General features: G+C 35.5%; 1 protein-coding gene across 1 annotated transcript; it reads right to left on the bottom strand.

Moving 5' to 3' along the window:
- Positions 1 to 543: 543 nt before the first annotated feature.
- USP38 (ubiquitin specific peptidase 38) lies at positions 544 to 33,549 on the bottom strand. The gene is made up of 10 exons (XM_049632220.1): positions 32,295 to 33,549; positions 30,555 to 30,690; positions 23,715 to 23,844; positions 21,658 to 21,759; positions 17,882 to 18,040; positions 14,539 to 14,732; positions 11,869 to 11,962; positions 9,420 to 9,526; positions 6,934 to 8,287; positions 544 to 1,748 (listed from the first exon to the last, which is right to left on the bottom strand). The coding sequence occupies exons 1-10, from the start codon at positions 32,974 to 32,976 to the stop codon at positions 1,587 to 1,589; spliced, it is 3,120 nt and encodes a 1,039-aa protein (XP_049488177.1). The 5' UTR covers positions 32,977 to 33,549; the 3' UTR covers positions 544 to 1,586.
- Positions 33,550 to 60,948: the final 27,399 nt, after the last annotated feature.

Raw genomic sequence — 60,948 nt, 5'->3', positions numbered from 1 at the left:
TAAGATAAGAGGAAGCTCACAGGAAAGACAATGTGATAAAAATTCGTCTGTTTCATTCATTTATAGAAAAGACAAATCTCAACAAATGCTGCAAAGAAGGTCCAATTTTAATCCAATCAGGTTTCCTAATTTTCCTGGTGACTGGAAACAAGTTAGAAGTGGGACATAGTGGAATGAAGATGAGGAGTTCTGCTTTTAACTACCCCATTAAAAGCTCGGGAAAAAGATAAACTCCAAATCACCAAAGAACAGTCTTTCCTTAAAATGTTTTCAAAATAAATATGAGACCAATTTCAGAACAATGATTGTACAATCATGGATAAGTTAAAAACCTTTAGGAAAGGGGACAACTGGGATAACTCTTGAATATGTACAATCAAGACCCAGGAGAACTGACTTGTTTCCCATTCTCTGGTAAAAGAAAATGTGGGATAGTAGGGTCTGACATTTTACCGTTTTATCTGAAACTATGAGACAGAAACAACTGTGCAAAACACAAGATTCAAATGGAAAAAAAAAAAAAAACCCAAATGTACAACTCTAGAAATATGCAATTGATGTTTAATAATCTGAAGATTAACAAAATCAAAGATTTTTTTACTTGACTAGGTTCATTTCCTCTGAATTCTTCTAAGATTTAAAAATAATCTATCACACTTATTGATTTAGAACCATCAGATTTTACTTCAGGAAAATCTAATACCTTTCAAAAAGTTATAATTTTAATGTTAACACAAAAAATTACTTCCTAACATTTCATTTTTAAAAAACTTTTCCGCAGCCAAAGATTCCTATTTTTGAATTACAGTACTGCAAGGCACATACAGAACTCACCTCCTTCAAAACACAGAGAAGATATACTCCCTGAAATAGAATTTTAAAATCCTTAAACAATTAGAAATACTACAAAGTTAGCAATTTTTAGGTAAAAATGTTGTTTCTACAGGATCATGCACCTTTCTTAAAATCAATTCAGCATATATGTATAAATAATCCTTTTTTAAAACATTTGTACTTGAAATGCAGATACAGTGATGCTGAGGACAGCACTAAACAAAAACCTGAAACGTACTATAGTTGATAAGTTTTATGTTATTGCCTTCATTAGAGACTGTATTATCTTTAGCATTTTAAGAGATCTGAATTTAATAATGGGGTAATATACAGGAAACAAAATTTTTTCCATCATTTCTAGCATCAATTCTTTTATAAAAGAGGCTAAATGAGTTATACTTTTTGTTTAGTAAAACTGAGAATGAGATCATTTAAATGCCTCTACTAAATTTAATGCAGCTTAATTAGGGACCAGGTACATACTTTCCTCTGAAAATTTTTGGTCAAGCATGTCTCACCATAAAAGTAAATGGAATTTTAAGAGGTAGTTTTTTTTTTTTTTTCCCATGATGCATCTGTTAATAAATGTATTGTCAAGAAAATAAAAACAAGCACTGAGTGTGTTTTCTTAAAGTAAAAGGGTCTAATGAAAAGAAAAATAAAAGATAGGTATGATATTTGTTACAATCTGACATTTTAACAGTCATAGTAATAGATGTTTTGTGACCAGTGCATTTTGGATTCTCTCAGGATTAAAATACGAGTCTGCCAACAGTATTAAATCCTCCTCCACCCCCTCCACCAGTTGGTCCACAGCTTCCTGGTGGGTCATTGTCATCAAATCCATTGGGCCGAAATGAACATGAGGCAGATGCAGCTTGTAGGGCCCGGGCACGAGCGTTCAACTCTTGTTCCTAAATTTAGAAAGAATTTTTATAAAATTAAAACCCTAAACACAGTGGATGAGTGTATCATCTACATACATTTTAAAACTGACTTAATCCTTAATAAGCATCCCTTAAATTTCAGTATTTTAAAAAATATTTACTATATTAATCCCTGTCAAATCTTACTAAAGTACATAATCACAGATGGAACAAATAAGAATGCAAAATCCTGGGGTAACTCTACAGAATGACAGATCCTAAAGGCCATTCTGTTCAATACCTCAGTTTGCAGAAGAGAAAACTGAAGCCCCACATCCTAAAATTCCTCTTTGGAAATATTAGTGTTCTTGCAAATACTCATCAACACATATGGGAATAGATTTCCTTTCTAATATACTGAATGTAGAATTTAAAGGTTATGACGATGGATTATCTACTCTTTATCAAGTGGGGCTATTTTGTAAGTGGGTGATAAAAGGTATAAATAATGAAAAATCACTGAATGTTTCCTACCCTTAGAATACTTCTCAGTAAATAAAAGTAATATTTCAATAACATTCTTAAAGAAAATGGAGCCTATCTTCTTACAGTATTACTTAAAACTTTTCCCTACCAGTATCATAACTTTTATCAGGAACCAGTCATATTCATTTATGTGCCAGACACATATTAGGTGCTCAGTAAATATTAATGATCATAGATTAGAACACTATTAGCTACTTAGCCTCAAAAGAAGCAAATGTAAATAAATAATGGCAAATTCATTTGGCAAGGTGTCAAACCGCATTCTATAACTGGTACAAACTCCTTGGAAAAAAACACAAAATATTCTGGCATATGCCCATTTTTCTGGGAAACGGTCTATAACTTTCAAATGAAGTCAATGTCAATAAGGTCTAGAAGACACTCTTAATGTGTTAGGCATAATCATCCTGAAGAACTTAAAAATACATTTAACAGTAATCATGAAAACTATACTATTTCCAATTTTCAGATAAGCCCAGTTACTTTGCTCCAACTGGCAAGGTAGTGTTATAGTTTTTAGCTACTTTTTTTAGTTAACTAAAAAAAGCATCTTCACAAGATGCCCAATTTTTTATTATGGAGTAAACCACCAGGCTTACTTGGACATCTATTTTTCACATTATGAACCCCTAATTTCTCAGTAGCATATAGCAACAGCTGTGTGATTCCCAATAGAAAAGATGATAAAGAATCACATACTTTTATAGCTGAATTTGACCTTACATAAAAAAATCCTTGTAACAGAATGGTCTAATTAACCAGTCTCTGGCAGGGCTTAGACAGGCTTTTATTTTTTTTATTTATTTTTTTTTTCAACATTTTTTATTTATTTTTGGGACAGAGAGAGACAGAGCATGAATGGGGGAGGGGCAGAGAGAGAGGGAGACACAGAATCGGAAACAGGCTCCAGGCTCTGAGCCATCAGCCCAGAGCCTGACGCGGGGCTCGAACTCACGGACCGCGAGATCGTGACCTGGCTGAAGTCGGATGCTTAACCGACTGCGCCACCCAGGCGCCCTTAGACAGGCTTTTAAAACTTAATTTGTAAGATACTTCTCAAAAACCTTTTTTTTTTTTTTTTCCATTTACTGTGCTGGTTCCTCTGTATAATGTTTTTCAAGAGACAGTTTATTTTTTAATCTGTGAAAATAAAATAAGAATTTTAAATAGAATAAAATTTTTAGTTTTACAGGTAGAAAATAAAAGCTATGGATATGTAAGAAATAGATACAAAATAAGAAACAAAATCCTCATTGCTCTAGCTCTATAACCTACTAAAGTATCCAAACAAGCAATGAAAATCTGACTCTGTGTCTAAGATCTGGTTTCAGATAGAGATCATGTTCCCTAATGAAATAAATAAAACTGAATATGCAAGGTAGAGTTCAAGAAGTTCTGCTCCCAAAAGATAAGGCAAATTTCATTAAAAAGTAATCCCACCCCCCCAGAAGTAGTGTTAAAGGACATACATAATACAAAATTAACTTCATTGCTTCTGAGACACATGAAAACTGTATTATATTTCAAGACAGAGATTCCCAAGGAAGGAATATTCCTTTTTTGCTTTATCTACTTATATAAATACATAGCTGACAGACAAAAATGTAGGATATTCTGTTTTCAGAAAATAAGCTTAATGGATAGAAGCAGGGAAAACTGCCTTTCATTTTCTTTTAATATAGATGTGAGCATTGTGTGACATTGTGACATTGTATGTAAAAAAATATGATTCTCATAGCATCTAGAATTTATATTCCAATTTTACATCAGGTATTAAAATCAGTTATTTCAGTAGTGGACTTGGCTTCGAGTTAGTTACTGTTGCTTTGGGACAAATAACTTTCAGAATATTTAGATCTCTCACCCAAGTAACTATGTTAACGTTACAATAATCCATCTTTTATTTTTCTTTAAACTACACATATATGTTACGTATACTCCTCTGTATGTACAATAAAGAAAAATACTAAGACATTAAGCTACCATGTCTTCTAAAGAAACAGGAAAGAAACCAAACAGGAAAGGACAGAAGCTCTGTCTGTAGTTGATGCGGGACATGTGGGGATAGCTGGTGATCTTCACAGTGCCGTGCTGGTGCTACTTTCACAATCTTTGTCTCACTGGATCCTAAACAAAAGCATAATTTTTATAGTTCAGACACTAAAATAATAGAGATACTCCTTATGGAAGTTGGACTGAAGAGAAAGAAAGAAAGAAAGAAAGAAAGAAAGAAAGAAAGAAAGAAAAAGAAAGAAAGAAAGAAAGAAAAAGAAAAAAGCCCTTCCCCAAATTTACTTCGAGATCCACAATCTGTACTGCGATCCTATGTGCACACACAGGCTATGACACACACAGAAAATGGTTTGGTCATACAGGATTTTTTGCCCAGGCTTTTCAAAACTACTAATCTCACCGTTTCTTTCTAACACATGTCAATCTAGATGTGATTTTAGTAAACTTTAAAAATGGAATCCCAAAAAGAGCTTGTTAAAATGATACAAGATAAAGTTCTAATGTAATGTGAAAAACTAGAAAAGTAGCTACCCTGAAATGTACTAAACTGGTAAATTCATTTGCAGCACTACTTAGTAGCAAAGGAACTCAAAATGTCCACTCCACATCCTTACTTTACTTAGACTGGATTAAATTTTTATAATTGTTTTACAAATAGGTATAAAGCTGTATCTTAAAACTAACATATTCTTGACACAGCAATCTATTTTAAAGCATTATTACTATGAAATGAGCACAGACTTTGAACTATATCTCAAAAATGTAAAAAAAAAAAAAGAAAATAAGAACAAAACCATATATATACACGTTCCACGTGTTCAAAACAACATAGTCTCTGAACACAAACTTAAAATACTAGGATGATTCAGTTAAATAGTATGAGTAGTGAGAACCATCACAATTCAAATCAGCACAAATCAATTACATTATTGTATTTAAAAGCAAATAAGACAAATATAAATGTTTAAGTTTCTAAATAAGAGTTGAGTATTTATAATTTGCTTTAAAAAGGTACTTTGGTAATAAGCTTTGACTTAATAGCCTGTCTTAATACTGGAACATAAAAATCCTAATGTAAGATTTGGCAGTATCATTTTTACATTAAACAACTTGCCAATTTGAGACTTACGATGAAATTTAGAACAACTGCAAACACTGAAAAACTGACTTAACAAAGTACATAATAGTTTCCTTTATAGTGACATAAAGGCCTTAAAACAATAATGAAAAGAATGGCTCCTCACACTCAGATATTGTAAATATTGTCATGGGGTAAATAGTAAGAATAAGAAAATCATTTAGAGGTAGGCTGTAATGAAGTAGTTGTTATGGTTATAAGAGTTTTTGGCAATCCAATCACAGAAACAGAGCAGTTCCTCATCTTTTTAAAACCCATGTCCCCCCTTTGATAAATATGCTATTTTACTCAATCATTGATAAATAATCTGCATATTGCTATAAATCAAGATTGCACTGAATCTTATTTTCTACATTTTAAATTACAGAAAATTCCTATTCCAACCTAACCCTCTTGCCCTTACTCCTATTCTCTAATCTTCAAGAATCATGACTATTAATATCTAGTGCTTATTTGAAATCTAGCAAGAAGGATAGGGTTGAATACATTCTATTACCTTGATCATAAGCCTTCTGACTGGATGTAAGAATCTTTGGTGGTAAATCAGGTTTAATAAATATTCTGAGTTTCTAATTTTTTTCTGTGAAATTTATTATTTTTGTGTTACTCTAGAACATTGCCATACTCGTTTAACAATATATCATGTATCATTATTTGAATATTTTATAATGCAGTCAATTTGAAGACCTTTGAGAAAACTTTCCTCTCAAAATAAATACTATAGTGACCCAATTCTTCTCTTACTCCATCTGTATTTTTCAGCTTTCTGAGTTTCAAACACAAGATTTTTAGAGCTTACTTATGTAAACTCATAAAATCACTTGGACTACCCAATGAATATACCTACAATTTCACTGATAATTTAGTTTTGGTCCTTATGCTGGTAACAAGTTGGCAGGTTTCAAAGAAAAACACTTGCAGCAAGGTCTTTATTAACTTTTAAGTAATAAAATCACTAACTTCCTGCAAAAAGTATATTTGTAAGTAAGTTCAGCTCATATGAAACCTTTGTTCCATGGCTTTTATATACTAATTATTCTATTATCTTTTTGGTTTTATTGCTTAAGTCTTTAAAGAATACAAATACCTTTTTTTACATATTCTACCTTGCAGTGTCTTTTATCTCACTCACCCGAATGTTAATAATTACCCTTAAAATATTTATACAATAGTCTAGAAGGAGTAAATACCAAACAGTAGTTGTTTCCCCTGGTAGGTAGGATTGAAGGGAAGAGGGAACTTCCTATATTTCAGTATGGAATGATTTTACAATGATCACATCTTTTGTAAATTAAAGACAAGTGAGGTCTTTCACACTGCATCTAATTGCAACTATTCATAATTAATTCATAACATTAGAAAGCAAGATAATTTATATAGGCTGAACCCATTTCACATAAACCCAGACTCAAATTTCAGAATTACTACTCTGTAAATTCCTTGAAAATGTCTAAGTTGGGTTTTAAAATTAGGGCACTCATTTCACCACTGTCAACTGCTTCACCATAAATGATGAAGCGTATGTTTCCAACTTACCTGTAAATATAGTTTATTGTCTTTTGTTATAGCATCCATAAGTTCTTTCTGTAGAGGTGGGTCGCCATTTACCCAGAGTCCACTGGTTGAATTGTTACCACTTAAACTATTAGTGCTACTCTGTTTTTTATACAAAAGCACATAAGCTGTGTCCTTTGGAAACCTACTTGTAATTTTCTGCACTGACTGAAATGAAGTAAATGTCACTCTGCTGTCATTAAATAAAAACCATTCTTTTGACATTTCCTTATTTTCTAAATCTTGTTCAATAACTGCACTGGGACTATTTCTCCCGAGTAAATGACTCTGGGAGGACGCTAATGCCAGAGTTTCAGACTGGTGGCACATCTGGTATGAGGACTCTGTACCCGTGATGTTTCTGGCATAAGAATAGTAATGCCCACTTTCAGAGGAGATACCAGAGTGAACGACAACAGAACTTAACAGATACGGCACCAATCTGGAGCAGCAAGCTTCTTCAGTTCCAGAAGACTTTAATTTTTTAGCTAGGTTCTCACTAATATCAGTGAAGTCAACATCTATCGACCAACTTTCTGACAATGAAGAGAAAGTAGTTCTTTTAACTGGCAACTCCAAAACCAGTGGCAGGGACACGTTGTCTAAGATTTTTCTTCTCACATGATACTTCTGATCATATGAAAATCTCAGGAGAGTTAGAATAAGGTATTCAGGCTCCTCTGTGATTTGCATAGTTTTCTCGGCATTCTGCAGAGAGGCACAGTTTTCACAATAATACTGGTTGTCGCCAGTAAGAATCTCTGGAGCCAAAAAATAATTTAGTAAGTCGGTGACTGAAGGTGTGCTTCCACCTCCTGGTCTCTGAGGTACATCTTTATTAACAAGAATTTTGCTAGATTCATGAGGGACAGAAGTGTTATCAGTACAGCAAAACTCATCAGGAGGACTGCGTGACATTCTTTCATTCACAGCTGAATCACAAACAAAGGCAGCTGTTGCTGGACTATAAACTCCTGGTTCTTCTGAAGGTATACTGGCTTGCATTAGATCTCCATCTTGTGTATTGGGTGATGATGCTGCATCTTGAAAAGATAAATTTTCGACACAAGAGGAAGGACAAAAGGCCAGTGAAAGATCAGTAAAGGCTTCCACTTTTTGTGAGGTACTCCTGCAGTTCAAACAACATATGTGAGTTCGTAGTTTTCCTCCAAACATTTTTTCTATTAAAGTCTTCTCACCCTCACTTGTGCAAGGGCCCTCTGTTAGTACAGCTGCCTTGCTCGCCACTTCCTGGAAAGAAGTTTCATTGCACCCCAGACTTGAAGGAGGCTTGTGTGAGGACTGAACTTGCAAGATCTTTTCTTCTTCATGTAGCCTGCAGGAGAGTATATCATTATATAGCTACTTCACTTAAGTTTAAATGTCACTTATTTAAAAATATTGGGGCCTTATATAAACAGCCAAATTATTTTTATCAAATATAATGCTTAATGTAAAAAATCAAGTTTCTCCTCTTTCAATCAATAGGACCACTGAATAGTTTGAGAATGTAGATTACAAGTTAGGGGTTATCACTACCTTATATTCTCATACTTTCTTTAGTAAATTATATATGCCTATTATTTATCTTCTGTATCTTTGTCTGCCTGACATCTCATAGAAAGCCTGGAATAAAGAAACCACTCAACATGTCCTTACCTGAATCAACGGAAGATTGCATATGTTGAGTTCAACTAACTTTACTAGTCATTTACGTAACAGAAGGGAGGCAATCACAAAGAGAAGGAAAAAGATATAGGTTTTACTAACTAAGTGGTAAGGAGACCATTAAATATACCAAACCCATCTAAATATGAACTGGTCTAAAGGAGCAAATATTAAATTTTTTGGTCTCAGGACCCCTTTATACTCCTAAAAGTAATTGAGGAACCCAAGAGCTTTCATTCGTGTGGTTATATCCACCAGTATTTACTGTATTCAAAAGCTGAGAATAAAAGTAATATTTAAAAACAATAATAAAGCCATTACATGTTAATGTTAATAATATTATGAAAAAGTTATATTTTCTAAAACCCAAAAATTTAGTGAGAAGAATGGCATTGTTTTATATTTTGCAAATATTTCAAGTATCTGGCTTAATAAGAAGGCAGCTGGATCCTTGTATCATTCAATCTATTGTGATATGTTGTTCTGGATGAAGCATATGAAGAAAATCTGGCCTCAATTACAGATCTACAGATAAAGAGTTAGAAGGGAAGACCCCTGAAAATGTTTGACGAACCCACAGGAGGTCTTTGTACTACACTATGAGAACAGCTGTTCCAAAGTAAGAAAATCAACAAAAGAAACCAAATTAAAAACAAAAGTACACTTAAATACATACAATGAATGCAAGGTATTTTAAAGATTAACACTTGAAATATATTTTTAAAGGCAAAACCAATATGCTACAGAAATAATCTGTTATGAAAGAAAATTTAAATCATAACTTTAAAAATGCTTTTTACCTGTCTAGCAGAAACCTGAGGTATTCAGAACAGTCTTGCTGTGATCTGGGGGTAAACCATGGAGGTCTGGAAGCCTCAAAGAACACCCGAGGTGCATATGCTTCTCTCTTTTGATATCAGTAGAGAAAATACAAGGAAGTGATTCTCACACCATGAATCAAATAACTGAAATCTTAATATAGGTTTAATAAAATTACACTGTGCTTAACCTTACTACAAAGTGCTACAACTAAATTTAGGTAATCTTCAGTCACAACTTCTCATTCTGCAGGTAAGAATTATCATCTAAAGAAACATGTGACTTGCCCAAGGTCATAGAGCTAAATTAGTGCCAGAGGGAGCCAATTAGAACCCAGATCTCTCGAACACTTAATATAATGTTACTGGCATTATCCCTCCTATGACAGTCATGTGCTTGAGTCCATAATTTTTTGAAAAACCAAATTTGAAAAAGACATGTTAATATCTATATATAATTATATATCTATATATAAATATATCCAATATATATTTTGGATAAAGTAATAAGGGGAAAACTCTATAGGGCCATGCATATCTACTTTGGGTGAAAATTTCTTTGACCAGGTACACATTTCATAAATGTACAGAATGTAAGCACTATGTTTAGGGTCCTTGTTGATTTTATTTTTTTAGCATGGAGTTTAGTGAAATGGTTGCTTATGGACTTTGTAGCAATCTTGGTTCAAATCCTAGATTCTGCAACAACAAAAAGGAATTAAAAGGGCATCTGAAAAGATGTGATTATAACTTGAAACTTTAGAATTCTGACATTTTGAATGTATGTGGTATATAGCAGAATCCTCAGTTAAGAAAAAACTTATCAAAGTATGCGTATTGATAGTATTTTGAAGGAACGAACTTTAGCGTACTGACTGAACATGAGTTCTAGAGTCATTTAGTTCACATCCCCACTTGTCACTTGTTAGCATGACCTTGAAAAGCATGTGACATAAACTCACTTCCTTCATCTATAAAACAAGGATACTATCTTATTACCTCATAGATGGTTTTTGAGGATTAAGAGATAATACATGTAAACTACTTTGCACAGAAGCTAGGCAAATTTAAATGCTCATTACATGTTAGCTTTATCAACTAAAAAAAAAAAAAACGACTTTTCAATTATATAGGGCAATCTACCTACTAAAATAATCCTTGTTGGCTTGCTATCAGACAGGGTCTCAACTGTGACAGAACTTTAATTAGGTTCTCTTGTGTGTTCTTTCTTCTTTTCTAGGGAACATGGAACCCTCCTATGGTGTTTTCTAACAACTATGGTTTAATAATGTAATACAGTACACAATATAGTGTATGTAAGGTATTTACATCTACATATACACAGATATATATCATATACGATATGCAGTAAACGTAGACTAGTGATAAAGCAAATATATAAGTCAATTTACTTGGAAAAATACTATTTGCCAGTTGGAGGGTAGAGATTTCATCTCCCTTGATCCCGGGATGTTAAATTTAATTTGTGAACATACTTCCCTCAGAAAGTGAATAATAAAATTATCTCTGAGTATATTGCTACTTATAGGCCATCGCTCATATGTTAATTTTTTTCCATTTAAAAAGTTATACTTGAGCTATTTCATAGCTTGTAGATAGGAAACAAGGCATTCTTATCAACTCATCCCACCAATCTTGAAGCTATCTTTCTGCCTCTACCTACCTACTCCTTTAGACCTCTATGAAACTAACATAATCAGAGCAACACCAGGAAATAATATACATCATTTATAAATGATATATATATATCATTCATATGTATTGCTCAAAACTTAAAGTTCCTTGAGCATAAGGATTCCTCTTTGAATACTTATCAGACTCCATATTGTGTCTCTCAAAAATGTCTATTGAATGAATGTTTACTACATGTGACTTTCTTGCCAGTAGCATAAATTCACTTCCTTGGATTAATGTGTGGATGTAAAAGATCATCTTAAAATTTTAGGCCCTAGAACATAACAGATGAAGTTGTTTATCCATTAAGTTCTAGAGCTTAACATTTTGGACATAGTGAGAAGGTACATATTATTAGAAACAGGAGAAAATGAAGCCAATGTACCATAAAATTATTTTAATTGTTCATTATTATGAAAAATATATCCATTTAGTATCTATAACCTATTAAATATGCATTTAAAAAGACTTACATAGAAGCTTATTTATTGGATAGAAAATCAGATTTTATCTATAATAATGAGAACAAAGGGTCAGTATAATATTCATTTACAAGAATGGAAAACAGGAGGAAGAAATAAAAACTTCGATCATATCGTGATTTTAGGCAGGATCTCTTTAGTATATCTAAGTGGATTTAATATATGTTAAATGGTCACATATATTAAAAAGATTCACCAAGTTTGGAACAATGTGCAAGGAAGTTAACATATATATAACTACACACACAACTCACCTGTGTATGGGCCAAAAAGGCAAAAAGATGCTGTAATTTTTTCATTAATGAATTGCACCCATTTAGATTTAAAGATAATACTTGCCTCCTGAAACTGAAAGAGAATAAAACATAGTGATTTTTGTTCACATGTGTACATACACACGCATTTATTAAAAGCTAAAAGGAAGTTAGTTCAAGAAATTATCCTCAAAGTAAAATTTGATTCATTTGATGGCCCTTCACTTAGCAAAGTTACTACTTACAATGAAGTGAAGAAGGAAAGGAAGAATGACAATAAATTAACAGTTACTATGGGACTGGGCAATGGCCCATGTACTGTTGTAAATTATTCCTATTTTCTGGATTAGCAAATAGAAATGAATTACGGTATCAGTTAATAACTTACTTTCATACCAGCATGAAATAAAAAAATGTGTTGTCAACAAAACATACTGTAAAGCTAGAGTTATTTAATGGGTGTGGTACAAGTACAGGGTGGGAAAAGGATAAATTATTCAAAAAAGATAACAGAAACAATAGGTATCCATTTGGAAAAAAATGGAATTAGATAAAATTTTACATTATTACAAATGCCACAGAGGAATAATGAGCTAAATGTGAAATACAAAACTACGGGAGTACTTAAAAGGAAAAAAAAGGGGGGGGGGAATGGAGAGGGGGAAGACTTCTTATAATTCAGACCCCACAAATGAGAAATAACCGATCTCGCTGTATAAAACAAAAACTATAAATGAAACACTCTACAAATTTAAATCACACTGATACGAAGAGAGAATGTAATGAAAGATTATCATTCAGAGTACATATAAATCAATATGAAAAAGAAAAAGACAAAGACCCAAAAGAAACGTGCACAAAATTAAAGAATAGGTTATTTAGAAAACAAACACAAATGAACAAAGAAAAATAGGGAGGGAAAACTCTGTAATGGTCAGCGATGTTGCAAATTAAAGCAAAAAGACATTTTTCCCCCAATTAGAAAATATTTCAAAGACTAATTATATCAAGTACTGCTAAAGGTATGGGGTCACAGGTACAATTGTATATTAGTATGCAAGTTCAAATGCCATAGTCTTTCCGGAGAGCAATTTGGCAAACCCTATTCAAAGCAAATCCTATACATTTGCACAAGAGCAGAGAGATGTTAATTATGAGTAAAATAACTTAATATTCATCAATAGGAGTATCGTCAAATAAAATATACAGTACATCTATTTATTCAGAATGACAGTTCTGTCACTACCCTATCACGGGAATACTTCCAACCAGAATCATTAAAAGATAAAAGCAAGTGCTTGGAAAAAGCATATAAATAGGATTATGAATATTTTTTAAAAAACATTTTAAAAATAAGATTTTAAGTATTTAAAAAAACTTTTTTTAAATAGCATTTGTTCTTCTTCTAGATAAAATCTTATAACAGTAAAAAAATGGTCTGAAATGATGCACACAAAACTGCTAACAAATGACCTTTGGGGATGGGAATTTTTTTATACACTTCCAAATTTAATTTTTTAAACCACAAAGAATTTACATTATTACCAAAGGAATAAAATATACTATCTGCCTTTTTTTAGTATCATAGTATCATACAAAAAGATGATACTTTTTGAAGCTCTTTGAATTGCTGTTCCTGGTTATAATTGCTTTGGGTCTTTCCTTTCACTATCCTCTGTAAAATGAGACAGCAGGCCTAGATGACCTCTGGTGGTGAGATACAGATTTGAATTTAGTTTCATGCATAGTATTACTTGTGAGGAAGAGTATACATTTTTTTTTTTAATTAAAAATTTCAAATACAAACAAATTAAAAAAATAAAAGAAAACACTAAGCCAAACAAAAAAAACTCCTTAGTGTTAACAGTAGACTCTGGGGCCAGAAAATAAACCTAACTCTTCATCTTTTAGTTTGTGATTCCTCTAGGTAGGCATAAAAACTTACAAAGGCTTGGAACTCAATTGGTAAAGATCTGTGGTCAAGATTCATAAATACTCTATTGGTACTGAAGAGAAAAATTCAACCAAGTTTTTGCCTTTTGGAAAATTTTATCATTATTTTGTACCTTTACAGATAGCACTCACATAGCTAACAACCTCTGATTTCCTATCTGTTTGGTTGCAAAAGAAAGTGAATTTGAAAGTAAATCTGTACGAGGACAAAGAAACATATACATTTATACATTTGTTTATTATTTATCAACTTGAGGTGGGAAATAGAGCTTAAACTTCTTTAGCAGCAATGAAGAAGTTATTAATCTGATAAACAGCAAAATACCTGCAAGCAGAAAAAACTAAACATAACTCCCTTAAAAGACATATAGGTTAAAAATACACTGTCTTACAGGATAATAATAAATTAGTACTTGAGGACACTTAAACTCTTTGGAATATGCTCACTTAATCCCTGTTATACTAAAAAATATCATCATTCAGAATATTCTAAATGCAATACATAATATAAATGTAAAGTAGAATTTATATAAGTTAACATTTAATAGTTCCTGAGCACTAAGAGCAATTTCATTTCTGAGTAAGGCAATTATATAAAAATATTAAAATTTCTGCCATTTATAAGAAATAATGTGAAGACAAACCCATTATCTTACATTTCATCACTATGTATCAATTTCTAGAGTTAAAAAACAAAATGTTCAAATTTAAACTTACTCTGTGGCCATAAACAATGCTTGTATAACACTGTTCATATAACATGTATTTCCTAGATTAATGAGGCCAGTTTTCCCAGTTTCAGATTTTCCAGGAAGTCTAGACAAGCAAGATGCCAAAGAATTGGATTGAGAAGTCCAGGCACTTTGATTGAGAATTAATTTAATCTTCTCTTCACTGGGCTTAGGAAAATCCTGTAGATCATAAAGAGGAGAAATAGTTTAAAAATATAAACCATTTTTGTTATTAACACCATAAAGAAGATTCTTCTGCTGACATTTAACCTTTCTTTCCTTCCTTATTTTTTTTAATTTTATTTTTTAAAATTTACATCCAAATTAGTTAGCATATAGTGAAACAATGATTTCAGTAGATCCCTTAATGCCCCTTACCTATTAAGCCCATCCCCCCTCCCACAACCCCTCCAGTAACCCTCAGTTTGTTCTCCATGTTTGAGTCTCGTCTGTTTTGTCCCTTTCCCTGTTTTTATATTTTTGTTTCCCTTCCCTTATGTTCATCTGTTATGTCTCTTAAAGTCCTCATACGAGTGAAGTCATATGATTTTTGTCTTTCTCTAATTTCACTTAGCATAATACCCTCCAGTTCCATCCACGTAGTTGCAAATGGCAAGATTTCATTCTTTTTGATTGCCGAGTAATGCTCCATTGTATAGATATACCACCTCTTCTTTATCCATTCATCCACTGGTGGACATCTGGGCTCTTTCCAATAGTTTGGCTATTGTTGATAGTACTGCTATAAACATGGGAGTGCAGGTGTCCCTTCGAAACAGCACACCTGTATCCCTTGGATAAATACCTAGTAGTGCAATTGCTGGGTCGTAGGGTAGTTCTATTTTTAGTTTTTTGAGGAACCTCCATACTGTTTTCCACAGTGGCTGCACCAGCTTGCATTCCCACCAACAATGCAAAAGAGATCCTCTTTCTCTGTATCCTCGCCAACATCTGCTGTTGCCTGAGTTGTTAATGTTAGCCATTCTGACAGGTGTAAGGTGGTATCTCATTGTGGTTTTGATTTGTATTTCCCGGATGCTGAGTGATGTTGAGCACTTTTTCATGTGTTGGTTGGCCATCTGGATGTCTTCCTTGGAGACGTGTCTATTCATGTCTTTTACCCATTTCTTCACTGGATTGTTTTTTGGCAGAAGCTTTTTATTTTGAATTTTTTAAAATTTTATTTTATTTTTGAGAGACAGAGACAGAGTGTGAGGAGGGGAGGGGCAGAGAGAGAGAGAGAGAGAGAGAGAGAGAGGGAGAGAGAAAGACAGAATCTGAAGCAGGATCCAGGCTCTGAGCTGTCAGCACAGAGCCCGACACGGGGCCTGAACCCACAAACTGCGAGATCATGACCTGAGCCGAAGTTGGACGCTTAACTGACTGACCCACCCAGGCGCCCCATCTTTCACTTACTTACTTTTGAAATCACCTATAGAACTTGACAGAAGAATGTTTCGAAATAAAACTTTGAGATCAAGGTATACTGTAGTGCTATTCAAAGGCAACAGAACATGGACTTAACACATAATTGAATAAATAATTTGCTTTCAAATTTTCTAGTAAAAATAAAAAATATCTCTTTTTCATTCACTAATATTTATTCAATATTAACCCTTAGAAACAAAAGCTCAAAGAAATCTGCACATGAAAAATGAAAATCATCTAAGCACAATGACTGCTGACTTTGAAAAATAAAACTCAATGTCGTGTTTAACAATATAGAAAATTATTACAAGATACAGATTCTTTTATGTGCTCTATGACATATGAGATACAATTTTAAATCAAAGTGAATTCAAGCACGAATAGAACAATGGAGAATAATGAAAGTTGGTAACATCATTCAACCTTTTTTGGACTGCTATTACCATCTGGTACTTAGACCTTAGAAAACAAACATTTTCTGAAGGAATTTTAATCTCTTGATTTTCTTGCTATTGTTGCCAGCTAATAGAAAAGTGCTTCCCTTGGGTTTAGAGTGAGAACCTTGCTTCTTCTGAGCCTAGTTCAGTTATCAGAATTCTCAATATGTGAACCACTGAAAAATAACAAACAGCAAGAGGTTTCATCTATGGATACAGAAAGACATCGTAGAAAGACATTAACATTACTATTGAATCTATGATAAAAAGCTCCTTTACACAAAGACATACATAAATATCAAAGTGCCATACCAGTAGTATACATTAATTGTGCAAGAATCTTGTGTTCTGGGTTCAACCAAAATCAATTTGACTTCACCCATATAGTAAAAAGAATAAGCTTTGCATTCATTTCAGATACAGAAGAAGTAATAAAGATAATGAGATTTATCTTGTATTTAAGATCTCAAAATTTAACATTTCAAAAAAAACATTATTAACACAACTGATTTCTAATAACTTCTGATTAGTTCTGGCTGAGGCAAGTTCTCCAATTCTTTTGCTATACCCTGATCATGCAGTAAGTTTACTGAGTAAAGTGTACACATTGTGACCCATTCTTTAAGACAAACAGAATCAGTGCTTTTTAGGTCTAATAACTATACAAAGTTAAAAAAGGAGGGTAAGTTCACTAATAACTCAAGTAAAGATTCTATAAAATATGGATATTCATGAATAGTCCACAGCAAAAATGGAATAAAAACAGGTAAGGAAAAAAGTCAAATATTTTATTAAACTGCCTTTCTGGATTCTAAGATAATCTTAATGTATTTTAGCACTTCTGATATTGGGATACAATGGTGATGTATGTATTTACATAATGTAGCATTTCTTTTTACACTTGATCTTTGCCAAAAGTCTGAGAAGTGATCGTGTGCCATTTCTTTTTAAACAAATTTCCCCAAAAGTTGTTATAAATTTTTTTTACATTTATTTATTTTGAGGAGACAGAGAGAGAGAGAGAATGAGAGAGACGGGAGTAGAAAGAGAGGGAGAGAGACAGAATCCCAAGCAGGCTCTGCACTGTTAGTACAGAGCCCAATGCAGGACTTGAACTCACGAACCCGTGAGATCATGCATGACCTGAGCCAAAATCAAGAGTTGGACGCTTAACTGACTGAGCCACTTAGGTGCCCCACAGGCTGTTACAAATTTAAAGATATGCCTCATAATTGATGGCATTGTAGAGCTAAAGAAACATGGTTATTAACTCAGATTAGTTACAGCAAGTAAGAGATTACTTCCTAAATATTAATGAATCCTGATTCCAATTACATTTTTCAAACAAAATGCATATTATACAGAATAGTAAATTGAATAGCTGGTTATAGAAATCTTTCACTACATTCATCTATCACATCATGGTCTGCAGCTGTATAAATACTGGTGCAACTATCATCATACCTTTATTGCTTCCAGAATAGGTTCGTAGAGATCTGGAAATCCAGAATAATGATACATCATACACTGTATCAATTCTGTTAACTGCACTAAGAAGGCTGTACTGGAAGGCAGACCATCGCTTTTGAAGGAGTGAACCAAATTAACTACATGAGGAACAATCTGAAGAGAAAAAAGACAAACATTCTTCAATTTATACAAATTGGCAACAAATTCTCTAGCCTACAAATGGAATGCAAATGTTACATGATCAGCAAATACTTTTCTGTATGTTCAGTCACAGCCTTTTTCTAAAAAAGCTATGAAGTTAAAAATTTCGAGTATCAAGGTAAATCTAGTTTCAAAGTCACATATAATTATAATTCCATGAGACCCCTTTCCTCATCCTTATGCTCCATCTAAAACAAACTAAGGTACAAAATAGAAGGCTTAGTTACTCCTGCCATTCTGAAAAATGCCTTAAGTTGAAAAATGTTAGGATTATTATATTTACCAGATTGTTTACAATAGGAACAAATTTTTAAAAGATAAACTGAGAATTAGCTTAAGGGCTCCATCTAGTGTGAACTTTAGATTTTTCACTTGAAAGAATTAAATGCTGTATATACTTTGCACATTAAAGTCTACTTCAAGAAAGTAAAGTAACTAAAATTACAGCTCAGGCTATAGGATTACCTTTCTTTTAGATAAGCAAATAAATGATGTCTTATGTTAGCATGGTTATCCTTATTAACAACTGCCATTCTCCACCTCCAAAAATAGGAGATCGTTCTAAAAGGGAATCAGAGATTTCTAAGAAACTGGGGTTAAAAATAAAAGGGAAATCTAAAACGCTCATTGCTCAAAAACACACAGAAAACAGCATTGATAATAAGCACAAGAGTGTACATTCATTATAAAATTAGGCTAAAGTCAATACAGTGCCATTACGTATTCAAGATGATATCAACAAATAAACCCTGTTTTGCTTAAATGGTTCATTCCATTAGTACAGTGGTATCCTTGTTCCAACTAATTATTAATTATAATCTATTACTATACATTTATACTTCATATGTAAAAGGTATCTAAGAATATTATGTTCTATTTCTAAAACAATTTTTTGGTTGCCTAGTTGTAATAAAGGTGAAGTTAAAGTTTTATGGTCTCTAAATGGCAAATTATAGTAGTATCACAATCAACTTTCTTTCCTTCCTTCTAAAAAGAACAATCATATTCTTAAATTAACGCTGCTATTCTCTTTTTGCTCTGATTCTATGCTGGAGATCTTAAAATTATATTTTAGCTTTTGCACTACCTTCTTTAATCTTACCTCCATCAAAGGTATTAATTTGACCATGAAACCATCAGTTCCTAATGAGTTCAATCTGCTGCTCTTATCTCTACATTTCTACACAAAGCTGAGTTATAATTTTGCTCCATAAGGCCATTTCTATCAGATACTCTCTTGCTAAAATAGTCAGAAATCCAAAATTATTTTGTTTCCTCACAGGTAAAAAGAAAGAGAGAGAGAGAAGTGGAAGAGAAGAAGAGAAAATAACCAAAAAAATTATTATTTAATTTATTTCCAAATCTTCCAAAAGCCTTCCTAGTGTAGATCTGTTCTTTGCAATCAGGTAATATAGTTGTCTGCTATACATCCTATATGGTTAAAATTATCACTGACATAGAAATGAGACTAAGTTTTTCATAGGCATAGATATATATGTGCAAGGAGGCTATTACCTTCTAAATGGTTGGAAGTTGATATTTTTTGAATGAGAAAACCTAAATATTTGTCAACATTACTGTAATACTCATTAAACTTAAGTTACTATTTGAGACAATGTATATAACTTATTAGAAGCTTTGATATTTTTCTTTTGTATAAATTTCTTTCCACTTATAAAAAGCATAAGAAAAGTAATTTGATCTATAAATACACACATTATAACATCAATCTTGGTTTGCTCTAAAATAGTATAAACAGGTAATGTAATGAAGAGTGATGGTTATTCCAGATTATTGCTTATACTTAACAACTTCTAAACCTGAATCCTTCACTGAATTAGTTATAGCTGATTTAACTACCACATGATTTAACTACCACTAGATGCTCAAGTTCATTTTAGTTGAGTAGCTGGTCTGGCTATACAAATATACATATATATGTATGTATATATACATACACCATGCTTACAGTACGGAAGCAATAATTAGATCTCAGTTTTTAGAATTTTCTAAGCCAGATGACAACTTTTAATTTCAGATCTAATGATTTCTTAAATAAATGATTTCATATTTCAATAAGCTAAATATTTCAGTCAACCATTTTTTTTAAACTATATTTTTTTCAGAAAATAAAAGCAATACAACAATATGGAGTATCTTCCATCTTTTAAAAAACTGTGAACAAAGAAATGGGTTTAGAGTATGGCATAAATGACTAATCAGACAGATTAAGAAATGTCCTCAGTTTGAGGAGCAATAAACATTAGAATGGATGACTAAGTTATGTTAGAGAATCTCCTTCCCAGAAATTCTGAAAAGAAAGCTTTTCTCAATTGGCCTACACGATTGTGCCTGAAGAGACACAAATAACTGATGTTCTTTACCTTGTTAAACTTTGCTAGTTCACCAGATGTATTAGCTCAAGTTTTGAGCTTTGCTTGTATAACCAGCAGATATAAGGTTATTGGTTGATGGTCAAGATCACCAATTAGACAATTAACTGTAGAAATTCTCACTAGACTCTGCTAGTATACCTGCTATATTAGCTTAAATTTTGAGTTTTGTTTGTGTAACAAATATAAGGTTACTGGTTGATGGTCAACATCACCAATTAGGCAATTAACTGTAGAAATTCTTGGAATAACACAACCTAAGTGACAATGCATAATGTAATTACCTCTTGGTAAGGTTTACTTTCTACAAAGCCTGCAGATTTTCCTTCAGTGGCAGTGAGGCACTGAGCAGCCTATGCATGTATATGGTTCTTGAGGCTAGTTAGTTATATTTCTAGCTAACAATGAACAACTGGGATTCAGCACTTATTCATCAGTCTCCTTTGAATCTGCTTGTAGTGGGTCCGCATTCCTAAGATTTTTACATTGTGGCTGGATTGATAATGAGGTTCTAGTCCTATAAAACCGAGGATCAGACCCTGGAGGAAGCAAGTAACCAGATAAAGCACTGCCTTTCTGTGATGTGCTAGATAGATAAGTGGACAGGTTCTTTGAATAACATTTTATCATTTCCACCTGTAATAACTGATAACCAAATAACTGAAATCAGATCAAATCAAAACCAGTGATGTAGCTCATTAAAAGTGGTAGGATTCCAGATATATTTTAAAGGTGGAGTCAACAGGATTTGTAGGTTATACGCTGGGAGAGAATGAAGTCTTAGTTCTGGGGCTATAAAACAATTGATGTTTTCACGTTTCTGAAATTCTAGAGCAGTCAGTGGTTTTAAACCATTTTTCTTCTTCTACACTGTTCATACATGAAACAGACAACCATCAGTGACGCAGACATGTGACATTTCTCGTGTAGAACAATAACTTTCAGTTGCTGGTAGTGGTTGCAAGTGGAGCAGCTTTGGTGAGACTCAGACATTCCGGAAATATATTCTTTGGAGGGAAATCCCATAACCTCAATTTTCTAAGAAATCATAAAGCTACAAGAAAATAGATTCAGGACTAACTTACGATCTTTTGACTACATGTAAATGTGACTCAATATTAAACTAAAATTTTAAAACAAAGCTTTTCAATGTAGAAAGCTTGTGTCCCAACTTACCAAATGGAACGCTTCTGGAGAATGCTGAAAACTAAGCAGCATATGTGAAAGAACTGCAAGAGCACCAGGTCTCACAAGAGGAAACCAAAGTCGATTAAAAACCTTCAAAAAAGATAAGACATCCATCTTAAAGAGTTTGTAGGGAAATCATTAACCCAGTCAGCGGTTATTTTCCTTGGACCAAAAATATGTATCTGAGTACCCCCTTTCTGGAAAGTTCTATCATAACATGTTATTAAACTCTTGGAGAGAGAAAGGTGGGAGATAACAACATGACTGACATCATGGGAATGCAGTGGCCTAAATAACTCTTAAAACCCCTTGATCAAATAAAAATCTGTCAAACCTTATTTACAAAGTGATAGTTCCTTTACCCACACTTCATTCAATTCATTCAACAAATATTTACTGAGTACTTACTACTGCTCGGCATTGTTCTAGGCACTGAAGATACAACGGTGGATTAAAAGAAAAACTCTGATCCGATCAGGCTTACTGTCTACAGGGTGGGTAGACAATGAAAAGTAACATGGAGATAAGTGCTATGAAGAACAGGGACTGCTGAGTAGCAACGGGGTCTGCTATTTTATTATGATATTCAAAAAATTACTCATGTAAAAGGTGACATCTGACTATAAAAAACACTGAAGGAAACGAGAATAATCCTGGCAGATACCTGGGAGAAAAGCATAATAAGCAAGGCAAATGCCAAGCACTACAAAGGCCCTGAGGCCTGCAGCTTGCTGTACTAGAGATACAGCAAAGAGAACAGTGTAAGCAAAGCACAAAGACTGAGGCAGTAATAGATTTGATGAGAGAAGCAGCAGTGGGCGAGATCACGTAGGAGTTAGAAGACACCTGTCGGGGACCAAGGGCAGGAGCAGGGAGACTACTGCAATCAGTACATCAAGGCATGATAATGGCTTTCGACCAAAGTGATAGTGATGTAGCTGGTTAAAAGTGATAGGATTCTGGATATATTTTAAATGCGGCATCAACAGGATTTGTAGGATAACAGCTGAGAGAGAATGAAAAGAGAGAAGGATAGCTTCAAGGTTTTGGCCTGGGCGAGTGGAAGGATGAATTAACTATATAAGATGGGGAAGACCAGTCTGGGAGGGAAAAATCAGAGGTTATCATTGAAAAAGTTGAATTTGAGACCCAAGAATAGACAGGTGGATAGGTACATATGGAGTTCATGGGAAAATAATGAATGAGAAATAGAAACCTGGCAGTCATTAACTTAGAAACATTATTTAAAGCCATGGAACATATATGCTCTGAGTATGGATTGAGAAGAAAATGGATCAAAGATGAAAGAAACTCTAAAGCACTCTAAAGTTAGAAAGATCCACTATAAGAGACTGAGATGCTAGTGAACCAGGGCAAAAAAAGAAGTGAACTGGGACAAAAACTAAGTGAGGAAAGTATTTCAAGAGGGAGTGATCAACTGTCAAATGCTGTTGATAGGTTAAATGAGAGGAGGCCTGAGAAATAACTCTGAGTTTAGCAATACTGGAAAGCACTGGTGTCAAAGATAGTTTTGGATGAATGATGGTGGCACAAGCTTGATTAGTTGGATGCAAAAGATAATAGGAGGGGTGCCTGGGTGGCTCGGTCAGTTACGCGTCCTATTCTTGACTTCGGCTCAGGTCATGATCTCAGTTTGTGAGTTCGATCCCCACATAGGGTTTAGTGCTGACAGTGTGGAGCCTGCTTAGGATTCTCTCTCCCTTCTCTCTGACCTCCCCCATGTGCGCACACGTGCGTGCACTTGCACACACACTCTCTCACTCAAAATAATAAACATTTTTAAAAAAGGAAGATAATGGGAGGAAATGTTTTCATATTCAATACTTGAAAACAGCAAAACTATTTTAATTACCTATACTTAAATACCATTTTCAGTTTCTAAAGGCTGTTTCAAAATTATTATTCAAAACAAAACCCAAAATAAGAACATATTCAACATTAGATACTTTACAGGGGACACCTCAAAGATAAAACCATTGCTTAGGAGACCATTCATTTTAAGAGATTTAAATACTCCCACTTACCAGTTCTATTTTCAGTAAAGTAACATCTATCAAAATAGTAAACTTCTGGACAGCTGCTAGTCCTTTCAGGAGTGCAATTACCCATGTGTCCACATGTTGAGCCAATGGCCAGGACAGCCAGTCAATCATTCTGAAAATTGAAAAATAAAACTATTAATCTTGAAAATATTTTCAACATCTTTTAGTTGGAAACAACAAGGGTTAGAGTAGATAACCACTCCCTTTGTGACTCAGTATTTACTGAGTTTGCTTATGAAAAGCGTTGTTTTAGATGTAGAAATGAGGGGCGCCAAAGTGGCTCAGTTGGTTACTCGGCTCAGGTGATGATCTCATGGTTGGTGAGATGGAGCCCCACACCAGGCTCTGTGCTGACAGTATGGAGCCTGCTTGGGATTCTCTCTCTTCTTCTCTCTACCACTCCCCTGCTTGTACACTCTCCCTCTCACAAAATAAATAAACATTAAAAAAATAAATAAAATTATAAGATGTAGAAATGAGTATAATGGGTGCTTGTACTCAAGGAGTTTCCAATCTTGTAAGCTGATAGTTTCTCACATATTTCAATAAAAAGAATTTCTGATAAAGGGTCATTTCACATAAATGCAAAGTTTTAAGTTGAAGTTACATAGTGGAATCTAGCATTTATTAGGCAAACTTACTCTAAGAAGAACAGTTCAAATGTAGTTCTCTAAGATACAAGGGAACAAAATTTCTCCTTTCTGGTAACTGCAGTCTAAATATGAAATGCACTTTTAAAAAAGACTGTATTTTGAATTGTGAAACAGGTCTCTTCACCTTTCAGTATCCTACCATACCAAGAAAAAAGGAAACGTCAAATAGATAAAAGCGTACTGAAGTGTAAATATACCATATATTGAATTAGTGAGTGTTTATATTGAATTAGTGTTTTTCTTCTTGAGTAGCAACCCAGTTTAATGGAAATAACAGCAAAGTAAGATGGAGTTTGACAGAGACTATCCCCAATGTTAGACATCAATCACAATGAAGAGTGGTACAACTCTTTTGGAAAGCATTTGGGCCAAATGTTCATATTATTTGATCCAATGATCCAATTTTGGGGATTACATAAGAAGAAAATAGTAGTGGATAAACAAAAGTTTTAAAGTCAGAGTGATCTAGTTTCGAAATCTCAACTTACCATTTATTAATTGGCGGAGGGGGGGCTCTAATACCTGATTAAGTTATTTAACCTCTGTGTCTCAGTTTTCTCATCTGGAGACTACAGATAAACATGCTTATTTTACAGAGCTGATGTGAAGACTACATGAGTTAATGTATGACACTGGAAATACTCAATGTGCATGCTTCTCTTCTACCAAATATTAACATATGTGGCAATAAATAATTGAACAAAATGTCCAATGTAAATACTAAGTATACAAACATATGACCAAAAGAGCAACGAACATGTTTAAAAAATGGCCTTCTAAATTGACTTGGTCATTTTCACAACAGTTACGTTGTAACTACCTACATTAACACTGGAGTGTTATCTTTTTTAAGGTTTTTGCTCTTAAGATTAAAATGTTCCATCCGACATCAAGAGTGGTCCAAAGTCCAAAAGCACATTAACTACTAGTTATCTGTATGTTCCCTATGCTCTCTACACATATTAATTTCTCCTCTTGTTTTTCTGGCCATCTTCTTCTAACAATGATGGTTATAAATCATTTAAGTAGTCCCTGACAGCTGTTCCACATCTTCCAACCATTGTTAAGCTGATTTTCATAAAAGTTTATAGTCACTCTACATACATAGAGTAGAGAGACACTTGTATTTGTGTACAAAGAGTAAATTCACTGTAGCACTGTATTTAGGATATGAAAAAAATGCAAACAATATAAATGTCTATAAATAAGGAAATAGCTAAATATACTATGGAACATTATGTAGAGTTTTAAAGAATAAGATGGATGTATATGAATCTATCCATGGGGGTCCAACATGGAAAGATCTGAAATACTGTTCAATTAAAAAAGAAAAAAAGTGCCAGTAAGTCTTTTAAAAACTGTTTTTGTTTAAAAGAAAATCATGTGAGTACATATTGTACATTTTTTGAGTGCAAATATGCACACAGAAAAAGATGTGGTTCAGAGAAGGAGTATATGGGAACACATCTCCTGGGCTCTATGGACTCTGCCCTGTAGGGAGTGGCACTGCTGGAATAGAAACTAGGCTCCCTGGAACACAGGGCCCTGGGCCAGAACTCCCCTTAGGTCAGGTCTAAGGGGGCAGAGTAGAAAATTCCACTTGGCTACGGTTCTTCATTATACCTAATCACCCTATCAGCTTTTTCCTCGCCTCTCCATTTCTAGCTTCCCATCTCATAAGCCTCTACTCTTTACCTTATCCCATATGTACCCAAACTCCTGACCATCCTAAAGAAACTTCAAGTCAGAAGTAACATGAATTAGAAGCCATTCACTCAACAAATATTTGAGTGCCTATTATAAAACAGGTATTCTGTTAAATGCTGAAAATATAATAGTAGTTACAATTTCTGCTTTCAAATTGGTAAGAAAAGTTAGGAAATTTGTCAACAGTTACACAATTAATAAACAGTAAGTAGTACTGCTATTTGAACTAAGGTCTGCTGGTAAGTAGTGGAACACTTTTAGCTACACTTTAATTATATTCCAATTGTGCTTCAATCTGACAGGACTAGCATATGCCCAAATCCTTTCAGGCACAGGCATTGTGAGATGAGTTATTTTTATGGTTAACGACAGTAATCTTGTCCACCATGCATTGGTTACTGCATGAATTTTAAGGACACTTAACCTTGATATATCAAGTTAATTTCTTACCATTTAAGAACATTTAACTGTAGTTGTAATTTATGTACTTTGAAGTCTTTCTTCCTCCATTAGGCCAGGAGCTTAAGAGCAGTGATCTTACTACTGGGTTTTTGTTTGTTTGTTTGTTTTTCGATCTTTAATCTTTGGACCCCCAATATTTAGCACAGTGCTTGGCACTGAGAAGGAGCTCAAATTTGTGGAATAAATAAAACCATTTCTTTCTAGAGCTAAAAAATATGCAACTTGAAAACCCTTAAAATTAAAATTAGCAATATTATGTAGGATATAAAATAGATTTATTCTTAATATGTGGAGAATAAAACCAATTTTCACTTTTAGAAGGCAGCTTCATGGCTAGATCCAGCCTCAGTTGCGTATTTGTTATACTGTTTTAAAAATTGGGAAATTTCACATAAAAAACTTTCAGGTTTCTTTTGAAAAATCAGATCAGCCACACTGAACTCAAATTTCCTTGTGGCTCAAGAAAAATGGGGTTGAGGATCAGCTTCCTCTTTTGGAAGGTGATTGTGCACCCCATCCCTTATTATTTCAGTTACATACAGCCTATTTCATACTTTAATGTTACTTATCTGGTCCTGGTATGGTATTTGGAGTTCTTTGTATTATAGAAAATAACTGTTAAAGAATGGTAAGTGGTCTGTGTGGGGTAGTACGGACTATGGGGAATTATAAGGTGGGAGTATTATAAACTAATCATAGCTATTCTTTTCAGTTACATTTGCAACATAAGAGTAATTACTCCAGATACACTGTAGGTTAAATAGGATCATGTACGATAAATCAGAAATGCAATACAAAAACTGGATCACAACTTCCCATCCAAACAAATAGGCAAAAATTAATTATTGATTATATTTTATTTTAAAAAATTTATTTATTTATTTTAAGCAATCTCTATGCCCAATGTGGGGCTCAAACTCATGACTCTGAGATGAAGAGTTGCGTGCTCTTCCTACTGAGCCAGACAGGTGCCTCACAAATATATTTTAAAAACAAAACAAATTCATGGGGCACCTGGGTGGCTCAGTCGGTTGAGCAGCTGGCTTCGGCTCAGGTCATGACCTCACAGTTTGTGAGTTCAAGCCCTGCATCGGGCTCTGTGCTGACAGCTTGGAGCCTGGAGCCTGCTTTGGATTCTGAGTCTCCCTCTCTGCTCCTCCCCTGCTCTCTCTCTCTCTCTCTCTCTCAAAAATACATAAATAAACATTAAAAACAATTTTTTTTAAACAAAACAAATTCATAAGTTGGATACTATGACTGTTTGAAAACATTGAAAAATTAGGATTAAGAGTGCTGACTGCCAAGAATTGGAATTTGCACTTGATGTAGCAAGTGGTGAAGTCATTATAATTTGTTGATCAGAAGGGAAAAATGAATAGGTCAGGATGATTTAGAGAAGAGAGCTAAGTCAACTGCTGGCAAAAAGACCAACTAGAAGATTCTGTTGTAATGACTTAGGGCATATAATGAAAAATGTTGAATATTATTCCCTATGCAATGAAGGTGACAGACCAATTGATATCTAATTTCACTTTCAGCTCTGAAATCTATAATTCTCCAAATCTTCCCATTTTATTTAGAAGACCACATAATTTATGATATATTCATCTCAAAGAGAAAGAAATTTTAGTGCAGTTGTAGTCACACTGACAAAGGAATTATTACTGCTAGGCAGGACACAGAAGGAATTTCATTATGGAGAGATGGATGAGATATGAGTGTTTCTCAAAAATAAATGAACAATGAGAATTTTACATAAAGACTTGGAATTCAACCACGTATAGAAGAGAATTGATAAAATGATAAGAATAAATGGAGAAGTAAAAATAGAAAGGACAATATGAAGAAAATCCTAATAGAATGGTGTCACAACATTTCTAGAACTTTAAGAACTATGAATATAAAGATACCAAGAAGATGAAAACAACAATACAGACCGCCAAATATGGCAAAGAGATCACCATAAATTGAAAGTAGTGGGGATAGGGGTACCGGGGTGGCTCAGTCAATTATGCACCTGACTCTTGATTTTGGCTCAGGTCATGACCTCATGGTTCATGGGATTGAGCCCTGTGTTGGGCTCTGCTTGGGATTCTCTCTCTCCCTCTCTCTCTCTGCTCCCTCCTGCTCTCTCTCCCAAAATAAATAAATAAACTTAAAAAAAAAAAGTAGTGGGGATAGAGGCCATACAGTAAGAACGATTTATATAGATTTTTCTTCAATATACAAAGCAAGTTCACGTATCTATGGAAATTAAGGAGAGAATGAGCAATGAGAATCTGAAAGTAATAGTTACAGATAAATTGATTCAGTTAAATTTAAGAGCACAAGGAAGAAAGAAGGAAAGCAAGAAGAGAAAGAAAGTCCTTTTTAAACACTAGACAAAAAAGGGAAAAAGGTAGAAAATATCAAAGTCCTCAAAGTTTGTGTTACAGACAGTGAGATATGTATACATGTAACTTTCTGAGAAACCAACATAAATACTTAAGTTTATGTCATGACTATAATTTTATAGCAGGTACACAGAAACCATTTTGTTCCAAATCCCTGTATTTTATTTAGATGTGCTATACACATAGATACACACAGATACACACAGATACACACACACACACACACACACACACAATTACAAGAAACCCCAGGCAGATATGAAACAAAAATAGGTAGAGAGGTAAAGCTCAATTAGAAAAAGAGTCATTGAAATAAAGAAACATAATAGCTGGAATAAGCTCTATAAATGGGTACCTTTGAAGAAAAAATTATAGCAAATTGTAAGACAGTTCTGATGTTTTTCCCCTTAGCTCTTCACAGGGTTTGCTCCCTCATTTCATTTACATCTTTACTTCATCAGCACTGTCTCATTGAGGCTTTCCTAATCCATCCTATTTAAAATTCCAAGCCATTTCCTCATATTTTATGTCTTTCCTATCTACTTTTTTCCCAAAGTACTCCTCACTATTCAACATACTAAATTATAATCTTATTTATCATATTTAATAAAATCTAAAACAAAATCAACTTTAGGATGTATAATTAGTTTACATATCACTAAGGCAGGAAAAGTCACGTCTACAGCAAATGACTGCGTATTTCCACGTTAACATCTCTGAAATCAGGATGCATCTTGGAATCAATAAAATATGTTATTAGTTTACTGTATGCCTTTCCATCTAGAAAGTAAGCCCATGAAGACAGATAGTTTTATCCATTTGTTCAAGGAGATTCTGAAACACTGCCTTGCACTTATGGTAAGTGTCCAATAAATGTGATTTGAATAAATAAATGAATGATTGAGTTAATAAAAGCATGAAAATGTTGAGAAGGATAAATAATCTTAAGTTTACACCTACAGATATATGAATAAACTGCAAAACATCAAGAAGGAGAAAAACAAACATTAGCAGAAAAGCGTAACTACTGACAAAGGAATGACAATTTGACTGACAGCAGACTCCGTATCAGCAACAATAGTTGCCAGAAGACAATGCAGTATTATTTTGAAAATACGAGGAGAAAATGACTATCAATTAGAATTCTATATCTTGCCAAGTTCTCCACTGAAGATTAAGGAAGAAAAAACGTATTTCAAGCAAAGGTCGAGCGCATTACCCAGAAATTCCAGTTGAAAGAGAAAGTAAAAGTATATACTTAGCTTAAAAACAAAACAAAACAAAACAACCCAGAGAGAAGAAATAGGTTCCAGAAACAATAATGAGTAAAGAAATTAGTAAAATATATTGATAATCTAATATACAGTAAGCATATGTCTATATTTTTGGAATTAAAGTTTAGTTGAAAACGTTCTTTGAATTACTGGAATGCCTGTCAAATCTATAGTATGGTAAATAATTCATTCCAATTACTTTGGAGAATCTTTACGCATTTGATTCTATGATTTCAGTTTTAAAACTCTAAGTTTTTCCTTACCCACACAATACAACAAAATATCTCCTCCTCCCAAATCTACAACACCATCTATAGTGTCATGAAGAAGTACCTGCAAAGAGCTTGGGTCATACTTGCATCTTTTACATTTGGATCCGTAGTTAGGCTCCTGATGAGAACTGTAATCATCTGAAGAGGAATATGCTGCACAAGGCTTGCCAATGCTACAGAAGGTTCAAATGATGCATCTATTTTTTTAATTAAAAAAGAAAAAGGAATATGGCAAGAAAATTCAAGTAAAGTATTTAGAGAGAAACAATTTACCAAAAAAAAAAAAAAAAATGTTATTGCAGCAAAGGTGTTAATCAGGAAGCAGTTGTTAATGTTCTATCTCATGGGTAGACGTTAAATTACAGAAATGAGAGATGAGGGTGAATAGCAATGACTGTTCATTACACAGAAAATTACTACAATATAAAAACTATGGTTCGCTATTGCCAGATTTAGTCTGTAAGTTACTTTGTTTTCCTGTATTATTTAATATTAAGTTACTGTTGTGCTAAAATTTTCATTTGTAAGTCAGCAATGAAAGGTATCATTTAAATTCCCACTTTAGACCCTTCAATGTAACTTATAACCATGAATTACAGTAGTCATTATGTTGTTCTAAGGAAGATTTAAAAAATATCTTAATGAAGTAAAAATTAAGGTGAATTTTGAGGGAATTTGCTTAAACTACATAATAATTGAACAATTCAAGGTGAGCACCTTTACTGCTACAGCTGACAAAGTTCTGGGGAAATCTTACAGTTCTAGCTACACTGGTAATACAAGAAAAATTACAATCAAAAGAATAAAACAACTAAGATGCTGCAAATATACACTTGGTAATTCTTTTCTAAACATATTTAATTCATCACAATGCATGAAGCTTGTTAAAACTCTACTCTTATTTCTTTCTGGTTCTCAAGATAAAAGGAAGACACCTCCTTAAGAAGTTGATTCAAACAACAGCCAGGGAGAATGACTGTACCAAGAAGAGAGGAAGTAAACACAGTTTTGGATCTAGTTTCACAAATTACAGAGCTGAAAGCTCCAAGTCCAAAAAGGAATGTAGATATAAGGTAAAATCCCTGGTGAGAAAGCATATTCTTGCCAATTATTACTTGGCTCCTTCCCACTTTCTAAGGATGTAGTTCATGGGCTATACCCTGAGCACAAAAGCACCTATTTAAGGCCTCATACTCTTTCCTTTCGCTCATTCTACCTGCACCCTTTCTTTCCTACACTACAGCAGACAGAAAATGTCAATATTTAAAAACTACATAATTAACTGGAATAATCCAGTAATAAAACAAACCGCACAGCCCATGAATAAAAAAGTGGGAAAATTAAAAAAAAAAACAACAGGGGAAAAACTCGTAACAACAAGATGACAGAGTCAAAGTACAATAATAACATGGTAAACATTATCATGCTGTCATTAGTCACTAATGAATAGAAGCTTTATATAGTAGTTGTCAATCCTCAAAGCATTCCATAACTTCAGCAGAGGCTGGGCAATTAAGCAACTTATTTAGTGCCAAAGATCTTAGACCTCAATGTTCTCAACATTTAAAATAGGAACGCTGTCTTTTTTTTAAGGCACAAAGGGACAGCATAAAAAGGGTAGTGAATAGGAATACAATTTTGGATGAGGGTATGGAGATTTGTTTTCCATTGAAAATGTTTTCAGGGCAGAGAACCAAACATGGTTTTGTGTGTGTGTGTGTGTGTGTGTGTGTACGTGTGCGTGTGTAAGAGACACAATGAATTTCCAAGAGAGATTTTTTTGGAATATAGTAACACTTACCCGTGGAAGAAATGCTTGCAAAAACTTCTTGCAGGGAAGGGAGGAGTGTGGAGGGCTCCGCCTTCCAGATGTTCTGCAGCAAGTTACTCACTTTTGTCACCTGAGACACATATTCCCGCAGCTCCTTCTCCTGGGTGGACACGCACTGGAAATGGCCTATCGTTCGAACAAGCTGTTGACAGAAGGTGATTGACAATTTTCCCTTGGGGATGCACTGCACGAAGTCGCTCAGCAGGTCGCTCAATCGGGCACACAGCTGCGGCTCCGGCCTCTCACACACCATACGTAACACCTCCACTTGAAGCAGGCTGAAGAGGTCTAGCACCGACGGGCAGCTCATGATCAGCTTCAGGCCGTTGTGAATGTAGTCCAGAATGGCTACGTCCTTCCTGTCCAGCGAGTGGTAACCCTGCTGAAGGAGGCCCAACACGAACGTCTTGTTGAAGAAGGACTCGAACTCCGGCCGGTGGTACCGTGCATAGGCCTCCAGCACTTGGTGCCCCACCTGCCGTTGAAAGGGGTCTTGGCCCTCCAGGATGAGCCGGGTAGTCAGGTCAAACATGGCTTCGCACTGCGCCTCGTCCAGCCAATGCTCTGCTGATTCCACCACCTTCCGCACAATCACCCGTTTCAGGGGCAGTGGGTGCGAAGAACTCACCAGGCCCTCCAGGATCTTGTCCATTGTCGCCAAGCTGCAAGGCCAGGGCCACGGGGTTAGGAGCGGGGGCCGACAGTCCCGACGTGGGGCACGAGAGTCCCGTGGCAAAGGGGAACTTGGGGCGCAGCAGTAGCGGGACCGACCACCGCCACCACAGTCTCAGCAGCCACATTTATCGGGTAGGGGAGCCCATCCAAGTCCGGGTGGGGGGTGGCAAGCCTGGGTAGCGTAAGAGCCAGCACCGCCCGTCGCGGGCCTAAGGAGCCAGAGGCCCGCACTCCGCAGACGCCCCGGGCCTGCGTTCCCTCTCAGCATCAGCGCGGAGGGGATGGCGGGGACCCTCGGCAGCGGCGGTCACACAGGGCTCGGGGCTGCCAGCCAGTAGGTGGAGGAAGCTCGCCTTCGCTTCCTGGGGCAGGTGTGGGCGTCCGGCCTTTGGCAGGTCATAAGATGAAACCCGCCCTGGGTTGAGTCAGAAGCCGCTGTCACTGAACGTGCCGGGTCAGCTCCGGAGAAGAGAAGAAGCTAACACACTTGACCCGGATTCAGAAAGTCCCACAAACAGGAAGTGAAGGACTAAGACCCTCCGGAAAGGCCCGCCCCTCCGCCCCTCCACCGCCCCGCCGCCCCTCCTCCGCCCCGCCGCCCCTCCGCCCCTCCGCCGTCCCGCCCCTCTCTCCCTCTCCCCCTCCTCCGCCCCAACTCTCAGACTCCCCGCCCCCCACCCCGTCTACGCGCGGAATCCCTCCCCGTCTTGCTACTGCTGCGCAGGCGCGGCCGCTGCCTGTCCAGTCGCGCGGCGACGCTTGCGTCAGTGGGCATCGTGTGTCGAGTCACAGGCGGCTTTCTGGGAGGCGCGGCCGCGAGCGGAAGCTGAGGAGGTGGTTAGGATTTTTAGGATTCCTACTTCCTGATCTCTGTAGGTTCTGTCCGGGTCAGGTTACTCGTGAAAGCCCGAGGAAGTGCTATTTATGTAAAATTTTGTGAATAAGAAAGTTTTGGAAACGCGAGAAGAGCATTTAAGTAAAAAGTAAGGAAGGGAACTCAAAACTGGGATTGAGGAGAAAATGTTTAAGGTCTTGGGTCATTCATCGAGAAATGAATTAAGGCTGCTTAACGCGAATGCCTTTCTCCTATGTTGTGGTTATTAAAGTAAGGACTGTGCTGGCAGCTGCATACACATTTTAGGAAGGTCAGTGTTGGTAGAGGTTTGCTTCGTCAAGCGTCTAAGTCTTTTTAGTGAGCTTTTGGAACGTACGGAAAAACTAAAAGCCGTCCCCAAAATAGAAGAGTAAGGAAAATGGCAGGTGAGAAAGGATGAAAGGCATATATTTGCCTATGTCGTAGTAAAGAGTATTTAGTACCTCTTTTTCTTGCACTTCACTTAAATAGTGCTTCGCAGATACTGGGATTTTTATAAATTGAAGGTTTGTTGCAACCCTGTGTCAAGCAAGTCTTTTGGCACGGGCTTTCCAGCTGTTATTGCGAACTTCATAGCTCTGTCGCATTTTGGTAATCGTAATATTTCGAACTTTTTGATCATTACTTGTTAGGGTAATCTGTGAGCTGTGATTATTCACTGGAAGCTCAGATGATGGTTGGCATCTTTTAGCAATATAGTATTTTTAAATTAAGGTGTGTATGTTTTTAGACATAAAGCTATTACACACTTAATAGACTACAGCGTAGTGTAAAATTAGCATTTGTATACCCTAGGAAACCTCAGAATTCATTTGACTCCATTGTGGTAATTCATTACAGTGGTCTGGAACTGAACCAACAGTATCTCTGAGGTATGCCTGCATGTGTGTTTGCTGACATTGGAGATGGTTTATAGCAAACAGATGCAGTCATCATGCTTGTACTCTTTCAAATTAAATACCAAAGATTCACAATAAGAATTTAGGTTTTAATCAGAGGCCTTTAAATTGGGAAAACATTGCTTCATTATAGCCCCATTCAGGTTTGCCTAATATAGTTGTGAAATTTGGCATAAATAGCCTATAATGGTGACCAAATTTTAAAGAAATGGTTTAAGATTGTTTACTTTGCTAAATATTGTTTTGCTTTTACCAATTTACAAAATGATTACACCAATATATTTAACATTGTCAATTAGGGTAATCTTAAGAATAGTTTAGATGAGGGCCTCCTGGGTGGCTCAGTCGGTTAAGTGTCTGACTCTCGGTTTCGGCTCAGGTCATGATCTCACAGTTCGTGAGTTGGAACCCCACATCGGGCTCTGTGCTGACAGCACAGAGCCTGCCTGTGGTTTTCTCTCTCTCTCTTTCTGCCCCTCCCCTGCTCGCTCGCTCTCTCTCTCTCTCTCTCTCTCTCAAAATAAATAAACACACTTTTAAACAAACAAAAATAGAATAGTTTAGATGAGAAAAGGGTTAAGTAGAGGAAACTTGAGACTTAGTTGGTAGGAAGAAACTGCAGATAAAAGAGAAATAAAACAATTGATTTATCATGCTAGAGCACAGGAATAGCTTTGAAATTCTTCCTTTTCAAATAGAGGGTAAAACCACAGAGAAAAGTTTGACTTTACTGGGAATGGTGCCACATTGGAAGACAAAAATAATGTAGAAAGGAAAACATTAAGAAGAATGAATGGTAGGATGATGAATTTAAGGTGTAGCAGAGATTTGGAATTAGCTTAGTGGAGAATTTGCTAGGGAGCCAATTGAGGATGACTGAAGATTGCTAAACAACAGTGAGGTAATTACCCCAAAATATGCAGGAAGAAATATTGGTTGGTTAAAAACTTGACAAATAACTTTAAATAATTAATGACATTTCATTTTTTCTGTTATGTCTTGAGAAATTGAATGTTGTAAAATAAAATATGTGAGAGGACGTAGTGCAAGTTGTTCTCAGTCTGCATAATACACATAGCATAGTTTTATACTATCAGGCTTCCAAAAGCACCATGACTCAGTATTTTAAAAGTACTTCCTGAGTGATAGGTTCATGACAAAAAATATTTATTAGGGGTTTTATGCTAAAGTATTCAATGCATGTTTCCCTGTTTGGCCATTGGTTAAAAAAAATGTACATAATATGCTCTTCTTGTTAGAAGATTTAACTTGAAAAAGTGGTCAACTTTGTATAGTTTATTTTATACCACAACTAAAAGTTGTATAATAGTACCATGTTCTTATTCAACATCTTAAGATATTTTCAGAAGTCTATGGAAAGGTTTTGTTGGAAGTGGGTTATGCCACTGATCATTGAATTAATAGGTGTTATTGCTACAGCCTTTAAAATTTTGTATAAAGATTTACTCTAAGGCCCCAGTTGCAAATTAAATGGTTTTATGAATATCTTAGATCTGGGAGTGGGAGCTAAGTGATGGGGGTAAAAGAGAAAAAGCTCAAGATAAGGAATTATCATTTACCAGGCACCACTATTTGCTTGGGACTCAATATAGTATACTTTATCCTTAGTTCTCAAACAGACTTTTGGAGGTAGACATTAGGGTCTACAATTTATAGATAAGGTAATGAAAGTGTGAGAGGTCAAATAAATAGCTGTTAGATGCAAAGTGTGTGTGTGTGTTTATATGTTTGTGATAGGCAAAGAGGAAAGGCATTTCCAAAGGCAGTGGTTAGAGTTGGCCAACTGCAACCATGCTACTATGAGGTTGTGTTTCCCCAGGATGTTGATATCATCCTATAGAATCAAAAGCAAATTCATTGTGTAGATTAGAAGGAGCTGTGATTAATAAATCATCTTGTGAATGATTACTAATCACTTTATGCAATTTATGTTCATGTACATTTTTTAAATTGTAAGAAAAAAGGTGGAAAGATACCAATCACTTTGATATGGTGGTATAATATTTTTTATGATTTACATAATGTACACCATACTTCCCTAACTACTCAGTTTTAAAACCTTCAGTGCTTTCCATCTTATTTAGAATAAAATTCAAGTGCTTCCATTAACAATAAGACTCTTGAGTCTTTTCCTACCACTTTCCTTCTTACTATGTCAGCCACACTGGTCTTCTTATGTTCTTCATGTCAAACTATTTCAGGTCTTTGGGCTTTTGTACTTACTGAAATGTTCTGCTCTGGCTGCTATAATTTAAGTCTCTGCTCAGAAGTCATCTCCTCCTAGAGTCAGTTCTAGATTATCTACCACTCTATTATGTTACTCTGTTTATTTCTTTCTAGTACTTAACCACCATGTGAAATTAACTTAATTGTTATTTAATTGCCTGCAGTTCTTTCCACATTTCCTGTAGAATCGAATCTAAGCTCCATGAGGTCAAGAAATCCCAATTTTCTTAGTAAACTCCATATCTAGTAGTTAGAACAATAGCTGGCACAAAGTAAATAACCTAACAATTTATCGAACAATTTATTGAACTTTTTGTTAATTTTTTTAAACACGATGAATCACATATTTAAACAAATTCCAAGAAATCTACAAAATAACTTCTAGAATTAGTGAGTTCAGCAAGGTCTCAGGATACAAGATAAAAGACAAAAATCAATTGTACTTTTATATACTAGCAATGAACATGTGGGAACCCAAATAAAAAAAATAACACCATTTATAATTACCCCAAAACAAAAAATTTAGGTATAAATCTTTTTTTTTTTTAATTTTTTTAATGTTTATTTATTTTTGACAGAGAGAAAGAGAGAGACAGAGCTTGAGCGGGGGAGGGGCAGAGAGAGGGAAACACAGAATCTGAAGCAGGCTCCAGGCTCCCAGCTGTCAGCACAGAGCCCGACATGGGGCTCGAACTCACTGACTGCGAGATCATGACCTGAGCTGAAGTCAGACGCTCAACTGACTGAGCTACCCAGGCACCCCGGTATAAATCTTATAAAACATGGGAATTAAACTGAAATCAGTAAAACACTGATGAAAGATATAAAAGGAAATATATGAAGGTACGTATTGTGTTCATGGATTGGAAAATTTATGGTAAAGATGTTAATTATCCCCAAACTGATATACAGGTTTAACATAATTCGTGTTATAATCCCAGCAATTTTTTTTTGTAGATACAAAACTATTCTAAAATTTATATCGAGAGGCAAAGAAACTGGAATAGTAACAACAATTTTGAAAAAGAAGAATTAAGTGGGAGTAATCACTCTAGCCAAATTGAAAACTTATTATATACTACAGTAACCAACACAGTGTGGTACTAGCAGAGGGATAGACACCTAGATCAATGGAACAGGTTAGACTATCCAGAAATAGATGCACATAAATATGCTCAACTGGGTTTTGGCAAAGATGCATAGCCATTCAATGGAGAAAGGATAACCTTTTCAACAAATGGTGCTGGAGCAATTGGATATCTATAGGCAAAGAAAAAAAAAAACTTGACTTAAACCTCACACTTTATACAGAAACTAACTCAAAATGGACCATAGATTTAAATGTGAAACATAAAATCATAACACTTTTAGAAGAAAATAGGAAAAAATATTTGGGACCTAGGGCTTGGTAAGAGTATTTTGGCATGATACTGAAAGCAAATCAATAAATTGGACTTCATCAAAATTAAAAACTTTTCATTAGTGAAAGACCCTGTTAAAAGATTGGGGGGAAAAAAAGCTATAGAGTGGGAGAAAATATTTGTAAAACAGGTATTTGACAAAAGACTTGTATCTAGGATAAAGACCTCTCAGAATTCAATAGTGAAAGACTTTTGTATATCAAATGACAGTATCAAGAGAGTGAAAAGACTAAACAATGGGAGAAAATATTTGCAAAGTGTACATCTAATAAGGGATTAATATACAGAATATATAAAAAACTATAATTCAACAACAAAGCAACCCAATTCAAAAATGGGCAAAGGAAGTGAATAGATAATTTGTAAAGAAGATGTACAGATATACAAATGACCAATAAGCACATGAGAAGATGCTTAACATCGCTAGTCAGTAGGGAGATGCAATGAGATACCATTTTATACCTATTAGGATGGCTATTATTTAAAAGTGGGGGGGGGCGATAGCAAGTATTGGTAAAGATGTGCAGAAATTGTGCATTGCTGTTGAGAATGTAAAATGATGTAGCTGCTGTGGGAGACAATTTGAGGATTTGCTCAAGTTAAACATGGAATTACCATGTGATCCAATTGAGGAATTCCACTTTTAGGAATTACCAAAAGAATTGAAAGCAAGGATTCAAATAGATACTTGAACGCCAGTGTTCGTAGCAGCATTATTCACAATATCCAAGTATTCATTAACAGATGAGTGGATACACAAAATATGGTATATATACACAAGAATATTATTCAACCTTAAAAAGGAGTTAAATACTACAATATCAATCAACCTTGAAAACATGCTAAGTGAAATAAGCCAGACACCAAAGAACAAAAATTATAGGATTCCACTTAGGAAAAGTCAAATTTAGAGACAGTTGAGTAGAGGTTACCAGAGATCAGGGAAGGAGGAGCTTGGGAATTAATATTTAGTGGGTACAGGATTTCTGTTTGGGAGGATAAAAGTGTTTGGAATTTGATAGTGGTGATGATTTCACAACATTGTGAATGTACTTAATATCATTGAACTATACACTTAAAAATGATTAAAATGTTTTATGTGTATTTTACCACAGTAAAAAGTTTTAGAAAATGAGCAGTAAAAAAATTAAGCAATCCAATTAAAAAGCAAAAGACATGAAGGCATTTTACTGAAGAGGATATACAGATGGCACATAAGCACAAGAAAAGATGTTAAACATCAGTAGTTAGTAGGGAAATATAAATTAAGACCACGAGATATCATTTACACATCTATTAGAATAGCTAAAATAAAAAATAGTGACATTACCGATGCTGGAAAAGATGCAGAGAAACTAGATCTCATACATGCTGGTAGGAATGCAAAATCATTCAGCTACTCTGGAAAATTATTTGGCAGTTTCTTAACAATTAAATATGCAACTCCCTTATGACTAAGCAGTCAAATTGGGTTTTTATTCCAGAGAAATGAGAACTATTCATACAAAACACATACACAGATGTCCATAGCAGCTTTATTTGTAATAGCCAATAACTAGAAACAACCAAAATGTTTGTCAGTAGGTGAATGGCTAAATAAACTGTGGTATGTCCATACCATGGAATATTACTCAAAAAGAAAACTTGATAGACACACAACTTGGTTGGAACTCAAGGACATTATGTTAAGTGAAAGAAGCCAATCTCAAAGATTATATAATGTATGATTCCATTTATATACCATTCTCAAAGTGAGAAAATTTTAGACATAAGGGACAGATTAGTGGTTGCCAGAGCTTAGGGATGGTGGGGTTGGGGAAGAGGAGGGTGGGTATGACTATGAAGAGATAGCACGAGGTTGATTTTTTTGGTGATGAAATAGTTTTGTGGTGTATTAGTGTGGGCTCTCTAGAGAAACAGAATGGATAGAAACAGAACAATATGACATTTATTACAAGGAGTTCTCTCACACAGTTACAGACACTGAGAAGTACTGGGATCTAAAGTTGGTAAGCTAGAGTCCCAAGAGAGTCAATGCTATAGTTCTAGTCTAAATCTGAAGGCAGGTAGAATGAATTCTCTCTTACTCTGCCTTTTTGTTCTCTTCAGGCTTTTATTGGATTGGGTGAGGCTCACTCACATTGGGTAGAGCAATCTGCTTTATATAGTCAGTCTAGTGAATCAAATGTTAATCTCATTCAGAAATATCTTTGCAGACACACTAGAGAATAATAGCCAAATATCTGGGCACTCTGTGGCTCAGTTAGAGTAATACAAAATAAACTACACAAGTCCACCCTTTATCAACTTGGCACCCACAAACATCTCCTTAAACCATATTTAATCTCCAAATAAAGACAATAACAAGATCACAATTTTACCAAATATCCTGAAACTTTAACCATTGATGTAAAATTAATAGTACTTACACACTATATGTTCCATCTTATGTTACATAAGGGAATAAGAGGAAAGAAAAAATTTCTGCTGCATATATTAATATATATACTAAGCAAATACTTTTGTTATATATACCATGCAAATATAGTACACACACAAAGCTAACAAATTCAGGAAAATACTTATGATAACTACAGTCCTCAATTCTGTAACTGGTGTTGCGGACATAGCTGGTACTTATAAGAACCTTTTCTCACTGTCTTTATTCTCTTTGCTTTCAGCAAGCACTTCATCTGGTTGTGGCTCTTTGCCTGGTAGAGTGACTCAAACCTTTATTCCTGAGGAGTCTGGGCCATTAGTAGTCCTGCTTGGATTCTATTATAGATTTCCACTGACTTTAATCACTTAGGGTATATACTAAGAGATGCCTTAAGGTATCTTAATGTATCTCTTGTATTCCAGACAGTATATTCTTTATCTCTACCGTAGACTAGCAGTCGGATTTCCCTTTCATGGTCAGTATCAATCACCACAACCAGCACAGCAACTCTCTTCTTTGCCTGTTGATTCATAGGTGTGAGGAATCCAATGTGTCCTAGTGGCATCCTTAATTCTTAGTTTAGTGGAATCATTGTGTTTCCTGATGGAAGCATTCCTCCATTTGAAGGAGCATTTGAAGGAGCCAGCAGAGCATAAGGCCACAGAGGTATAACAAATTTTGCTAGTAGGTCACCAAGGGTAATAGTGGTGCCACTCCTATTTCTATCCCTTGATTTCTGGACCTGTGAATCCTGGCTGTGAGAGAAATAGCACCATGTATCAGATGCAGAATCAGAGACGATATAGCCTTCTGGAGAACTTTGTTTCAGCCCTGCAAGTTATTGTCACCTAATTGGCACTGTAACAGTCTTTAAAAGGCTATTCCACTGATCTGTCAAGCCAGCTATTTCAGGATGTGGGGATTGGGGTTGGGGGGGGGGCAAGATAATTCCATAAGCATGGGTCCGTTGCTACATTTTGTTTGCTGTGAAATGAGTTCCTTGATCAGAAGTAATGCTATATAGAATACCATGATGGTAGGTAAGGTATTCTGTGCATTCACGGATTGTTGTTTGGGCAGAAGCATTTTATACAGAGAAGGAAAACCCATATCCAGAGAAAATGAGTATTCCAGTAAGAACAAAACACTGCTCCTTCCATGATGGAAGCAGTCTAATGTAATCAATCTGCTGCCTGGTAGCTGGCTAGCACCTCAGGGAATGGTGCTGTATCGGGAATTAATGTTGTCTCTTGCCATATTGGACACTCAGCAGTGGCTATAGCCAGGTCAGTCTTGGTAAGTGGAAATCTATGTTGCCAAGCCTATGATAACCTCCATTCCTGTCACCATGACCACTTTGTTCATGAGCCAATTGGATGATGCCAGGGGTGGCTGGGGAAAAAGTGATTGCCCACAGTCTATGAATCAATATGTAATCATATATCTGGCCATTTCTCCTTCCAAGCAAAGTAAACAACCAGGTTCACTGCTCAAAGTTCTGCCCACTGGGGGGAGGTTTCCCTTCACCATTGTCCTTCAGGGATGTCCCAGAAAGAGGAACCGTAGTGCTACAACTGTCCATTTTTGGGTGGTGTCTGCATATTTCCCCAAACCGTCTGTAAACCAGGCCAGAATCTTCCCCTGTCAGCTGATTGTAGGGAGCTTCCTATGAGGCCATAGGTGCAGACTGGGAGAGAGAAGGCAATGCGACAGGAGTGAGGACCATGGGCATTCGGGCCACTTTACAGGTAACTTGTGCTTTCCGGGCCTGCTTAAGTCTAATCACATATATACCATTTTCACCTGATAATGGAGTGCCACGGTGCATGCCACATTTGTGGCTTAGTGGGTCAGATAACCCCCAGTTCATGATGAGCAACTCAGGTCACATGCTATCCTGGTGACCCGTGGTTACACATTCAGTCTCTACGAAGACCCAGTTGTAGGCCAGGAGTTGGTTTTCAGAAGGAGAGTCAATATCTGCAGAAGATGGCGGGATTGTACTCTAAAATCCTAGGGGCTTGTTTTGTGGTTCACCTCTAGAGATTTGTTGAAAGCTCCAAATACCATCTCTATCTGCTACAGACATTTCAAGGTCATTGGATATGGCGGATCATATGGCACAAATAGCAGAGCTGCCTGCACAGCCACCTGGACCTTTGGCAGAGCCTTCTGTTCTAGACCCCAGTCAAAACTAGCAGCTTTTCAGGTCACTCAGTAAATGGAATGGATTAAAAAACCCAAATGAAGAATATGTTTTCTCCCAAATGCAAAGAGGTCCACCAGCAGTTCTGCCTCTTTTTTGGTTGTACAAGGGGGCAGATGCAACGACTCTTACTTCACCTTAGAAGGAATATCTAAACATGCCCTATACCAGTGGATTCCTAGAAATCACTGAGGTAGAAGTGAACATTTGGCATATTTATTTCTTACTTTATGACATACAGATGTCTTACCAATAAGTCCACGTTGCTCACCAGGTCCAATCAGCATTTTGTCATCAATGTAGTAGACGAGTGTGATGTCTTGTGGAAGGAAAAGGTGATCAAGATATGTGTGAACTACCTTATGACCTCTATGTTGGGGCTGGAGAGATAATAGCCTAAGATCGGATAGTGAAGATGTATTGTTTGCTTGCTAGCTGGAAGCAGATTTCTTTTGGTGGTATTTACTAATAGATTTTGAGAAAGCATTTGCCAGATCAAAAGCTGCGTACAGATACCAGGGGATGTGTTAATTTGCTCAGGCAATGGAACCACATCTCGTAGAGCAACAGCAATCGGAGTCTGCACCTGGTTAAGCTTGTGATAATCCATTGTCATTCTCCAAGATCATCTGTCTTCTGCACAGGTTAAATAAATGAGTTGAATGGGAATGTGGTGGGAATCACACTCTTGTAACTTTCACGTCCTTGGTTGTGGCACTAATCTTTGTAGTCTTTCTAGGAGTATGATATTGCTTTTGGTTTACTCTTGTCCTAGGTAGAAGTGGTTCTAATGGATTCTACTTGGCCTTTTCCACCTTAATAGCCCTCACTTCGCACAGGTCAGGGAACCAACATGGGGATTCTGCTAGTTGTTGAGTACATCTGTGAATTCTGAACCTTTGGAAATAACTACAGAATGGGCTAGGGAACTCACTGGGCTCACTGTGAGACAGACCTGAACTAAAATTCTGTTATTCTATTCCTTCATAAGCTCCTACTCTGATTGGTAGATCACAGTGATGTTTTGGATCTCCTAGAATTAGTGTCAATTCAGAATCAGTGTCTAGCAGTCTCTGAAGACTCTGATTATTTGTTTTTCCTGCAATGTAGTTAACCCTGGCAAAAGCCTATATGTCACTTAGAGGAAGGCTGAGAGAAAGATTAACAATATAAATATTTGGCAATGTACTGGGGTTCTTCCTCAAGGGTATCCAGCCTTCCCTTCATTCAAAGGGATCTGGATCTGTAAACTAGCTCACAGTCTGAGAACTAATTGAGGGGTCATGATTTTTATGATTCAGGTTGGACTTTTGTTTACCTGACCTAGAACCTTCCTGTTTATACACATCAAGTAAGAATTTAGTAGGCTTCCTATCTTTCTCTATTTCACTTCTAGGAATACCGTGATCAGTAGCCAATGTTATACATCTGTGCAAATCAGGCTATTCAGATTGCTACTTTGACTGTGCTGTCCATTATGGTAACCACATCTTGACTGTCAGTTGAGGGCTGCCACTTCACTTCTGCTACTTTGAGATCCAATTACTCTCATTGCATTTAGATTTTCTAATTTGGTGACTGCGGTCTACATTGTAAGGTCAGGCCTATAGAGATCAGCAATCACTGAGCATTTCAAAGATGCTGAGGCTCTCCTGTCAAATTTTTTACAGTAGTAGTGAACAATATGTTTTATGGGCCCTCCTGGTGTGGGTAAGTAGATATTAAATGACAAGTCCACTTTAACATTCCAATCTCCCTAAGCCTTTGAATCCCTTCTTCTGCATTAAAGCAAGGTAGGTTTGGTATTTCTAATTTGCTCACTGTGGGGTGACTGAGATTGCTAAATAAATTAGTATAGTTAGAAGAAGAGAAATCCCTCTAAGCTGGACAATCCTACTTAAGGTATTCAGAATACTAGAAAGAAACAACAAAAGAGACTATGAAGAAGGTATAGTGTGATGGGAAAAAACAAAACAAAACAAGAGAGAGTGGTACCCTGGAAATCATATGAAGAAAACAATTAGCTGCATCTCATATTACTAAGCGGTCTGATACGATGAGGATTGAGAACTGACTACTGGATTTAATAACATTAGGATGAGTGGTTGGATGGAGTGGTAAGTGTTAAAGCTTGATAGTAGACTCAAGAGAAAATGGGAAAGAAATTGGTGACATCAAGTATAATAAACTCTTTCAAGGAAATTTGCCAAAGTGAAGGGGAAAGGATGGGGTGGTAGCTATAAAGTGAAGCAGGACCAAGTAAAAGTTTCATTTTAAGAAAATAGAAAAAGCATGCTTGTTAGCAAATGGAAAAAAAAATCTAGGAAAGAGGGAAAATTATTGATATTGAGGAGAGAAGGAAGAATTGCTGAGATCATGCTCTGGACTAGATGGGAAAAGACCTAGTATACAAGTTGAGGGGTTTCTCTTTGCTAGGAGCATGAACAAGTTCACTCAGTAGTAAGAGAAACAGTAGTTGCAGGTAGGTGGGTGAATGTGGTTGTGGGAGTTTGCAGAAATTCTTGTCTGAATGCTTCTGTTTTATCAGTAAAATAGAAAGCAAGGTCATCAGTTGAAAATAAGAGTAAAAGAAGAGTTGGAAATTTTAGGAGAGACATCAGTGAAGCTATGTAGGAAACACAGTATGACTCCTAGGCAGCATTAAGGGCCCATTTGAAATTGGAGATCATGAATGTAAAAAAAAGACCGGTATATTTATTTATTTGTTTCCTCCAGCTATGTTTACATGCACAGGTGGAAGTATGGAATAGGCAGAGAAAAGGACAAAAACAGGGTTGTGGTCTATCCAAATACAAGGAAATAAGAGAAGGGCAGGGGAGTTCAGGGTGTGTGCAAGGAAGTGATTATGATTGACCATGCAATACAAGGTGAATAAGGATAGAAGTTAAGATATGAGGGGGTGAGAGACAATGAATTGTAGAAAAGATGTTAGAACCAATGAATTATAGATTTTGGTGGGGTCAGAGACTTGTGGGAATTCTTCAGATTCCAGCTAGAGGTAGTTAACTAGAAATATAGGAGATGGTGGCCAGAAAGTGGGATGCCTCAAATTGAGATGATTGAGAAACTGTAGTTATTACAGATGACAAAGATGGAGGTATGGTCATGTAAGTAAATAGCTGAAGTAAGGTGGAGGATAAAATCATCAGAGGAGAGGAGGTCAAGGACTGAATGACAATGTACTAGGTGGATCATCTATGTGGACACTGAAGTCAACTGAAAATTATGACATGAATAAGGGTGTGAGATGGTGTTGGAGAGTTAAGAACAAAAATCTTGAAGGAGTAGGATGGAGGAGGATAAGATTGTTTGAGCACTGCAGCAAGGAAGAGGGAATTAATGCTGTAGCTTAAGGTAATGAAATTTAAATGGAATGTGTTTATGGAAGAGGGAGGAAGAATGGTATGGAGCAACAGGAAACAAGAATGTTTTCTTCTCTTACCTTTAGGCCTCCTAATGGTGGAATTAGGACTTTGAGCTGCAGAGGAGAGGGCTACAGGCTTGATCAAGTTTTAAAGCAAGAAGGGAAGAAAATGTTCAAAGAAGGCCATTTTGCTGATGACTGAGTCTCAAAAGGCACAGTTGAAAGATTTAAGGTGTTGGACAAGGATAAGAAATGGGGGTCAAAAAGTGGATATTCAGAGCCTTACAGGAATTAGAGTCCTGAAGATGAGAGTTTACTTTGGCTTTTTGTGAAAACTAAAATCAATAGGCATAAAGGGCATTCTGAGATTAATCTTGATGAAAGTCTTTGATAGAAGCCTTAAGTTCAGAATTGAAACTAATAATGAAACAAATGTGCACCCTTGGTGCCTATTCAAGGACAAATTTGGGCTTAGTTTACTCATGAGTGAAATACCTGTTGGCAAAATGTCTGCCTCTAAAGGGTATAGGGTAGTATATGAGGTTATGAAGGAATCTGAATACCTTGAAGGTAATCAAGGCATATTATTCATTGCCTTTGGTTTACATTGTATGGCAATTATTGCTGCTATCTCAAAGATTTTCATTATCATAAGGAGATTTTTCTCAAAAGCTAAGCAATAATTTTTTCCCTTTTACCTGAGAAGAGTCTGTATAACAGTAGCATCTTTTTGATTTATAGACATTTTACCTATTGTTATGTTCAAACAAAATTTAAAAATTTTTTAAATGTTTATTTGTTTTTGAGAGAGAGAGAGAGAGAGAGAGAGAGAGAGAGAGAATCCAAAGCAGGCTCCAGGCTCTGAACTGTCAGCACAAAGCCCAATGCAGGGCTCTAACCCACATTATGATCTGAGCCAAAGTTGGATGCCACCTAGTCACCCCTCAAACGAAATTTTAAACTTGAAATTTGATTAAAATAAATCCCAGAAGATTAAAGCAATTATAACTGGATGAACATAAATTCAAAATAAAGAAATGATAGGGGGACTCCAAAAATAGCCCTATAAATTGGACAGAAATGTTTATAGGTACATAAGAAAACTATAACGTTCCCCTATGTTTCCTAGAATCATCTACAAATAATACAAGAAAAAACAGTGGGGGGAGGGAGTATTAAGTTTTGTGTATGTCTTGTTTTGGTCAACCCACTTATCTTCCCTAAGACTAGACCTGTGTGTCTCCTCTTCCTCACTTATTTATAACAGGAACTCAGAAATAACCATTGCTACTGTTAAATGTTGAAAGGGAAGCAATATTCTGGTTGGAGACAACCAAGGTGTTGCCTTGCTTGGAGAGAGGTATGTAACCACAGGACAGTACAAGTGAAGTGTACAGTACAGTAGGAGTGAAGCAGAGAGTGAGAAAGTAGGGAGCTGTGGCATGGTTGTAGTTTTATTTTGTGATTGGGGTCTTTGCATGGTCTGAAAATTTGTGTTTGTTAAAACAGGGAGAGGGCTGGAATAGATAATTGTGCAGTGTTTGTGTATAGGTTTTGAAGATTTAGATGAACAGCAGGACTGAGAATTTTTTCACTTACTGTTTAGGTTTTTTTTAAGTTTCTGCCCTGACAATTCATGTGTAAGACACACTTTGGCATGGCACATTTTAGAAAGAATGAAACTAGGGTCTGTCAATAGGTACCTCATAGTTTTATAAAAGTAAATTAAATAAAATATGCAAAGTACATAGCCCGGTGCTTGGCTTAGGTCGAACTTACTTTCTTAAAAATTTCCCGAGAAATTTCCTATTCATTTTTGAATGTATTATAGAAATAAAATAATGACTTCTGGTTGCAACAAACTTCTCTATTATTTAGATAAGATCTTTAATGCTGTACTATAAAATATTCTCAGAGCATGCTGTATCTCTGTCTAGAACTCAACACAATTATAATTATTTTTTTCTGTAATTCTTGAATATCTTTCTTCAACACTAGGAGTGAGTCCCATGAGGACAGGGGTCATATTTATCTTGGTTCCTGCTCCTTACCCAGCACCTGACACCGTATCTCCCAGGACTCAGCACTCAATTATTAAATAATTAATCTTGGTTTTAGTCAAGATCCATTTGGGGATATGCTCATTTGACAAAAATAAATATTTTTAAAGAGAGATTTGACAAGAAATAAGTTCTTCAGTGGTATTATGAATCTTTAGGAATTTTGCATCTTAACTTCCTTTGCTGTAACTGGAATATATGTGTGCGCGTATATATATATATATATATATATACGCGCACACATACATACACATGTATACGTACACACACAATATATGTGTGTGTATATACAGATATATATATATATATATGCACACACATACATACACATGTATACGACACAGTTGTATATATGTATATATAGCTGTATATGTATACATAGGTACATATATGTATATATGAGTTTTCTTAAGATAATGTGGACATAGTCTGTAGGTTATTAAATATTTAAAATAATGTTTCATTGTCTTATTTCTGAGGCTTTGTACATACTGTTTCTGAAAGATCTATCACCAGCTAGTTTTATTTCTTAGCTGAAACAATATGTGATATTCCGTTACAGGCTCCAATGTAGAAAAAAAATATTTGTATTTTAGGAAAATGGTACTTAAGTCAAGTTTAGCTATAAAGCACTTTCATGTGAAGAGCAATCCAGAGTGTTTATTTGAAGTATCCCTTCAAGCTCTAAGTGGTGGCAAACAAAGCACCAGGGAATTAAGAACAAAGCAGAGCACATTGTCTTTCTGTTTTTTAATATGTTGTATATTTTTTCACTTTCAGTTGCAGATTAGTGAAGAAAAACTATTACTGTTTTTCAAAACAGACCAAAGTGGATTTACTCTATCCTCTCTTTTATGGTGGGCCTTGGGTAAGTTACATAATTTTACCTCAGCTTCCTCATCTGCAAAATGAGGATAGTACCACCTTATTCCTAGGAATGTTCTATGGATTAAATAATCCAGTGTTCATAAAGTGTTTGACACATAATAACACACAACAAATATTTCTTTCCTGTCTTTTATTAGTTGGTAGTTTGGCTGAGAAAAAACAGAGATGTAGGATTTTACTGAGCAATATCCTTTGACACTTAGACCAGGTCTTCCCCATCCCTCCCCTCATCTCCATTCCCCTCCTCGCCCTCCCTTTCTTTCCTCCTTTTTTCCCCATTCTATCAGAAAAGTAAAGGTTGTGCTTTGAGTTGTAATTTGTTTTTATGAGGAAGGTCACTAGGGGATGAGAATAATGAGGGATACATTCTCAACTATCCACATCTGGATCTTGGATTGGTTTAGAAAGCTCAGAAAACTGAGGGGTTGTAGTAAGTTTACTGGGAAGAAAATGTTTAATAAAAGCATTGAGGAAAACAGTTAATAGATTATTAAATATATTTATTATTCATGACTGTACTATAGGTGCAAGAGCTTATTACAGAGTTTCTATATTACAAAGGGACCCATGAAAAGAGACGGGTAGGATTGGTAGGCAGACTAGAAATCATTTTTTGTTTGTTTGTTTTGGTTGTTTATTGGTTTGTTTGAGATAAAAAGGATAGTGATGCACTTTGTTTCTAAGCTTGTAATCAGAACTTTGAATGTAATCTATAAGTATTTTCTTCCAAAGCCAAAGCCTGTCCCCTTTTAATGTCATTTGTAAGGTAAAGTCAGTGTGACTGTATTTATCTAACAAAAAAATTTTCTATCTAATGTTATCTCATAATTCCATATTTTGGTTCTGGTCAAATCATCTGGAAGTGATGGATCACAAGGATATATTAACCACTCTACTCAATTTAGCTTACAGTAGATGCAAATTCCAGTTATTCATATTTTTCATTTGTTCTACTCCAGAGTTTTTTGATTCTTACCAGTGATATGTACCACAGTAACTTTAACTCCCTGTAGGTTATTATACGGTTAATAAAAGATCTTCCTTAAGAAAGGGAACAATTTCAACTAATCAGCAGTCACAGGCCCCAGGTATTACGTAATTCAGTTAAATTTTTATTAATTTGATTCAAATGCTGGGTCAACTCTATAATTCAATTCTCTTACTCCCTGACTGCTGAAATATTAAGTCAAGAAACTGAACTAATTGATACATTTCTAGTTCATGTTATCCACCCATGAAATAGGTGTGTTCATTGCTGTTAAACAAGTTTTATGTTTCACTCTAAATATTTTGTATTTCTCCAGCACTCAATCACCCCACCCATGATTTTCTTTGATAATGTGCTTCTTTCTTCGTTGGAAAGATTGAGGACTATCACATCAATTCTATTAATTTTCCTCTTCATTGGAAAAATTTTTTGAATTTTTACATACTTTCCATCTTCCTTCTAATCTCAGAAAAGAAAATTTCCTCTTTTTGTTAATTCTGATGCTTGTGCCTTCCATCTCTTCTCACCTTTTGGTGATATTTTGCTTCATCAATTATATCCTTGTATCATCAGTCTCTTTCCATTCTCCTCACTTTCCCTCAACAGACATGTTTTTTTCGTTAATCTTGTTATCTTATTTATTTGCCCTTCAAGAGCTCACGGTATTTTAACAACACTTTATAAAGTAATATATGCCTTACATTGTCTAAACTATATGAAAAAGATTGTACACTTGACTCTTGTAGCTTAGGAGCCTCACTGAGAATTACTAGTAAAACTAACCTTAACCATGTGATTCATTTTGGCATATGTACTTTTAAATGATTGAAAATAGGTTTATGTTAATTATTTATGTGATTAGATGCATATTCTAATTTTACTAATTTAACAACAAATTATTTTCCTCTATTCATATTTTACTCAAGAATGATCTATTAGACAAAAATTGATATAATTTACCAGAAAAAATGGGTATCATTATTCTTGCAGGAAGAACCCCCTCTTGGGTACTTTTGTATCTCTCTGGGCTTATGATTTTCTACCCTGAAAATCAGACTCATTATTTCAGTGACTGTTTTGTAGTTATACTACAAAATACACTACTGAGATACTTTGCTGTCTCAGAAATTAATCAAGGCCAACCCTATCCTACCAAACCTAGAAATAACAGCAATATAACCTTTTGAAAACCAGTTAAAAAAACCCTCATGCTGCTTTATATCACTTAAATACTACCATGCCATAATGAAATAGCCAAACAACTATGTTTTCATCGCATGGCAAAAATATATGTCTCATGAGATTATGAGAACTGTTGTGACTAAAATACATCACTAACACAATCAAAGCATTATTACCTATGACCATCTGTTGGCATATGGGAATAGCATCTTATATAGAACAAGAGAACAGGGTTGCCTGGGTGGCTTAGTTGCTTGAGCATCCGACTTCAGCTTAGGTCATAATCTCATGGTTTTTAGGTTCGAGCCCTGCGTCAGGCTCTGTGCTGAAAGCTCAGAGCCTGGAGCCTACTTTGGATTCTGTGTCTTCCTCTCTCTCTCTCTGCCCTTCCCCTGCTTGTGCTCTGTCTCTGTCTCTCAAAAAATAAATAAATAAACATTAAAAAAAAAGGACCAGAGAACAAATTTACATTCATACCTAAATATGTACTTTCAAGAATTAGAGAAATAAATACACAAAAGATACATAGTAATAAAGTTCAAATGAAATATACAAATGTTAGGTTTTTAATGTAATTTGGAGGCACTTTTTTGCAGGTAAAACCTATAAAATTATTGAATGTTAAAAACACATTCTGGAGGATTCTTGGAAGATGGCAGAGTAAGAAGCACCAAGAATCCGTCTCCCCATTGAGACAACAATACACTGGCAGAATTTGTCTGCTGCAACTGTTTCAGAACTCTGGAATCTATTGAAGACTTGCAAATTCCAGGGGATATCTTGGATGGCAAATTGCAGTTATTTTGGTCAATTTCAGGTCTTGGCACAGTAGTAGCTACCAATTCCCCACTCCTAGCCACTATGGCAGGCAGCTGTGCACATGTTACTGGATCAGTCTGCACATAGCTTGCAGGAACCAAACTGGGCAAAATAGACCCTGTCCTCCACATCTCAAGGTCTGATCACAGAGATCCAGGTATCCATTGTTGTACCTCCTCCCATTGTTGTATGACCCCTTCCCCCCAGATGGAGTGACTTCTAGAGATTTAAAGGACCAACAACTTTTTCCTCTCCCAGTCATTTTTTTCTTTCTGCCCTTTTGAGAGCAAGACATTAAAGATTAGGACATTAAAAAACAACTTCACATATGGGGAAAATTAGAATGTGACTATGCATACTCAGAGAAAGGCTCAGAAAAGACCTGGAAGACCTTAATTTTTTTTTTTTTTACATTTTTATTCATTTTTGCAAGACAGAAGGAGGCAGAGTATGAGCAGGGAGGGGCAGAGAGAGAGGGAGACACAGAATCTGAAGCAGGCTCCAGGCTCTGAGCTGTCAGCACAGACCCTGATGCAGAGCTCAAACTCACAAACCGTGAAATCATGACCTGAGCTGAGCTGGACACTTAATGTACTGAGCCACCCAGGTGCCCCAAGACCTGGAAGATCTTAATTTTACATTTGCAGCTGATTCTTGGCACAGAGATAGCCTACAACAGCAACAACAACCACTACAACCACCAAAGACAACAAAAACAATAACAAAAAATAGTAAACCCTTGAGAAAGAAGAGAATCTGATTTCCAGAGTTATCACATTATTACATTCAAATATCTACTTTAAAAATTTCTTTTAATGTTTATTTGGTTTTGAGAGAGACAGAGACAGAGTGTGAGTGGGGGAGGGGCAGAAAGAGAGGGAGACAGTGTCCGAAGCAGGTTCAAGGCTCTGAGCCATCAGCACAGAGCCTGATGTGGGGCTCGAACTCATGAACTATCAGATCATGTCCTGAGCCAAAGTCAGAGGCTTAACTGACAAAGCCACCTAGGTGCCCCTCAAATATCTACTTTTCAACAACAAAAAATCACAAGGTATACGAGGAAACAGGAAAGTTTGACTCATTAAAAGGAAAAAAATACATCAACAGAAACTGTCTGTAGAAACACCTAATGGCAGAGGGTCAGTTAGGTGTCCGACTTTGGCTCAGGTCATGATCTCATGGTTTGTGGGTTTGACTCTGCATTGGGCTTTGTGGGGATGGCTCAGAGTCTGGAGCCTGCTTCAGATTCTGTGTCTCTCTCTCTGTCTCTTGCCCTGCTTGTGCTCTCTCTTTCTATCAAACATAAATAAAAATAAACATTAAAAAAACTAAGAAGAAGAAAAAGAGAAAACACCTAATGGCAGGTGTACTACACAACAATTTTTTAAAAATGTCTTAAAGATGTTAAAAGAACTAAAGGAAGATGTGGAGAAAGTCAAGAAAATGATGTGTGAATGAAAGGAAAATGTCTGTAAAGACAAAATAAAATTACAGAGGTGAAAAGTAAATAACTGAAGTGAAAAATTCCCTAGAGGGATTCAACGGCAGATTTGAACAGGCAGAAAAAAGAATCAGCGAACTTGAAGATAGGATAATGGAAATTATCAAGACTGAGAGACAGAAAGAAAAAAGATGGAAGAAAAGTGAGCAGAGCCTAAGGGACTTAATGGGACATGATCAACTGGATCAACATGTGCACTGTGGCAATTACACCTGAGAGAATATTTGAAGAAATAATGGCTGAAAACTTCTCAAATTTGATGAAAAAAATGGATACAAAGACCAAGAAACTCAGTGAACTCCAAAATGAACTCCAAGAAACCCTCACTCAGACACTTTGTCATCATAATTTCCAAAGACAGTGAAAGAATCTTGAAAGTAGCATGAAAGAAACAATTTGTCATAGACAAGGGATTCAAAAACTAAGATTATTTCTAATCAGAAACTTTGGAGACTAGAAGACAGTGGGCTGATATATTCCAAATGCTAAAAGAAAAAAAGAAAAACTGTCAGCCAAGAATCCATATCTGGTAAAACTGCCTTTCAAGAGGGAAGAATTAATTAAGACATTCCCAGATAAACAAAAGCAAGGGAGTTAATTACCAGTAGACCTGCCCTGCAAGAAATGCTTAAGGGAGTTCTGCAGGGTGAAATGAAAGGATTCTAGATAGTAACTTGAAGCTATATGAAGAAACAATGATCTCAATAAAGGTAAATACATGGGCAATTATAATAACTAAGATTATTATAATAGTTTGTAACTTTTTGTTTTCTACATGATTTAAGAAACTAATGATTAAAAGCCTAATTATGCTAAAACCCAGTATTATTATAACATATTTTTTTTTACATAATTTCAGAGACTAATGCATTTAAAATAATTATTAATTTATTTTGGGGGCACATGATGTGTGAATATAATTCTGTGGCAATAACTGAAATTAATGAGCATGAACTTTAGACAAACAGAATTTTGTACGTTATTAAAGTTAAGTTGGCATAAATTCAAATTAGAATACTATAATTTTAGGATATTAAATGTAATTCCTATGGTAATCACAAAGAAAATAGCTACAGAATATACACAAAAGGAAATGAGAAAGGAATTTAAACACATCACTACAAAAAATTAAATACAAAAGAAGAGAGTAGTGATGCAGGAATAAGGGATAAAAAAAGCTATAAGGTATACAGAAAACAGCAAAATGACAGAAGTACAACCTAACAAGTCTGGATCATGAAGAAAAAAAATTGAACAGATCAATAACAAGTAAGGAGATTGAATAAGTAATCAAAAACCTCCCAACAAAGAAAAGTCCGGGACCAGATGTCTTCATGGGTGAATTTTACCAAACATTTAAAGAATTAATGCCTGTACTTCTCAAATTCTTCCAAGAAATTGAAGAGGAGGGAACATTCTCAAACTCATTTTATGAGGCCAGTATTACCCTGATACTTCAAGAAAAGAAAACTACCGGCCAGTATCCCTGATGAATATAGATGCAAAAATTCTAAAAAAAAAAAAAAATTCTACCAAATTGAATTCAACCATGCATTAAATGGATCATACACCACGATCAAGTGGACTTTATTTCTGGGATGCAAGTGGCACAACATACACAAATTAATAAATGTGATATAGCACATTAATAGCATGAAAGAGACAAAAATAATATGATGTCTTAACAGATGTAGAAAGAGCATTTGACAATATTCAACATCCTTTAATGATAAAAAACTCTCAACAAATTAAGTATAGAAGTAACATGCTAGAACATAGCATAGGCTGCATATAACCAGCACACACCTAACATAATTCTCAAAGTATTCAAATCTTTCTCTCTAAGATTAGGAACAAGACAAGAGTGCACACTATTCCTATTCCTATTCAACATAGTACTGGAAGTCTGAGCCAGAGCAATTAGGCAAGAAACAGAAATAAAAGGCATCCAAATTGGAAAGAAAGAAATAAAACTGCCTCTGTTTGCTGGTGACAAAACACTGTTAGAACTAATAAACAAATTCAGTAAAATTTCAAGATACAAAATCAACATACAAAAATTAGTTGCATTTTCATACACTAACTATAAACTATCTGGAAAAGAAATAAAACAACCCCATTTACAATAGCATCAAAAACAATAAAATACTTAGGAATAAATTTAATCAAGGAAGTAAAATATTTGAACACTAAAAACTATAGCGTTGATGGAAGAAATTGAAGAAGACACAGATAAATGGAAAGAAAGCTTGTGTTCATGGATCAGAATAGTTAATATTATTAAAATGTCCATACTCAAGAGCATCTATAGATTCAATGCAATCTCTACTCAAATTCCAATGACATTTTCTATAGAAATAGAAATAACTATCCTAGAACTTGATAGAAATCACAAAAGACCCCAAAATTCCAAAGCAATGTTGAGAAAGCTGGAGACATTACACTTCTTGATTTCAAATTATGTTACAAAGATAATAATAAATGGGGAGCCTGGGTGGCTCAGTCAGTTGAACATCTGACTCTTGATATCAGCTCAGGTCATGATCCCAGGGTTGTGGGAATGAGCCCTGTATTGGGCTCTGTGCTGAGTGTGGAGCCTGCTGGGGATTCTCTCTCTCTTTCTCTCTCTCACTGCCTCTGCCCCTCACCTCCCCTTGTGCTGTCTGTCTGTCTGTCTGTCTCTCTCTCTCAAACAAACAAAACAAACCAAACCACAACATTAAAAAAAAAAAGCTAATCATAAAAGCAGTATGGTACTGGCATAAAACAGACACATAGATCAAATGGAACAGAATTGAGAGCCCAGAAATAAACCCATGCATATATGATCAACTTATCTTTGTCAAGAGGATCAATAAGGAAAGGATAATTTTTTTCAATAAATGATGCTGGGAAAATTGGATATTCACATGCAAAAATGAGTATTTTTCACTGTCTTACACCACTCACAAAAATGAACTCAAAATGGATTAAGGATTTCAATGTAAGACCAGAAATTATAAAACTCCTGGAAGAAAACATAGAGAAAGAGCCTGTTGGCATTGGTCTAGGCAATGATATTTTTTTGGATATGATACTAAAAACACAAGCAATAAAGCAAAAACAACAAGTGAGACCACATCAAACTGAAAAGCTTCAGTACAATAAAAGAAACAATCAACCAAATAAAAAGACAACCTATGGAATAGGAGAAAATATTTACAAACTGTATATCTGATAAGGGATTAATATCTAAAATATATAAGGAACTCATACAACTCAGTAGAAGACAACAAAAAATCCAATTAAAATTGGGTAGAGGACTTTAACAGACATTTTCCAAAGAAGACATACCAATGGCCAACAAGAACAAGAAAGGTGCTCAACATCACTGATCAACAGGGAAATGCAAATCAAAAGCACAGTGAGATATCACCTCACATCTGTTAGGATGACTAGTCTCAAAAACACAAAGGGTAACAGATGCTGGCAAGGATGTGGAGAGAAGGAAACGGTGCTCCGTTTGTGGGAATGTAAATTGTTACTGCCAGTATGCAAAAAGTATGGAGGTTCCTCAACAAATTAAGTATACAACTACCATATGATCCAACAATCCCACTTACAGGTGTATATCCAAAAGAAATGAAATCATTATCTCAAAGAGATAGCTGCATTTGCCTGTTCACTGTAGCATTATTCACAATAGCCAGGACAGGGGAACAACCTAAGAGTTCATCTTGGTCAAATGATGTATTAGGATGAATGGATAAAGAAAATGAGGTATACAACTGACCTTTGAACAACATGGAGATTAGGGTTGCTAACCTCCCCCCTTCCCCATGCAGTTGAAAATCCATGTGTAACTTTTGACTCCCCACCCAAAGGTAACTACTAATAACCTACTGTTGACTGGAAGTCTAACATACAGTTGATTGACACATATTTTGTATGTTGTATGTACTGTATTCTTACAATAATACCTAATTAAAATTTTTCAGTATATCTAGGTTACCCATTTATGGATTTTTTTCAAATTGTCACAAATCTCCAAAAAATTTTCAACATACTTATTGAAAGAAATCCACATATATGTGGACACATGCAGTTTAAACTCGTGTTGTTCAAGCATCAACTGTATATATATGGAATGGAAATACAATAATCCATAAAAAGGAGGGAAATCCTGCCACTTGTAACAATAGGGATGGATCTTGAGGGCATTTTGCTAAGTGAAATAAAGCAGACAAAGACAAGTACTTTATGATCTCACTCACATGTAGAATCTAAAAACATCAAACTCACAGAAACAAAGAGTAGAATCATGTTTGCTGGGGGCTGAGGGGGACAGAAATAGAGATGTTGGTCACATGGTACAAACTTTCAGTTAGACGATAATTTCTAGAGATCTAAGGTATAGCATGGTGACTATAGTTAACAATACTGTATTTTATACTAGGGAATTGCTATGAGAGTAGAACTTTTACCTTGATGTTTATAGCAACACTATCAACAATAACCAAATTATGGAAAGAGCCTAAGTGTCCACTGACTGATGAATGGATAAAGAAGATGTGGCTTATATATACAATGGAATATTGCCCAACCATAAAGAAGAATGAAATCTTGCCTTTGGCAATGATGTGGATGGAGCTAGAGAGTATTATGCTAAGAGAAGTAAGTCAGTCAGAGAAAGACAAATACCATATGATTTCACTCATATGTGGAATTTAAGAAACAAAACAGATGAACACAGTGGGGGAAAAAAGAGGCAAACCAGGAAAAAGACTTAACTGTAGAGAAAAAACTGAGGGATACTGGAGGGGAGGTGGGCCGAGGTTTGGGTTAAATAGATGGTGATTATTAAGGAGGGCACTTATTGTGATCAGCACTGAGTGTTGTATGTAAGTGATGAATCGCTAAATTCTACACCTGAAACTAATATTACACTGTATGTTAACTAAATGGAATTTAATAAAAATTAAAAAGAAACATTATATTATGAAGATAAAAATAAAAAGAGTAGGGCTTTAATGTTGTCACCGTAACAACAACAACAAAATGTTAATTATGTGAGGTGAAGGATGTGTTGACTAATCTTATTGTATTATATATTTCACAATATATAGATGTATCAGGCCATCACATTGTATATCTTAAACTTACACAATGTTAAATGTTAATTATATCTTAATAAAACTGGGAAAAATTACAGAAGTCCTTCCTTACTTGTAATTATTTTATATGTAAATGATAACCAGAAAATGGAGATTGACAGAATGGATAAAAACACATGATTCAACTATATGCTGTCTACAAAAGACTCACTTTAGATTCAGAGACACAAATAGATTAAAAGTGAAGGAATTGAAAAGTATACTCCATGAAAATAGTAACCAAAAGAGAGCAGAAGTAGTTTATACTAATATCAGACAGAATAGACATTAAACAAAAAAAGCTTACAAGAGACAAAAAAGGAGATTACATATTATAAAAGGTTCAGTACAGCAAGAAGATATAACTATTATAAACATTTACACACCCACTGACATTAGCAAAAACTGACAGAATTAAAGGGAGAAATACATTATACTAAGTGGAATGTCAAGTAGACAAAGACAAATACTATATGATTTAACTTGTATGCGTTTTTTAAAGTCTAAAACCCCCACAATACTCAGGAATCGAGAACAAATTGTTAGCTCTCAAAGGCAAGGGAAAGGATAGGGGAAATGGCTGAAAGTGATCAAAAAGTACAAACTTCCAGGTAGAAGACAAAGAAATTTTGGGAAGGTGATGTACATACAGCATGATAACTGCAGTTAACATTACTGTGTTGTATATTTTAAAGTTGCTAAGACTAAATCCTAGAAGTTCTTGTTACACCAAAAACTGGAAATGGAAGAAAAGCTTCCAAACTCATTCTATGAAGCCAGCTTACCTTGATTCCAAAACCAAAGACCCCAACAAAAAGGAGAATTACAGGCCAATATCCCTGATAAAACTGGATGCAAAAATTCTCAACAAGATACTAGCAAATCAAATTCAAAAGTACATTAAAAGAATTATTCACTGTGATTAAGTGGGGTTTATTCCTGAGCTGCAGGGCTGGTTCAATATTTGCAAATCAATCAATGTGATAGACTACATTAATAAAAGAAAGGATAAGAACCATACGATCCTTTCAAAAGATGCAGAAAGAGCATTTGACAAAATCCAGCATCCTTTCTTGATAAAAGCTCTCAAGAAAAGCCTTATATGAAAGTCCCACAGCTAATATCATCCTCAATGGGGAAAAACTGCAAGTTTCCCCCTAAGGTCAGAAACACGACAGGGATGTCCACTCTCACCACTGTTGTTTAACATAGTATTGAAAGCCCTAGGCTCACAAACCAGACAACAAAAAGAAATAAAAAGCATAAAATTGACAAAGAAGTCAAACTTTCACTCTTCTCAGATGACAGGATACTCTACATCAAAAAACTGCTAGAACTGATACATGAATTCAGCAAAGTCATGGGATATAGAATCAATGTACAGAAATCAGTTGCATTTCTAAACACTACTAATGAAGCAGCAGAAAGAGAAATCAGGGAATTGATCACATTTACAATTGCACCAAAAACCATGAGATACCTAGGAATAAATGTAACCAAAGAGGTAAAACATCTGTACACTGTAAACTATAGAAAGCTTATCAAAGAAATTAAAGAAGACACAAAGAAATGGAAAAACATTCCATACTCATGGATCGGAAGAACAAATATTGTTAAGATGTCTGTACTACCCAAAGCAATCTACACATTTAGTGCAATCCCTTTCAAAATAGCGCCAGCATTCTTCCACAGAACTAGAACAAACAAATCCTAAAATTTGTATGGAACCAGAAAAGACCCCAAATAGCCAAAGTAATGTTGAAAAAGAAACCCAGAGCTGGAGGCACCACAATTCCAGACTTTATGCTGTATTAAAAACCTGTGATCATCAAGACAGGATGGTGCTGGCACAAAAGCAAAAAAACATAGATCAATGGAACAGAATAGAAAACCCAGAAGTGGGCCCA

This window comes from Panthera uncia, chromosome B1, assembly GCF_023721935.1.
Source record: "Panthera uncia isolate 11264 chromosome B1, Puncia_PCG_1.0, whole genome shotgun sequence".
Taxonomy (NCBI): Eukaryota; Metazoa; Chordata; class Mammalia; order Carnivora; family Felidae; genus Panthera; species Panthera uncia.
Note: the sequence above shows the minus strand (reverse complement) of the source record. Positions and strands in the feature narration are given on the sequence as shown.

Bases quoted from the DNA above. Each gene is read 5' to 3' on its own strand.
- USP38 (XM_049632220.1), bottom strand. From the start codon at position 32,976: ATGGACAAGATCCTGGAGGGCCTGGTGAGTTCTTCGCACCCACTGCCC. The intron at 21,760-23,714 runs GTAAGTGGGAGT...TCTTTTTTGAAG, and splicing joins CTTTACTGAAAATAGAACTG to GTTTTTAATCGACTTTGGTT. The intron at 8,288-9,419 runs GTAAAAAGCATT...ACTCTCCTGCAG, and splicing joins CTCAGGTTTCTGCTAGACAG to GCTACATGAAGAAGAAAAGA.